The sequence below is a fragment of the Pteropus medius genome, unplaced genomic scaffold (assembly GCF_902729225.1).
Source record: "Pteropus medius unplaced genomic scaffold, Ma_sr-lr_union100, whole genome shotgun sequence".
NCBI lineage: Eukaryota > Metazoa > Chordata > Mammalia > Chiroptera > Pteropodidae > Pteropus > Pteropus medius.
Window position 1 is genome coordinate 5,722,811 of NW_024345600.1, and position 72,089 is coordinate 5,794,899.

The 72,089-nt window shown below is 32.9% G+C and overlaps 4 protein-coding genes across 6 annotated transcripts in view; 3 read left to right on the plus strand and 1 right to left on the minus strand.

Moving 5' to 3' along the window:
- The first annotated feature begins 3,645 nt into the window (after window positions 1-3,645).
- CLEC12A (C-type lectin domain family 12 member A) lies at window positions 3,646-11,486 on the plus strand. The gene is made up of 6 exons (XM_039874334.1): window positions 3,646-3,888; window positions 6,061-6,159; window positions 6,457-6,645; window positions 7,536-7,687; window positions 8,997-9,100; window positions 11,215-11,486. Exons 1-6 carry the CDS (start codon window positions 3,795-3,797, stop codon window positions 11,387-11,389), a joined length of 813 nt encoding a protein of 270 aa, XP_039730268.1. The 5' UTR covers window positions 3,646-3,794; the 3' UTR covers window positions 11,390-11,486.
- A 6,390-nt stretch (window positions 11,487-17,876) lies between these two features.
- On the plus strand, window positions 17,877-35,581 carry LOC120611714 (uncharacterized). Of its 2 annotated transcripts, XM_039874294.1 has the most exons (7): window positions 17,877-18,067; window positions 19,339-19,440; window positions 25,574-25,672; window positions 27,874-28,086; window positions 30,394-30,503; window positions 33,608-33,716; window positions 34,957-35,581. In XM_039874294.1, the coding sequence occupies exons 1-7, from the start codon at window positions 17,977-17,979 to the stop codon at window positions 34,974-34,976; spliced, it is 744 nt and encodes a 247-aa protein (XP_039730228.1). In that variant the 5' UTR covers window positions 17,877-17,976; the 3' UTR covers window positions 34,977-35,581. The 2 variants fall into 2 exon arrangements, with proteins under 2 accessions (XP_039730228.1, XP_039730229.1); XM_039874295.1 differs by lacking the exon at window positions 27,874-28,086.
- A 7,582-nt stretch (window positions 35,582-43,163) lies between these two features.
- CLEC12B (C-type lectin domain family 12 member B) lies at window positions 43,164-50,578 on the minus strand. Its single transcript, XM_039874293.1, has 6 exons — window positions 50,488-50,578; window positions 48,694-48,792; window positions 46,868-47,086; window positions 46,202-46,356; window positions 45,881-45,996; window positions 43,164-43,314 (listed from the first exon to the last, which is right to left on the minus strand). The coding sequence occupies exons 1-6, from the start codon at window positions 50,576-50,578 to the stop codon at window positions 43,164-43,166; spliced, it is 831 nt and encodes a 276-aa protein (XP_039730227.1).
- An 8,449-nt stretch (window positions 50,579-59,027) lies between these two features.
- Window positions 59,028-72,089, plus strand: part of LOC120611715 (C-type lectin domain family 9 member A) — a 17,990-nt gene continuing 4,928 nt past the window's right edge. The window contains exons 1-8 of one of the 2 annotated variants that reach the window (XM_039874296.1): window positions 59,028-59,275; window positions 59,879-59,977; window positions 60,856-60,975; window positions 61,132-61,283; window positions 63,416-63,522; window positions 64,609-64,685; window positions 67,819-67,950; window positions 69,406-69,486. In XM_039874296.1, the coding sequence (XP_039730230.1) occupies window positions 59,212-59,275; window positions 59,879-59,977; window positions 60,856-60,975; window positions 61,132-61,283; window positions 63,416-63,522; window positions 64,609-64,685; window positions 67,819-67,950; window positions 69,406-69,486 (832 nt within the window). In that variant the 5' untranslated portion in view covers window positions 59,028-59,211. The remainder of the gene's footprint in view (window positions 59,276-59,878; window positions 59,978-60,855; window positions 60,976-61,131; window positions 61,284-63,415; window positions 63,523-64,608; window positions 64,686-67,818; window positions 67,951-69,405; window positions 69,487-72,089) is intronic. The other variant, XM_039874297.1, reaches the window with a different exon arrangement.

Sequence of the window (72,089 nt, forward strand, 5' to 3'; positions counted from 1 at the left end):
TCCCTCTACCCAACTCTTAGGCCTTAGGACTCAGACTGAATTATACCACCAGCTCTCCTGGTTCTTCAACTTACAAATGGCAGATCCTGGGACTTCTTAACCTTTATACCATGTGAGACAATTCCTAATATATATGTAGGTTTCTTTGGAAGTATGACTGAATTGATATTAACCCACGATGCTCTGGTAGCTGATAGGATTTTTTTCAAAGGGAAAAGGAGATTAGCTATGTTGGATATTCTTTTTGTTTTTCCAGATCTACTCTCCACCATTCTATTCCCTTTGCAGAGCCCTAGATAGCTGACTCCTTTATGCAATATTACTGGACCCCCTTCCTGAATCTGTAGGTAAGTTTGGACTAATAGGAACAGTAGAGGAAGATCCGAAGATGGACTACTTACCTACATTGGCAAGATATGCAGTGCAGTTTTTCTACCTAAGACTGTACTTTCAGGGAGGCCGCCTTCCATAGTTATGGCTTTTACTGCTTCAGTCAATTGCTACCAGCCTTGCTCTCTCAGGCTTAGTAGTAGTTATGGCTTCCAATAGCAGCTAATGCCGGACGTTTCGCTATTCCTTCTTGTTTTTTGTTTTTGTTTGTTGGTTTGTTTGTTTGAGCTTACCCACATTTTGCAAATTATCTCTTTATTTTATTCTTTTCAAACTCCCCTTTTAATGTGTATATTTGTTCTTCTCTTTGAATCTTGACTATGGGTTTCTTTCTTGAACCTGAATATATCACCAGCACTGTTGTCTCCCAACTCTTTAATTATGTGACTCTGAAGGTATATGTCTCAGAATTTTTGTCGCTGTGAATTTCTCTTTACTTATCTCTATTTATTTTCCTTGTTTCTCTTATAATAACCTACACAGATATAAGTAAGTCAGGTACTGGTTAATTTAATTACCATTTATCTTTAATATTGGAAAACATTTAATATTGGAAAATTCATTATATTTAAAGGTCTTCTCTCAGTATTTGACTAGAATCAAGACTAACATAAAACCATGGAAGAAACTCATTAAATCATCCCAGCTCTCAGTTTATACATGAGGAAATAGATTTTTAGCTATATTTCTAAATATCTGGCTAGCTCTAAACCAAAAATAAATTGGTATGAACTTTTAGTTATTTAAATATTTTCATCAATTATGACCACATTAGAAATAGGACTTTTTAGTTTCTTTGTTGTCTCTGCCAATTCATTGCATACTCTTCATTCCATACTAATAATTGATTAAACAACATTTCATAATGTAATTAAAGACCAAAATAACAGAGCATGGCTCTGCTATATAACGGGCAGCTCTTACCTTCTCTAAAGCAAAGAGAAACTTTAATTCATTCATTATTTTTTCAATATGTACATTTATTCAGATCCTATGTTAGAAAATGAGATACTAACTAGATTATTTATATTTCTATTACCTTTTAAATGTATTCTTAACTGCTTATATTTTCTCTTTAGAATATAGAGATTTAGCAAGTAGAGATAGAAAGAAAGGCAGGAAGGAGAGAAAGAAAGAAGGAGAGAAGAATCATATGTACAAGAGCACCATAAGATATAAAATAAAAAGTAAAAGTCTTCCTCTCCCATCTCTCTTTGTTCTTCTGCTAAAAATAAATTTTAAATTATTATAGAATAGTTTCTTCCAAAAAAGAGAAAAACATTGTATCAATGTCAACTTTCTTATTAATATTTCTTTTCTATTGATTAGTAAAATTTCTCTGTAAATTTATAAGATTAGCTCTTCATCCTTTATGATATATATGAAATATATATAACTTTATTCAGTTTGCCATGGATATTTTTATTATATTTTGCCATTTTTGCCATATAAATGAATTTAACTTTTATATTGTCAATTGTGTTAATCTTTTAAATGGCTTTTCTTGTCTTGTTTCAAAACGTCTTTCCCACTCAAAGACAATAATAAATAAATCCACCAATGTGCATTTTCTTCTAAAATGTTAATGTTTTTGGGTGGCTCCATAGTGTAGTGGGGGGTGGGGGAGAATTAAAAAGGGGGAAAAATGTTAATGTTTCCATTCTTTACATACAAATCTATATACAAGGGTTGGAAAGGCTAGTCTATTCCCACTATAGCAAGTATATTGCCTGTGGATATATATTTGAACTAGGCAACCAGGAAGCTTGGTTGAGCTTCAACTCTACCACTTATCAACTGTATGATGTTGGATCAGGACTTAAACTCTTTATAGCACACTTCCCCATCTGTAAAATAAAGGTGATAAAAATAGTACCTAGTTCAAAGAGTTGTAATGATGAAACCAGAATTAATAAAGTACTTAGAAAGAGATAATCATTATATGTTTTGCATATATTTTCCTTTAAATGTTGCTGCCAATATGTTCACAGTTATATGTTTAGATAAATTTCAATAGCTTTTTTCATGTACCAGGTTAAAAAAAATCTATTAGTATTTTAATTAAGTTGACATTAAATATTTAGATAAATTTAGGAGAAGCAATTTTTCTTTATAATATTGATGCTTATAATCCAAAAGCATGTTTTCTTATTTTTAATTTTCTTCTTTCTTTCAAGAACTTTAAAGTTTTCTTCATTTTGACTGTGCATATTTGTCATTTGTTTGCATATGTGATTCCTCCCTTTTTTTCAGTGCTTAGCTGTTCTTGTAAAAGGAACCTATTATTTTACTTAATTTTTTTATTAAATATTTTAAAAAATCTTTACATATTCTCTTTGCTAAAAAATAAATAAATAAATAACAGCTATCCATTTTATGGTATTTATATGTGGCAATACCAATAAGAATTTCAAAGTACGGTTTACTAATGAAAATTAGAAAGAACTTACTCAAAAATAATTATTCCCCAACCCTCATCTCCACCTTGCGTATTCGATCAAGAAAAGAACAAACTCCTGCCTCCTAAGTAAGCTGCGTCAGATGTATCAGACACTTAACCTGCATAGCTCTGCTGACTCATTTTCTCCCTCCTTTCAGTAGCTTAGCTGAGAGCTGACTCAAATTGATTGAGCCAGTCTGCAGAAAAACAGCAAGCTGAACTTAGCTCTCCTGCAAAGTTATTTCTGCGGCATTTGGTATCCCAACCTTGGCCATCTGTATGCATAACCCCTAGCATGGTTGCTGGGTCCCAGATTCCTTAATCTATTTCTTATTACTAGAGAAATCAGGTATTCCCTAGTTCCTCTTAGGCTAACTATACAATGTAACAAGGTGGCAAGGTGGAGTTTGCACTCTCCCTTTCTCTGGGAGTGTTCTCTGTGTATGTGCAGTCTCCTGGCTAAGGCAAACCTCCTCTGTCACAATCTTTGCCATGAAATGTGCAGAACATCTGTGCCAGGCCATTTCAATAGACTAGTAATTGTTTGAGGGTTGTATACTTTTTATTATTTCTCTGCTTGAAAGTTTTTCTCCAATTAATTCTGTTATTTCTGCATCATGTTGCCCTAGTAATTTGTCTCCCCTTGTATAATACTTATCATATCCAAACACAATTTTAAAAACTATTCTAGAATTGTCACATATAGAGAAATGAGAATAAAGGAAAGAGGAAGAATGCTCCCTCTTGCAACAGCCCTCTGTGCTTGCGTGAGGTCACAGTAGACCAGCAGCTCATTTGCAGACATATGGGTGGTTGGTACAGTGAGTTTCAAAACAGAAGTTTAAGCTTATAAGTTTAAGCTTCAGTTTATAAACTGAAATATCCACTCCTGTTTAAATTCAACTCTGTTTACCATCATTCTTTTTTTTCCCCCCTTTGTAGTTATTTCCTTTCATAGCCATCAATGTCTGACGAAGTCACTTATGCAGATCTAAAATTCCAGGACTGCTCCAGTAAGATAAAAAGTATACAGGAATTTGACCAGGTTGAGATAAAAGGTAAGATTTTGAACTATGGATGTTTTTTTGTAAGATGGTAGAAGTAAAGTACAGGAAGTGGTAGAAGTATAAAAGTAGAAGCCCTGTAATCTTAGATATTAGTGAACTGACAGTGAATTTCCATTTGAAGTTTTACTTAAGTCTCCCATTTTTACCAAAACTGTCCATATAAAATGATTATAAAGCTTTTTTTTAAGGCACTGGTCAATGTATTGAACACAGCCTTTTACAAATTTTCTAGTTTTAATATCACACTGAAGGTAATTAAGATAGGATAGAATTTTTATATGCGTGGATTGGAAAATGTTTTTTTTTTTTTTTCCCCCTGTGAAAAGAAACCATGGAACAAGGAACATATGTTGTCCAGGAAAGTCATGGTTTTGTATGTTTTTTATAATAAAGAAATGCTTGTGTGTGTGTGTGTGTAAAAGAGAGAGACAGAGACAGACAAAGAGACAGAAAGATAGACAGAGATAATGTTAAAGGATCTCATTTGATTTTCTACTAAGTCAAGCATATACTACCCTAATATTTCTCCTATTTCTTTTGGAGATTTTTATCCAACTCACTAAAAAAACAGAAGCAGTTAAGTTGAACTTCCAATACTATGTTGAATAAAAGTGGTGAGAGTGGCCTTTAAAATCTTGTTCCTGATTTTAGAGAAAAAGGTTTCAGCTTAAAATCTCTAAAATCTTTTTCCTGATTTTAGAGAAAAAGCTTTCAGCTTTTCACCATTGAGTATGATATTAGCTATTGGTTTGTCACATATGGTTTATATTAGGCTGAGGTACATTCTCACTATACCCACTTCATTGAGAAGTTTTTTTTTTTTATCATAAATCGATGTTGAATTTTGTAATATGCTTTTTCCTCATTGATTGAGGTGATCATATGATTTTTATTTTTTATTTTGTTTATGTGGTATGTCACTTTGTCTGATGTGTAGAAGTTGAACCATTCTTGCATCCCTGGAATTGATCCAACTGATAGTGGTATATGACCCTTTTAATGTATTGCTGAATTTAGTTTGCTAATATTTTATTGAATATTTTTGCATCTATGTTCATCAGGAATATTGGCCTGTAATTTTCTTTTCTTTTAGTGTCTTTGTCGGGTTTGTGTATCAGGGTAATGTTGGCCTCTTAAAATGAATTTGTAAATGTTTCCTCCTCTTCTATTTTTTTGGAAGAGTTTGAGAAGGATTGGTGTTTATTCTTTGAATGTTTGGTAGGATTTACCAGTAAAGTTGTCTGATCTTGGACTTTTGTTTGTTGGGAGATATTTTGAATATTCACTCAATCTCCGTAGTAATAATCAGTCTGTTCATATTTTCTATTTAATTATAATTAAGTCTTGGTAGGTTTTATGCTTCTAGTAATTTATTCATTTTTCTACATTGTCCAATTTGTTTGCATATAATTGTTTGTAGTAGACTTATGATCTTTTGTATTTCTGTGATACCACTTGTAATATCTCTTCTTTCATTTCTGATTTTATTTTTAAGTAAAATAACTTATAATATAAAGTTCATAATTCCTATTTTTTAATAAGGAAATTATCTATTTGGGGATTTATTTGTTTAATAAAAAGAAAGCATTCAACAGAAGTTTGTTACTAAAAAACATGACAAATTCTAAGGAGGAAATAGGATAGAGTTGGCCTAAGATCTGGCTGACAAAAGAATACCCAGAGATATTTATTACAAGGAGACTGCCTATCATTTATGTCCCACAGTCATGATTTTCTGGGGAAAACATAAATAGCTAAAATTATTTTCTTCGACATTCACAATTGTCCACTTGAGGAAGGAATACACAGATTGACCTCTCTGTAACTGCCAGCTATTCAATTTCTCCAATTTTTACAGAAAATATATGTTGTATTCAGATTGATTGGTTTACTCTTTTATCTTTTCTAAACTCCATATTTGCCTTTGTTTAGTGAATCGACCTACTAAATAACAGCTTCTCCTTGAACAAAATATTTTCGACCTATTCTTAACATATTCTTTAAAAAGGTATTTTAAAATATCCTTGAGTTTCCAGCAAAGCACATTACTTTACTGGGGACATATTACGAAAGGGAAAAAAAGTGAAATGAATGAATGATTAAATGATTCAAATGAAAATGTATATCATATCCAGGCCTCTTTGCTAATTTTGCTTTCCACAGCACCTCCCGCTCCTCCCCATGTATGGGATCGAAGAACCTTGGCTCTTACTCTTCTGTGCCTTCTGCAGCTGATTGGATTGGGAGTCTTAGGAAGCATATGTATGTATTACCCATGTTTTGATTGAAAAGGAAAACACCTAGAATTGTATGAGTTTTATAAAAAAGTTTACTGTGAATTGAAGCTTTGAAATGATTATAGGTGATATATAAACACGAAGGGGGCTTATAACTAGATCCTTACAGTATGGTAATTAATCTCTTTCTCTCACTCTTTTGAATGACTGCTTCCCTAGAACTTTAATATTCTTAAATACTATTTCCGCAAAAAGAAGGTGATGGTTGTATTGAGGGATTAAAATATTTTTTATCATTTCATTTTTTTTTTTTGACCTGGAGTTCACTTAACTTCAAAGACAGAAATGGAAAAAATTAAAAAACTGCATAATTTCAAAGAAGAACTTCAGAAGAATGTTTCTCTACTACTGATGGATAATATGAATAGTTCCAAGAAGATCAGGAATCTCTCTATCACACTGCAAGAAATAGCCACAAAATTATGTTATGAGCTCTATAGAAAAAAACCAGGTAATCCTATTTTCCTCTTTAAGTTATTTGCTAGACAATGAACTAAACCTACAAGTCACTTGAGAATTAGTCTTTCAGAAGTCATTACTTGGGGGAAAGAATTAAATGTGGTTGACAAAAGACTCAATATTTCTATGCAGTTAGAAGACAAACAGAAAAAGTAATAATAACTTAGGCCCCAAGTTACAGAAGATGACAGTTACTTAATAAAACATTAAATGATATACAGTTTATTTAATCTGACATTCACTAGGTTATTTTGGGTGCTGAGGTCAATAGAAGATAGGGAGGAAAGAATATCTCTTTATAGATAACCTCATTTCTCAATTTCAGTGAGTGTTTAATGAGAATCAAGAGAAAAGGAATAAAGCTAGGCCTGACCCTTGGAATTAGGATGAATCAGCTTTTTAATATCACTAACAGTTTTTATAACTATTATAACTAAAATATGTTCTTTGTGCTTTTGCAAAATCTTCCAAATATTCAACAAGTAAGAGAACTAGAAATGCTCTAGCTGAAAAAAGCAGAATTGATGTATGTTTGTTGGGTTGATTCTCATGACACAATTTTTCCTGTGATTAGCTTTTATCATCATGTAGTAATACAAAAAAAATGACAAAGGGAGAGAAGAAAATTATTATGCAGGGCTCCGGAGGTAGGAAAATATACTGGAATCCAAGCGTTTAATTCGAAGCGTGTTGTTTAAATTATGTTTTGGACACATTGTGGTGGTTTATAGGGGCCTGAAACACAGATTCATTCTCTTCACCTTTGACATAAATAGAAGAAAAACAAATAAATTTGTTTAATTTAACATAGAGGACAATGGGAATAATAAGAATAATGAAGATTATCAACATACACCAAGTAAAACTACTTTCTTCTTCCAGAGCACAAATGTAAACCTTGTCCAAAGAACTGGATGTGGCATAAGGACCGCTGTTATATACTAGTTCAAAATTATGACACATGGCAAAACAGTGGCTTGCTATGTTCTGCTTACAATGCCAGCCTGTTGAAGATTAAGAACAAAAGTATATTGGTAAGGTCTTGTAGATCTCTGTTTGTGAGGAAGGAAGCCATTTTCCCCATCATATTAATCCAGACATAATTCTGGCCTATTCTAGTTGTGGTATGAGGTGACTGAGACTTAGTACATTTATCTCAGGGTAGCACAGCTAAGGTAGCATTTATAAAACTTTAGCTTAGGACCTTAGTTTTAGTGGAATCTCCGAGTCTGGGCTGGTGAGTAGATACAGGGCACCCAGAATTTTTAGGTCTGTGAGCATTTCCAAACTGGAACTTTAGGATTCACTTTCAGAACACAATTTCTGAGCATTTATCTAAAAACAGAAGATCTGGAAATTACTCCCAAGGGTTACCAATTTCATAAAATCTACATTGGAGGAGATTCTTTGTTTCTGTCACTTTACATTTTTTTTAACTAAGAAAAAAAGCCAACATATACTAGTAAAGAAGAAACTTTGCATAAAATATACATTAAAAAGTAGAATTAAATGAGGTGGCAAAAGCAAGTGCCTAGCAGATATACTGCACTGAGTTCCTAGGTCCAAGAAAAAGTGAGTTCTCTGGAAGATTTATTTATGTATTTTTTTCTTTTTTTTTTTTTTAATGTCTAAATAGTATTCTCATATTTTTCTTTTTACTCAGCATTTCTGGTCTCTCAGTAATCACATATTTATTTTAAACAAAAAAAAAAAAAATCATTTCCCCAAATGTCTCAGCTTCCCAATTCTAAGCATCTTTGTCCTCCTTTATTAGAAGAGAAAGAAATCAATCCATAGCTTTTCCTCATCTGATCCATTTCTCAAATGATCCACTCATAGTTATTTACTCAAAAAATACCTGGAATATAAGGAAAAAACTTACTATAGCTACAAAAATCTGGACTGGTTTTAAATTCTGTTCTATAATCACTTCTCTAATCTGACTTTGCTACATTTCTCTTCTACTCTTTCTTTTTTCATTAACATGTGTTTACACTAATTAACCATCTCTTTGTCCCCAGACTGAATATTTACTGCTCAATATTTGAAACCTGAAATTCGTGAACTTCATTGACCCTAAGTTAAGGTTATGCATGAACCAGTAGATTCTGCTTTATGTGAGACAGTAACTGATGTATAAATACTAGAGGAAATCTTGTAGTAAAAAACCCAACGAAACAAACAAAAAAGAACACTTTGTCTCAATTTTCTTTAATGACATCGAAAAGTAATAGTATAATGTTAAAAATGTTACCTTGAGAGTAATTTGTGAGAAATTATGTTGTGAGGTAATATACAGACATGGAGACAATTATTTTAACAAACCATCTCTATTTCTTGTAGGAATTTGTAACATCTCAAAAGTTATATGACATTTGGCTGGGATTATCTCCTGCAAAAAAGTACACAGAATACAATTTGGATGAGACAATTATTTCCTCTGACTGGTAAGTCTTTAGTTTTATTGAATTTTTATAGTTGGCCTAAGTAAAAGCATTTTCTTCAGGAGCATTGTAGATTACAATTAAAACTGGCTTCAACTGAAATTGTATTCCTAAAGAATTCTTTTCTATAAGGCTTCTTCAATGTATCCAATATCACAAAAAGTTGCCACAAATGTCTTCTCATGATCTTGACAAGTCACTAACTTATAGTAGCCAAATAATGGAGAATTTCTTTAAATAGTGCTTTTATCTAAGAGAATATAGAAGCCAACAGTTGCACATGAAATGATGCTAAATTCTGGGATTCAAAGATGAATGAAAGATTGACTCTGCCCATTGTTATTTAACCATTAATTGTATGATCAGACTAATTTTTAAAAATCTACAGATAAAAAGAATAGAATATGATAATGCTTCAGTAAAAATAACCAAAAATAAATTTTAGCTTTCAAATTTGTGTTATAACTGATATTTGAAATGGCTGTTTTTCAATGGAAAATTTAGAGATAGAGTAGAAGAGCTTTTCTGGTAAAGAGAATAAAATGAACTTGGCCATAGTATAGTGCACATATGGTATATATAAAATATTTTGTTGTGTTATATTTTAAAATGTGTTTATAAATATACCATTTTAAGTGTATTCATATGTTTTATTTGTTCTGCTTATAATGAGGAAAAAAAGACATATAAAAATAATGCTAAAATTTCATCTATATTTTATAATCCCTTAAATTTGAGAAGAGACGGGATTAGACTAAAGAAAGAAACCAGAGTCTTAACCTGTCGAATATTGTTGCAAACACATGAATTCATACACATGTTGGTTGAGGACACATCAAGCAGGAGTAAACACATGGCAAAGGTGTTGGGGTGCTCCCACACTGAATCTGAACCCGGAAATTTCTGCATATTCAACACATTGGCCAGACATCAGATAAACACTTTCATTGTTCTTTTGTTGTTGTTGTTGTTTTGGTTTGTTTTGGTTGCTTTTTCCTTTAGATAGAAATAGTAGGTGTAAGAATATGGGTCAGAAAGACAAGGCAGCTCTGTCTTTGGCAATTTGCAATGATAGGACATAATGGGAGATGAGAAATGTATAAATGGAGGACAAATGGATATATACATTTAAAGATCTCATTTAGAGTAAAGGATTAGAGGTAAAGGTAGAGGGTGTATCAGGGGAGAGTATAGGTGGAATTTTGTTTTGAAAAAGTAGAATTTCCATGTGTTTTTTTATATTGTTAAAGGAAAGGAAACAGATATTTCCAATCATCAAGAAATAATACTGAAATAAAAATTATATAATAATATATGTATATATAACATATACATATATAGTTTATAATAATATGTGTATGTATACATGATTCTCTTTTGTTTTTTATTCTCATTGTTTTAGGGGGCTTGTTTCTGGAAAAGGGCTCTGATAAATAACATCTGTATCATGTTACCTAAAACAGAAATTTTCACTTTTGAAAATTTAATTGAACTTATTTATTGATTATTGATCATTTTGTATTAACCTAAGTATTGGTGCTACATTTTTTCCAAGAGATAATATTTTCAACTTACACATTTGTCCTAATGCATAATCCCTGATCACTAATTTTGTATTAGGGGCTGGTAATTATTCAGAACTTCAGAGTAAACTCTCTAAAAAATGACTAGAGCAATATGTCGCTTGGAGATGATGTCGAGCTTAAAATATCATACATTAGTTAATTCTTCATTTTGGTGATTATGAAAGGCATTTGAGGAGGACGGTGTCAAAGATTTATTACTGAGCCAGTTGGATTAAGAACCTGATGGAATTGCACCATTCTAAATCATATCAGGTATTAGGGAAAGAATGTGCTATGTTTGACAGTAAGGAACAGTAAATATTCCAGATGTAAGAAAGAGAGAAAGGCAGAGAAAAATAAGGCAGTGATTGACATTGCATATAGGCCAATAAATATGAGTAACCTGGACACTCTTGATATTCTCAATAATAATTAAAATTTATTTTAGACAGACCCTAGGAGCAATGATATGTTAGAAAAGTAATTTGTGTGTGGGTGACTATGTTTTAAATGTTTGACTTGCCAAACGTAATTTTTCATTTTCTCTTTCAGGTTTACAGGAAACATAGATGACTTAAATAGCAAAATGTATTGTGGATATATATATGGATCACGCGTTTATTACACTTACTGCACTCAAGTAAAATTTTCTATATGTGAGATGTTAGCTAATCCAGTGAAGATTGAGAGTATGCTAACGAATGAAGTACCAGATGGAAAAATATAGTTAGTGCACTTATTTTCCTTTTGCTGTTATCCTGCAAGTAAAGGCAACTTTGGGGAATACACATCGTGTGAACCACATAAATGGAATAAAGATGCTGTGAGACTAAATTCCTGCCTCTTCTAATAATTTATATTTTTGGACTTTCTTCTTTTTCCTCATTTGCTGAGTGAAAGAAAACTAAAGTCATATCAAAAGTCATACTATATCATTTTGATATAGTCAAGACACTGTTGAATACAAATTCAGTGTTTTGGGTGAGAATACTGAAAACTGAAGCTAATTTTTTCTGTTTTTTCCAGACATAAACAAGATAAATATCAACCTCATAAAGAATAGAAAAAAATTGGCTCTAGGAATATATAAAGGATAATACATTATGACCATTTGGGGTTTATTCTAGTAATACAGATTGATTTACATTTTGAGGAGAAAAAAGAGAGAGGAAATGAAATTGCTTGTTCTACCCACAAGGCCTAAGCCGGAACAGATATCCATGGACTTAGAGAATATTTGATCAACTAGAATGAAACCTTACAAAACATCATGTCAGACCAAGGGATACACTTTCCAGCATAGAGGTAAGGGAGTGGATGATTGACCATGGAATCCACTGGTCATGTCACAAACTGAAGCAACATAAAGCTAGAGGTCAGATAGAGCAATGGAAAGGACTGAAGGCTGGTTGAAAACACAATTGGAGAGCCAGCACAGAGTTAATGTTTATGACAACATGACGGTATCTTCCAAGATGTAGCATATGTTTTAAATCAATAACCTCTATACGGTGCTGTGTCCTCAGTTCGTAAAATACATGGGTCTGTAAACAAAGGACAGAAGCAGGAGGGACCCTGTTTACTAACATCATTTCCAGTGACCAACTTGAGAGATGAGTGCTTTCTCTCCAGAGTAACTCAGTTCCATGGGTTTAGAGAACCTGGTCTCTAAAGAATAAAAAACCACCAGGCAGCACAACATCTTATTATATGAAACAGTCTTGGAAAGAGCAAATGACTGATTAACAGGAGAAGGTAGGGCTGCTGTTAAACAATAGAGACAAACAAAGAAATACATTTGGCATCCAGTTGTCACTCTCGAGTACACATTTATAATCCGTTGCTTATTTTGATGGTAAATAGACAAATCCAGCAGTCACAGCTTGGGAACGATGTGATGAACAGGGACTCTCTTCATTTTCATGAAGTGGATCTAGGCTGAGAAAAAGTTGAATTGTGGTGGAATCTCAATGTGATACACAGATTCCACTTTAGGACTGAAGGGCTATTCTCTCAGTCACTGAGAGAGCTGCCAACAAGCAACTGTCAAGTGTGAGCCTTTGCTTTTATTGAAGAGAATTTATTCATCCAAGATTATGCTCCCTTTCCATGGCAGCTCATATCCAATGATTAGTGATTTGGGAGTATAAAGGCCTGGCTGCCTTGCTCTAACTGGGGGAAACTCAAAAGGTCTATTTCAGCTCCAGACCTCCATCTGTAACTGATTGAAGCCTCACCGAGAATGCATCACAGCCCAACTTCCTTTTTTGCCCAATCCTGCCTCCTTCCTTCTTTTTCATGAGTTAGGTAATATGAAGGGTGTTCCCTAGTACACCTTCATCATGCTAATCTTGATTTCATAGTCTGTTTCCTGGGGAATCAAGTCTTTAAAAGTTGCTAACAAAATTAAAGAAAACCTTAGTAAGTAGAGACATGACCGTATCCTTGGATTAGAACACTATATTTTTGTGATGTCATATTTACCTATTGATTCAATACAATCCATGAACATTTCAGAAGAACTTTTTTTTGGAAAGTGACATGGTAATTCTAAAATTAACATAGAAATTTATAGGATTTAGAATAGCTATGACAATATTGAAAAAGAAGAATATTTGGAGAAATGACAGTACTGAATATCAAAATTTACTTTAAAGCCACAATAATGAAACAGCTTTGACTTGATACCAGCATAGATATACATCCTCAGGACCAGATCAAGAATAAAAAGAGACTCATGTGCATACTGTATTTATATTAAAAAAAAATGTTGTCACTGCCATTAGAGGAAGAAAATGATGGTCTTTTCAATAAATGCAGTTGAATTAATTGGATATCTTTATGAAAAAAGAAACAATATCTACCTTATACCATACATAAACATTAATTCAAACTAAAACTGAACATAAAAGTTCAAAATATAAAATTGTATAAAACATAAGAGGATATTTTTATGGCTTTATAGTGGACAAATTTTTCTTAAACAGGACTAACCAACAAAAATTTTAAAAAGGTAGAAAAGTTAAACTTAATTATAACTAAGAACACCATTAATAGAGTGAAAATGCAAGTCATTGTCTTGAAAAATATATTTGCTGAGTTTGTATTAATATAATATACAAACGCCCATATTTATACAGGGCTTATAATTAATACAAATCAATAATTAAAAAAACACTCTAATTAAAAAATGGGCGGAAAGACTTAAGAAGTACTTCATGAAAAAGGATATTCGAATAGCCAAAAACATAAAAAGGTTGTGCAGCATCATTATTGGCCAGAAAAGAATTTAATATAAAAATGTAGTGAAGTACAACTATACCCACCAGAATGGCTAAAATTTAAGCCTGGCAATACTAAATGTCAACAGAAATGTGGAATGTGCTGGATTTTCTGAGGTCAAATTGGCACCAAGATCACTAAGTCTGGGAAATATATTTCCCAGAATCCCTTTTCATCTTTAGGTCTGGTCAGAATTGGGCAATGAGGGGAACTCATGGAATAACTGGAAAGCAAAATCGAAGCAGAGATCATTACTTTCAAAAGATTGCTGCAGTCAAACAGAATGACAGGTGGATTCTGAAGTGCCTGGTAGTCCTTAGATCATCATTTATCTTCTCCACACTGAGTTCATCTTGCTGACTTCTTACTTCTTACCCTGTCCACTCACAGTAGCCCCAGGTCTATTAACAGGTGCATGGCTGCAGCCCCATAGAAACTACTATATTTTTGCGGAATGTATTAAGCAATTTCATTGTATCTCCATGTTGTGAATGAACATATTTTTTGCTTGGGAATGAGGGACCCAAGTTTTGAGATACTGTGTTTTTGTGAGGACAGTTTGCTTTTTTTTTTTGGTCAAAATAAAATACATATTGTTACATAGAAAATAACCAAGAAACAACTTTTTCCTTTGCTCAGATGGTAAAGTGGTGCTTTGTTTATAAGTGAAATCTTTTGACACTTGTGGGCTTTTCTGAAATGAGATAAAGTGACAGTGTGTTGGGAATACTGACAAGATGTGTGGTATTTCCTAATAATCCTTGTATTTTTGTGGTGTTGGTTGTCACCCTCTTTCATTTCTGATTTTATTTATTTGGGCCCTTTCTCTTTTTTTCTTACTGAGTCTGACTAAAGGTTTTCCAATTTTGTTTATCTTTTCAAAGAACCAGCTGTTGGTTTCATTGATCTTTCCTATTATTTGACTCTCTCTCTCTCTCTCTCTCTCTCTCTCCGTATATATATAATCTCTCTCTCTCTCTCTCTAAAATCTTTCTTCTTTTGCTCGATTGCTATTATTTTTCAACTGGTGCTTTGTTTGTAATTTAGTCAGTTTGGATATAGCCAGCAGCAAAGCGGGTGTCTGACTCAGGATTTCAGGATAAAGAATCATTGGGAGTGAAACACACCAACATATCAATGTATATCAAGTGACTGGTACAAGATCAGTATATACAGAGGCTGAGAACATCAATTAATACTTATTTAGAAAAGATGAAGAAACAGTGTTTGACATATTTCCTGCCTTGGTCAGATGTGGCAAGGGATCAGGTCTGGGTCAGTAACTGAAAATAGGGAAATATGATAAAATTGATAAGAAAGGAAGAAATTTAAAGTAGTTAAAAGCTCTGAAACTGAAGAGCAAATAACACTTAAAAATTATTCTGATTCTTATGATTTCAGTAACTAAAAGAGATAGTAGGTATTATGATATTCAATTAGCATATTTTTATAGGGTAATATTTTTGTTGTTTTATCCACTGACTGCAAAACGACAGCTCCACAGAGAGGGCTTTTATGAGAAATGTATTTAAAATAAGCCTCTCTTTCCTCTGTCACCTTGTCTTTTACTCTGCTTTATTTCTCCCCATAGCACTATCACTACTTTACATTAAGTTACTTATCCATAAATAAATATGTAAAGTATTAATATATAAGTGCATATTTATAAATCAATATATAACGTATAGAATGTAAACTATATTAAGGAAAAATATTTCTTATTTGCTCTAAAATAATGTATAGCACATAGTAAATATGTACTCAATTTGATGACTAAAAGAATGAATGAATAAATAAATGAATGTTTCTGAACCCAAAAGGATACATATTTATTTTTGTTTCCAAGGTTAAACAGGCAAAATCCACCTAGGAAATAAAATGCATCTCATTTGTATCTAGAGACAAAATTTATGATTGAATGAGGATGGGATGAAATTCTGTATGAGAGAAGAAAGCTGTCTTTGAAGATTTAGGATGTAAACTACTACTCAGAGTTTCAGAGAAAAGATTAGAGTACTGAATTACTTTTCCTCAAGTAATTCTCTGCTAATAAAGTATATTTATGAGGATGGGGGAAACTCCTGCTGCTCCAGAGCAAATTAAAGTTAGTGAAATTTTGAGCTTCATGGTGAGAGTCTTTGGTCTCTTCCATTTCCTCAAAGTTTACATGTCAGGACATAGTATATCTGACTATATAGATAGTCTCTTTGCCAAAACTATGTAAAATATTTCTTAAATTCTATCTTGGTAGTGTTTTTATTTTACCCCATTTTTACCCAGACACTATCCATCAAAACATAATGTTTTTCTGTTAAGAGAGGAACGAAACATCAACTTGGCTTCTGATTTCATTATTTGAATAGCATAGAATTTCAATTTTTCCTTTTGTTTAGTATTTATCTGTTATCATTTCTCACTCTAATAAATAACAATGTGGCAAACATGCAAGTGCATAGATCGTCTCTGTCTCAAGTCCAAACAGTCAGATTACTGGTAAATATAGGTTTTAAGACCTCGAAGAAGCATTAGATAGATTCATTTTTGTAAGGAAAAGAATTTGAGCGTCACGTAACTTTAGAAAAACAGGTTAAAAACTTTAGGTAGATCTTTAATTTTTAATAAATAAGTAAAATGAAGCCTACAGACATTCCCAGTTTACTTAATATTAGAGAAGCACTAAAGCTCATATTATCTACATATTTCCTGACCGTATCTCTGCCTCAACCGCCAACCCCCAGTCAGAATACAGTTTCTCCCTCTATCATAAGAAAAAAATTCACTATATTTGTACTTGATTGCAATGAGTTATAAATAGTCCTTACTGGGTTTTACCAGTTGTTTTTAAAATATTTCAAACTCTGTGGTATAAGGTAATATCTTTTTCCTTGTACCAATTTTCATAACACTATCTTTCCTAAATTTATTCCTTATGATTCTTTGTTTTTAATTCTGTGGGAGGTGGTTCTGTCAGCATGTTGCATGTCCCAAGCTTTCTTGATAGTCAATCAAGGTGCTCTAATAAATAACAATATTAACAATTGCTTTTCACTGTTTAGTTATGAATGAATTAATAATTTATTCATTTAGAGATACTGATTGAGCATACATTATGTGGTTGTCATGCTGCCAGATAGTCACAATACAGTGAATATGCTCTCCACTGACTAATCTTTTGCTGAACTATGAGCAAGGCACTTGGACTCTTTGAGTTTCTAAATCCCCAATCTTTAAAATAGATTAATATAAATACACACCTACCTTCCTCTCAGAATTCAGGTTATTAGGATTCAGATCCTTAGCTGATAGATACACTCTAAGAACTGTCACTTTGTAAATATATCTCTTGCTTTTCAGTGGCTACTTTGTGTGTGTATGTGTGTGGGGACATCTATTAGTGTAATTCACAGACGTTTCACACTTTTTCTCCTCTGTCTCTTAGTAGTATTTTTTCTTGATTTTGTACTGGTCTTTTAATATTCTATTTTTAACTTCTCAGAACTCTTTTCAATCTAGAAAAATAAGAAATAAAAAGAAAAAAAGTTTTGGTGAGAGTTAACTTACCTGTGGTTTTTCCAGGAGTTAGTAGTGGGTTAAGTATTACATGCAATTATAACACTGTTCTCACAGGAACATGCTGATTAGTAACTTTATATATGCAGAAATAAATATTCTTGTATTTTCACAAAGTGGTCTTAAGTCTGGAGATCCCTATGGTTTTTCTACAAATATAAAAAAAAGGGATCATTTATATTTAAAACCCACATTTTTTCTTAAGACCATTTCTTCAACTAGGTGTTTTACTGGAGGAATTAAGAAAAGAGATAAGCAGTATGCAGAAGTAAGAACAGTGCAGTTCCGAAATTCTCAGTGGAAACAGTTCTGTTTTTGACATTGGGTTTTTGCTTAATTTTTACAAAGGTAGTTTACTCCACTTAGCCCCTGCATGCCCAGATCTCCCCGCAACAGCTTCTGTGAACTTCAGTGTGATCGCCCAGCACGGAGTGATTGAATCGTGCTTCATTTGTTTTAGTAATGCCTGAGGAAGTGACTTATGCTACTCTCAAATTTCCAAATTCTTCTAAGACAAAGAATCTCCAGGAGAGCTGCAGTCTCAAGAGAACAGGTAAGATCCTCTTGCAGGATCAGACAGACCAGAGAAGAGATGACTCAGCTACGCTGGTAGGTTTTCCTTTCTCCCACTCTAGGCTGTTGGACTCCTCTAAGAAATGATTATAGAGCGCTCCTCTGTAGTGAAGTCGCTACACCAGAGCCGTTCTATTTATCTTAGTTCGTAAGATCATTGGGTGAAAAAAAGACTGTGGTCTAAGCCTCTAGAAATCCAGATCTCTGGTGTCACTAAAATAGCATTTCTTATATATTTTTAGACATTTTAGGCTATTAGGGGAAGGAAAAACAGTAATAGCATGAACATAACTCTCTAGGATTTTTATTTAATCACTAAAAGATATAAAATAGACATACGTTATGAGAGTCATAAGACCATAGCATCCTGCTCAGCGAAGATGTTGTAAACATGTATTTCTTTCTGACAATTCAGGAAGAAGACTGAAGGTTCCTTATGGCAACATAACATAATTTCAGCCCACATCACTGCAGTCTGTTTTAATCAGCAATTCAATCTCTGGAAAGTTAGAGATAACAATGAAGCAGTAGGAAGATAATTTTTGAAAACATAAAAATCATATTTATTGAAATTTCTTTATTGCCATGGGATACATAGTTTCTTGTGCATTCCTGAGATTATTTTTGCTATTTATAATTTGTTATTTACATATTTGTATACTTTTTGTATGTGTTCTAACTTGTTTTTAAATCCTTTAGATCTTAATATAAAATATCTTCTATGTATATATAAAATTTTTAATTTATTAATTTACCCCAAGTAGTTTATATCCAAATGATGAAGAAAGATCACTCCTTATGAACTCCTTATAGAATTTTAGGTATTGGCTTAGTGGATAATCTTTTAGAGATGTTTCCCCAAATAGAGTCGTCTTCTTTATATTTGATGAAGAAGCACTGTATGTACTTCGGAAGAGGTATTGCATTCTCACCATCCAATCACTATTATAAGAAACTAACTTAATGTGCTTATAAAGCTGGAGATGTAATTTATATTCAGTCATATATTTCCCCCAAATAATTAACAATTGTTATTAAAATTCTTATGAAAGAATTTTATTCCTTTATGTGGATCTGGGTAGGTTGTTTGAATTCCATTTTTGTAAAAGGTCACAAAGTGTTCGTCTATTTAAAAAATCTATCATCAGAATCAAGCCAGAAACACTAGAAATATCAGAATAATTAGAAAGTAAAAAGAAGATGAGAGCAAAAAAGGATTTTGTTAACACTTTCACTTTTTCTCCTGGAAAGATAATCATGAAGTGCCAGAACTGGAGCTGGATGGAGTAGCTGAAAATGGAACAGGGAGAGCTGAGAGCATAGCTGAGGTGGCAGAGAACAAAGCTGTGAGAGGTAAGACCTACTTGGATAAATAGAACCACTGGGTCAAGAAGAAAGTTAAAAAGAACGTTGTGGGAGATGTTGGGTCATAAAAATTAGAGATTACTTTTAAAATTAAAAGAAAAATTTGAGAAAAGAAATAAGGAGAATAAAGACAAGGTGATAAACTTATGTCCTTTAATTATGAGAAACCATCTTTTTGATTATTTTCTTCACACACCTCCAGAGTTTTCTTATCCCTTTCTGAATTTTTCTTATTTTTATAATATTAAACCTCATTGATTTATTCCCTCCCTTTTTAAAAATTATTTTATCCTTTTGTTATCTTTCATGGGTGATTTTCTTAAATTGTCTTTTAATTTTCCTGTCAAAAGTATGTTCTTGGTATCATTTTATTTTCAACAAATTGTTGTTTTCTAATGGCTTCTTTTATATCATGCTATTTTATGTGCAGATGCAAAATCTTATATTCTCTGATGGTTTTGTATTTTCAAGTCGACATTTTTGAAGTGCAATTTAAATACAAAATGATACACCCACTTTAAATGTATAGTTCATGGTACTTAGCAAATATATACCTATACATGTCAATATACAATATTTCTGTCACCCTCAAAAGATACCTTGTTTGCCTTCCAAGTTATTTTCACCAGCATCACCACCGATCTCAGCCACAAGTAATCACTAATCTACTTTCTGTCATCCTAGACTATTCTGCCTGGTCTAAAATATTAGATAAATGAATTCAAATAACATATGCTTTTCATGACTGTTTTTTTGTGTTAAGCGTAATGTTTTTGAGATCCATTGTGTATCAGCAGTTAATTTCTTTTCTGAATAGTAATCCATTGGAAACAACACAATATTTATCCATTTACCTGTAGATGGATATTTTAGTTGCTCCCAGTTTCGGGCTAGCATAAACTAAGCTGCTATTGTTACTGGAGAGTGGGGTCCTCTCCCAGTGCGTTATCCAGGATCTTAATGTCTCGAACAAAGAGTTGAGCAAGACTCCGAAATACAGTAGGAAAAGTTTTACTAGAAAGGAAAGTACACTTCCAGAAGTGGAAGTGGGCCTGAGAAAGAGAAACATGGCTCAAATGGCTTGGTAACAAAGACTTCAGGGTTTTTATCCCTTTTTGCTGTGGGTGGTTACTTAGAATGGGCTTCCTTGATTGACAATTAAGATTGACAGGACTCAGTGATTCATCATTTTGCTTTCTGCGCATGTTTGTTCCCAGAATTCAGTCTGTTATAATGATATTAATGAACTTCTGGGCATATGCATCATATTATAATGATGCTATAATGAGACTCAGGTGAGTTGAAGGTCGTTGGGGTCTTCACTGCGCAGGTACGAGTGGCTGGCTTAAACTGGTACCTAAATCTCTGCCTCCTGGTTTCTTTGTGTGAGTTAAAAAATGCCTTCTGGCTTGCTTAATTGTGAGCAAATTAGGGCGGACCCCTTCTAAGATAGGATGACCTCAGTGTCTTTGCAGGCAGACCCGAAATCCCCTAACTAACTTTCCTGCCTACCTCTTTTCTAAGAGCCATGAACCCCCTTATTATTAGTATGGATATTGAGAGACAAAAGGTCTCTTCTTCCATATCTGCTTCCTGCTGAGAATGGCCACAATCCTTACTTACAGGGGTTTCATGGAGCTCTTTCCCTTTCTGCCTCACTCAGGATGGAATCTTGGGTTTCCTGCTAAAGTTCCACCTCAGTCCCTAGACAAGGAAAAGAGAATACAAACTCATTATTTAAATCATACATCTATTAATTTCTATCATTGATTTGCCTATTGAGTAAAGGGAAACAAGCTTGTTAATATATTTCTTAAAGAGTAGAAAGAAAGACTTTTGGCTTAAAGTCCCCACCCCATCCCACTCCATCCCCTAGACTCTAAGGGCCCTGCCTGGCTTAACACCATTTCCACTTAACAATGGGCTGATGACCCTTATCAATAATCAGAGGATCTAAGTTGCCAGGGCAATTATCAAGATTTGAGAAAGAGAGACTTTTTCCAAAGAAAGGAGGAAAGAAAACTTAACTAGATTCACTAAAAAGATTAACTCTGCAAGAGATGTCTCATTTTATTTCTTGCTAAAAGATTAAGAACTTTACAAGTGATGTCTCACTATGATGTACAAGTCTTTGTGTAAAAATATTTTTAGAAATTTTATTAGGTAAATGTTTACCTAGGTGTAGAATTCTGGGTTGGATGGAGTATGTTTTTAAGAAACAGTCAAAACTGTTTTCCACATTTACACTTCCATCAGTGTATTTACAAAACGTTTAAAGTATTCTCATCGTGTTATCTGTGCTTCTTCTAAATTCCTCTTGTCTGTGTTTCATGTTTTCCTCAGTCTTTCATGTTGGCAGCTTTCTTCAAATATCTGGAGATCATTTAAGAGTGTGATACCAAATCAATTTGTAGGACCCCAGTATGTATGAGATGGGTTTGTTAAAGTGCAGCCTTCATGAACTGGAGCAATTCACTAAAATCCAATTGTCAACATTCATAGGTTTTTTCCTCCTTTTTGGGTCAGTTAATTGCTTTGGAGAGGAATCCTCCAATACTCTGCCCCAGGCAGTCTTGTATGAGAATGGAAAGTAGAGGGTAACTCAGTTCTCTGAAGTGGGGGAGAAAATATGGGGTGAGGGGAGTCTATCTGTATCTTTACATAGACTTTCAGGTACTTTTTCAGTTTTCAGGCTTACCCGCACCCCCACATGAAATATACCAGATATTATCAATTCATGCAGCTTTGGGGGTTTCTTAAGTGAGAATCAGCTTGCTTCTTCTGTGTCCTCAATGCTGACTTGGGTTGGTTCAGTTTCTAAGGGCACATGAAATTACTAGTAGCTTTTGTATCTATGACCTACTTTCCTAATTCTACTTTTTTTTTATTCTTTTCTCTTTCTTATTGTGAATCTATGCCTTCTTTAACCTTGTTTTTCACATTTTATTAGAGTTTTTGAAGAAAACCAAGGTAAAGGAATGAGATCTATAATGATTAATTCCAGACTGATTTTTAATCAACATTTTAATCAGCAAAAATGCACTTTTATTCTCCTCCCCTTTCTAATTTCCTGCTATCAAATACTTCCCCTGAATGGAGCTAACATAGGCAGGACATTGAAGGTATGCATATATCCAAAAACTCTTTTAGTGTTCCAATGAAAAGAAAAGATAATAGATTTGCTTATCTCTGTGCTAGCTAAGAGTTTCACAGAAAAAGCTTAGGGGAAAATTCAGGCCTTTGCGGTCCATGAAAAGGGCCTCGTCTCTTGAGAATACTGGACTCCATAGAGGAAAGGTGGTGGCAACCTTCTTGTGTGGTTCTAGAAGGACTTGCTTGTCTTTGTGGCCTCAGAGGATTAATATGCAAACTGAACAAGCATGCAAAACAGGTCCTCTGCAATTCAAAATCATAGAGAGTGCTAGACTTTACATCTGATAAGACATTGGACCAGGTTTTTCCTTTACGGGACATAGAATGAAAAGCTTGTTATCTGGCAATTGACAACACATAGTGAAAGAAACAAGTGTGCTTTCTATCACACAGAGGTTTGACACATCTCAAAGTACTCCAAAGCTTGATCTCAAACCCAAGAGTAAATAAAATTAAGGGAAAACAGAGGCCAGAGAAGGAAGAAAAAGCCAAAAGTTCCCAGTCAGGTCATAGCCAAATAGAATCCCTGAAAGAGAACGATGACCAAATTGAACGACTGACATAACAAGAGAATTTGTGATATTAAGTTATAGCATTTAATATATTAAATTGGAATGCTATGGCTTTCACTGTAATAATTGTAGTAGATGAATTGAAAGAGAGGGTAAAGATTATTAAGATCCAATTGGATGTCTTGGAAGATTATACAGAAAAATTATTCAAAATTAAAGAAATATAAAAATTATGATGGACTTGGATAAAAAGGCCAAATGATCTAATATGTAAATAATAAGATTCCATAAAGAGGAAAAAAAGTAGATATAAACAAAAGAATAATTAAAGGATGGTTAGATATCCTCTAATACTGAGTAAATATGGAGAAAAAAGAACTACCATTTACTCATCCCAAATTAGAAAAAAGATATAATTTATACATTTCTAGCAAAATAAAAAATTGTCATACACTCCACCTGAAAAACATACTCAAGAAAATTTCTAGACACAAAGGAATTAATGACCTCAAAATAAGAGGAATTTTAGAGACAAGTCAAAAAGTAAAAGCTGATGATGGAATGACTATAATAAAAATTATCATAAAAGTGTTAAATTATTTTTTCAATGAAGTAGATATATAGCAAGAGAAAATCTATAATAGTCTAGAATAAATTTTACTAAATTCTCACAGTAAAACCTAGGGTTAGGGAGAGAGGAGATGAGGGAATAAAGGTATAAAAGTTCATATTGGACAATGGAATTGGTAATTATATAGCAATATTATTGTGACTCAGAAGCAGTGAATGATTACAGCAACTAGTAGGGGGAGTAGAGCTGGTGTCTCATGTCATAACAGAAGACAAGTGTGTGTCTAAGAGCTAGTAACTAGGATAGGAAGAAAGATATACAAGTAAGACTAAAATTACAAGAAAAAAATCAAATAAATATTAAATCTAAATCACAAAAAGTATGTTATATAATAAACAAATTCATAAATTAAATCTAAAAATGATAAACCTGTATGCATCAAAAATATAAGATAAATATATAAAACAAAAATTATTAGCGATTCAAGATTTTATTTGAAATAAATTTAACTCAGAGATTTTAATATGCTGCTTTTGTTACTATAGAATACCTAGCAAAATATCTGATAAATATGAAATAAATTATTTAGTACTTAAATTCTTAAGATAATGTATCTTTAGAACAGAGTTATTGATTTTTTTTTACTATAGTACTTTTTATTTAAATGTAGTTATCTGTGTACTTGAATTATCTTCCTTCTGCAGATTCCTTAAGAATAGAGACTCTTTAGTCATACACATTTATTTCTCTTGTAGCTTCTGACATAATGTATTGCAGGTTTATTAAAAAATTATTGGGGTGACCTGTTTATTTTTTTAATCTACCAAATATTACATTTTTAGAAATTAATAGACCTCTATCTTTCTGATTATAATACAATAAAATTAGAAATAATAATATTAGGATAATCTAAATAATTTTAAATATTTAGAACAAGGTATATTCCTAATAATATTTTGATTGAAAAGAATAAAACAAATGAAATCAGAGATATTTAAAATGTGATGCAAATGAAAACATTTTTTTTAAAAACAGATATAGTTTTTAGAGAAAGGTTTATCACCAAAAATCTTTCATTATCAGAGAAGAAAGCCAAGCTTTTAATATATGTATTAATAAAAATTATAAAACACATTAAGAGAGAATAGACAAATTATAAAACACATTAAGGGAAAATAGACAAATTAAAAAAAAAGTTTTGAAGACATAATTTAATCCAAAGACTGGTTTCATTGAAAGGACCCCAATAACCTAATTAAGGGAAAATGGTAAAAGCAAAATTATCAGATTTTAAGAATACGTTTTAAAATATAGTCATAAAGAGGGAGAGAATAAATATGTATGAGTATGGTCAATGCCTACCCCTTTTGAAAATCTAAAGAAAATAGATGATTTCGTAGTAATGTATTAAAGAAAGCACTTGAAAATATTGGTTATCAGAAATTGCATTAAAAATTGGATTAAATCATTTCAATACTAGCATGGGAAAACTAAGGAAAGAACATCCAGCTGTTGGTCAATACTAATTACCTGGAGATGAGAAGGTAGATCAATGACAGCAAAATTAGAAAGGTAGGAGGAAAAAATAAAAAGACTTAAAATATAAACCAGAGAGTATCCATAAAAATATTTAGAATCTGTCATATAATCAGATTTATTTGACATTATGTGTTTTTAATGTTAGATATGAATGTAGAGATGTATTTACATTGATTAAACGTAAAAGAGACTGCTTGACTTTGAAAGCAATTTTTTTTATTACAAAAAAGAAATAGAGTTAATACTCCTAAACAATGAAGGGAAAAGGATGGAAGGTTCGGGAGAGAGGAAGCAGTATAAAATGTGTTGCTTCATGTCATTTTCTTGAATTCATGCTTCCTCATAGGTCGCACTGTTTCATGGAAAGTGTGGAGCCTTGTTGTTTTCATTTTGCTGTCGCTGAACTTGGTAGTGCTGGCTGGACTGGGAACCCTGGTGTTAATGAGTAAGTTTCCACTTTTCTTTGAAGCTGTTCCTTGGTTTTCTCAGGTGCATCACAAGATCCGAGTCTTGAGAAACATCCGTATAAAATTTCAAAATACTAGAGAGAAAAACAGGTTTCATTTCTGTATAACCATGTAACATTAGTCAGTCCCTTGAGGATATTTTAATCAGAGTCCCTCAGATGAAACTAATGCTTAAGAGAGTATTGTAAAGCCTATTTTTCTAAAAGTGGTAAAATCAATGCGACAACAAAAGTGTAATTTGTACCTGAGAGTTTTCATGATGATTTCATTTATTTAAAGCAAATTATCCATTTTCATGACATTTTCTTCCTCGCCCTACTCCTACTAATTGCGAACATCTTTCAAAATGCCATTATCATTACTTGATTTTTTTCTTCTGTTTTGTTCTGTTTTGTTTTTCATTAATAGACAGTTGTTTTCTCCCAGGGATCACAAAATTTCAAGTGAATATGATTTGGCTTCATGGTACCGTCATTTGAAAGATAATTTCTCCCAAATGATAAATTCTTTTTTTCTAGAACTTCTGTAATTAAAAACTCTCTGCCATTAGTGTAATAATTGGTGGACAGGGTCTCTTTCCGCCAATGTATTGAAAGCTTCTTAAGGGCACAGACTTTGGCTTATTCATTCTTTGTATTTTTTGGTTGAATGTGTTAAGTGGATAAATGAAGGAGTGAATAAACAAACAAATAAACAAATAGGAACTAGTTGGCTTTGAATATCAAAGTTGAAATATACTTATAAGAGAAGGCAAATCAATCTACCCTATCAGCAGTTTTTGTCCACATTTAAGAAAAAAAGGAAGTCTTTTTCAGTAAAGATCTAATACATGTACATTGCCCAAACTTCAAAATATAGAAAAGGAGAAGGAACTAAAAGCAATTGGTATCTACCAATTGGAGATAACAGCTATTAAAATATGAAGATATAAATTAATCTTTCACATAATAGAGTAGATATTATTTTATATCATTTCACTTAATTTAAATAAATTCTTTGATAACATTATATTACTTGACATTTTGAGTACCGTTTTCCCAAGTTCTTCACATGCATTATCTCATTTAATCTTTACCCCAAACATATCCTATAGTTACATTTTTCCTCAGTTTCCAAGGTCAGAGTGTCCTTTTATAGTCCTATGTGATTTATAAGCAACCAGTGGAGAATATTTAATCATGTATCTATTATTTTATTTTATATTTTCGGGTTTTAATACCCTTCGCCTTTCTTTCATGTTTCTATCCTTCGTTATATTGATCACGTTTTATTCTGTTTCTTGAATACCTTCTCAACCCCTGTAATAATTTATTCTTTAAATATCTATTATTTATTTGAGAATTAAAATGCCTTTTTATGCACTTCGTAATTTGGGAGCATTTCTTGCCAAACCTGGATGCTGGTGGGACATGCTCTCCCTACTCCCTCCCCTCCAACAGTGAGTACAAAGGCATCCTGAGGAAATAAAAAGAAGATGATTATTACAATAATGGCTAACATTTTTTGAATGCCCTTTAAAAAAAAATGATCTCATTTAATCCTCATAAAATTTAAATGAAAAATTAAAGATCCTATTAAGTTTCGGGGCTGCCAGGTAAACTAACATCTGTCTATCAAAAAAAGCCAGATTATATTATACTAATCTATAAGATGGATAAATTATGAAGTTTTCTGAATTTTTTGAAGTTCTTGGAGACATGCTCCGTCTTTTGAATTTTATTTTTTTTAAATTCTGAGGCTGTTGTTTACCAATTCTCCATACTTAAATTATGGTTATATCTGTTCATGAAACTTAAATTTACAACACATAGGCTCACCAATATAATGTGGTGCCTCCTAGTCTCAAAAATGTGGTTTGCATTTTCATAAATTAACTACTGAAGTATAGTCTTTTTTTTTTTTTTTTAAATCTCTGCTTCACATGGATCTTTTTGTTTTGCACTTCAACTTATTTGGCCATTTCCTTAAACAAGGAACTAATGCTCTATTGAGTAACAGATTATTTTAATTTCGATTAATTTTAATCTTAAAAGTATATAAGGTTCATGTTCTACATGCACGCATGTAGTTATCATTTTAATATGTTTTCCATAAAATTGTTAAATAACTATTACGTTATTAATATACTTTATTGGAAGACTTTGTGTTAAAGTTTCGATTCTCCTTCTATGAATTATAGATTACCAGGAACTCTTCTCCAGCAACAGAACAGTGTATGACAGGCAAGGAAGCATTACAGAACAGTTGGAGAGAAATATAACATTGTACATGCATATGTATAAAAATGTTTCAACTGAGCACATTATTTTCAAAAATATGGTAGAAAATGCATTAAAAGAGTTGAACAACTTTACCTCAAAACACTCTGAATGCTTAAAGCAGAAGAAAAATGGTGAGTAAAATATCTGTTTTATATAGTCTCATCAATAATTTCAGGTTCTCTAATTTCCCTAGCCTTTTCAGTGGGTTCAAAATTTTAAAATATTTCTGAAAATTATTTTTAAAACATGGAAATATGGTAACTATTTATACATTTTTCTATAAAATCATTTTTTATTTTTCTTAGTTTTTTTATGTTTAACAATTATTTTTATCAAACTAATCTCTCTTTCTTGCGTTAGATTCAATCTTCTTGAATCTCTACTTTCTTATTCTTTACATCTTTTACACTCTCATTTACTATTACTTTTTATACTCAAATTTTAATGGACTTTAGCTGGGTATATAGGAAATAAATGTTCTGTGTACTTGCATGTCTGAGAAGGTCTTTATTTGGGCTAGGTATAATTTTGAGGGTTAAAAATTAGTTTCTTAGAGTATATTGAAAAGGTTGCTTCATTGTCTCTAGCAAACAATGTTGTTAATAAGAAATTTGTTCCCACTGTGATTTTTATTCCATAAAAATAACCTGACTTGAGCTTTTAAGATTTTTTTTTTCATTTGGGGGAGCTGAAATTTTATGATATTCTGGATATGAGTGTTTTCTAATCTTTTTTTTTTTTGGTAGGGCCTTCTCAATCTGAAAGTTGATGTCTTTTAAATTTAGAGAAAACATGTGCTACTACTAATAAACTTATTTTTTCCACTTCATTTCTTCTGTTCTTTTCATGACTTCTCTGCTTCAAATGTTAGGATTTCCAGGTGGTCATCTCTTCTTTTTATCTTCTGTCTTTTTTGGGTTTTAAATTTTAGGAGCTATCCTAAAGTTTATTTTTCAATCTTTCTATTGATTATGATTTTAACAATCATTTTTTTAATCTGATAAAACCTTATGTGATTCTTGAGATTTCTGGGTTTTTGTTGTTGTTGTTGTTGTTATTTTAATATTCTGTTCTTACTCTGTGGATATAGTATCTTTTGGTGTCATCTAAGTATATTGATTAGAGGAGTCTTTTAAAATATGACTCCTAAATTTATTTTTGCGGGAGGGGATAGGTTTTTTTTCTTTTCTTTTTCTTTTATCTTAGGAATTCTCTTTCATGTGTTGGTGCTCAATATACCTTATGATTCTTGCTTTTCTGTTCATATTTAAGAAAGAAGGGGATGGCTGATGTGGGTTGACTCTACAGTTATTAAGAGGATAGGTTTTTCCATTAGATCTCTCTGGAAGTAAGAAATCTGTCTGGACATTTTAAGGGTGGAAAATATGAACAGGTGACTTTCTCTTTCAAATGAAGCTGGATAAAGTGTGGCATTAACAATCAGAGTAGAAACCTAGGTTTTGCTAGATAGTCCAGTCAATTTCTTCACAGAACTGTGTTCTTTCCTCTCCTGAAAAGCCTATAGAATTTCACTGATATCTTCTCTCTGTTTTTTATTCTTTCCTTCCTTACCTTCTTTTCTTTAAAAAAAAAAAATACTACACACTAAATGCATAGCACTTGGGAAACCCCGAGAATATAAAGTTTTCTGCATAACAGTTATAACAATTCCTTGTCATGAGTAACTTATAGTATTATGATAGGAAAAGAAGACAACTAAACAGAAAATTACAATTCAGTATAATAAGTGCTCATAAACACAAATATATCATGCAAGAAACAATACAGTTGGAGGAAATACTCCCAACTGGGTAGGAGTGCAATATTCAATGCTAAGAGTGGAGGCATATCGAAATAAAAGTGATGAGCAATAGTATGACACTCTCAGGAAAAATTCAAGGTATCGAAATAAATGTGGACTAATAAGAGATAAAATTGTAGTGTCATTAGGGTTCTTGTAGATAATAAGGAGGATTCAAATTTTAACTTGAAACCTATGGGAAAATATTGGATAATTTAAAGCAGAATTTTATAGAAACATCACTTAAAACAATGAGGTGATGAGGTTTCTGTAGAAAATTTACCAGACTAGATGAACTATGATCCTGTTACAACAATCCAAACATACTGAAGTTTTCTCTGAGAGCATTTAACAATCCTATCATCATTTTTCTTCCTCTTTATCTATGACTTTTCTTCTACCTCAGATTATTTCAAATCCAAATCTCATTTCATTTCAGATTACATTCTTCCTTTTCTCATATTTTAAGCAATCATGTCATTTAATATATAACTTTTATTAACCATTTCAATATATAATACACATGTTTGGAAATTTTGATATCTATGCTATATATATTGATTGTTTGCATATATGTGCATACATGTTATGCACATGTGTGTGAGAATATCATAGACTTTCCTCATTTGTTTTTCAGACCTCACATTTTGCTCATGCTCAGTTTCATGGATAAGGCATGGAGATAGTGGAAAGCCTCACTCCTCCAAGATAAATATGAACAATCAGAAAAATGAGAATAGAACTCAGGTCTGTATTATAATTTGTGGTATGTCCACAGAAATTTCTTGATATTGTTAAGGTACAGGTAAGGAAAATTTGAGTGACAATGTTAATTCTTGGCTATTCCTAAATAAATAGCTTTTGTGCCTTTTATCTTTGCCACCTCCCTCTGAGTGAAGTCACTGGAGAATTCTTAAATCACAAGTTCAAATAGCAAGGGTATACAATTATTAGACTTTTCAGTTCATGAGGCATATCACAACAGGTAATTTATGGAAATATATTTCTTTGATATTTCTTGTTCCCTGTGATTTCTGGTTCTTGTCAAAACAGGAAGGAGAGAATAATGGTTAATTATTGTTTTCAATTATGAGTCAAATTTTAAAGTATCACTGATGCAAATTAAATCATGGGATTCTCCTCCCCCTCTGAGCTCTTATACACTAAGGAAAAATTATACTCTTATTTATAATCCACTTGGTACAATCATATAAATTATCTATTTTATTTTCACTTGTTTCAACCCTACTTAGTGTTATTTAAGTTAAAATACAAAGGAACAAATCAGATAAAGTTACTTCAGTGTCACTTTAAAACAATAAAAACAATAACAGCAAATGATTATTTGCTGTTATTGTTTTTATTAATATTTGAGTGTAGAAAAAATGCTAAATTCTTAACTGTGAAATGCTAAACTCCTTACTATTCAGCACGATCTATTCATTTAATTTGGTATAATATGTAGTATGCTCCAAACCAACAGATTTTGTCATCAGCATTAACTTGAAAGAGGTTCCTGTCCCTGTGATTTTTGCCCTTTATGGTTTTATTACCCGCATTATTTTTTTTTTCCTTTTGAACTTGATTATCCAACTGAATTGCCAAGTTTCAGCCTCATTGTTTCTTTGAAAATTTTGTTTCCACCACTATAAGCTTAATTCGTGGCTTTCTCTTTCATATTCCCACACATTATATTTTTAGTCAACAGCTATAAATGTGTCTGTTCTGCTAGACTTTTAGCTCCTTAAATGTAGAAAAGGTGTCTCACTCATTATTATATATCTATTTATGATACTGAGAATATTTTAAGCCTAGCTGAAGGGCAAGTTTTCTTCAATAGCTGGAATTTTAGTAAACTTGGTCTTTTTCCATAGGCAAAAGGAGTACGTATAGTCGAACAGGAGATTTTTCATTGGTTTAATGTATTATTTTGATAATTTACTTTATTAAGGAAAGAAACATCTGAATGAGAGAAACCAATCAAGAAAGTTAAGAAATTAAGAAAAATTAAGCAATAAATTTTTCTTTATGCTACAACTTAATTAGATATGAGGTATGAAGAAAAGGGAGGAGACTAGGATAATTTTAAGTTTTCATTTTGAATATATACATAAGAAAAAATTATAGGATACATGTGTGTTTTTTTATATTTGGAACTGAGATTGAGTATAAATTTTAATATGTTAAATTTATGATGCTTATGAAAATCACATGGATCTAAAATGCAATTGAGCTTGGGGCTGAGTGGGAGATAACTGTAATAGAGAATTTTTTAATTATCCACTTATAATTTTACTAAACATTGATTACTTAGCAAACATTTATCAATGATAACTATGTTCTTTTCATTGGGAATACAAAATGAATGAAGTACTGATCCCCATCATCAAGAGGAATTTAAGCCCAGCAAGAAAGAGTTTTGGTCAATGAAAAAAAAAAAAATCAATAGATCGAATGACAACACTTACAATGAATTGGTAGATTGAGAGAAGGAGAAGCCAAAAGATAAAATCCTACATATTCACACTATAAATGGGACAGGAAAATAGAAAAACTAGCACAAATGTTTAAGAATAAATAATTATAGAAATAGGGAGAAAAAGAAAGTATGATCCAATGGGAGCTAATTTTAAAAAAAAAGATTCAAGAACACTGTAATCTACAGTGAAAACACCTCAAAAAGGTTAAATAATACACAAGTGATGACAAATACTATTTATTATATGCCTATAATGAGCCCCAAACTGGAAAAGACCTTTCTAGCTAATGTTTTATTTAACCTTAAAACAGTCTATGATATCAGTATCATTATCCCTAAATTTCAGATCAGGAAACTGAAGTTCATAGAGGGTAAGTAAACTTCTTAAGGTCACATGAGTAACAAGCACCAGAATGCAGGCTCAAATCCCAGTCTGCCTATCTCCAAAGCCCAAGACATGTCTACAAATAAAGAGTTGGTAGACAGTTAAAAGATGACTCTGGCAAGAGTATTATAAATAACGTAATATGGGTTAAATATTGATAACATTTTATTATTTTTGAACAAATATTTAAGTGTTTACTAAGATCTAACATAGACTAAACATAGTCTAAGTTCTGGGAATGTAATAATGAACCCTGCCCTCATACGTCTTACAAAAGCTTTTATCTAAGGTAAATCAAAACAATAAGTGAAGAACTACGCAAATAGTTATTTTACTGCAATTATGATGTTACATATATATATATTAAAAAAATGAAAAGTACAGTGCTCAAATAGGGCAGTTAAAGATGGCTTGAAATCTGAATGAGAAGGAAGCAATAAAATAAAGCATAAACTCTGGCTTTTCTTTCTAGAACCTTGGAAGTTAATGTAAGACAAGACGTTTTTTATATCCTAATAGAAAATACATGATGCCAGGAAGAATTTTAAAGACATTATTACTACTTCAGGATAGGGCCCAATTAGAGGGAAAGATTAAAAGATCGGGTAGAGGTGGTAAGTTGAAAAAGAGTGGGTGTTTTCATTGGAAAACCTGGGAACCCATTCCATGGTGAACACAGAAAAGAAAATTAAACCCCTACAGATATAGATATTACTGTATTTGGAGTACTGATGTATTTGAAGTAGCTCATGTGATGCCTTTTATTTTTGCCTATCATCTGCTGAATGTTAAAAGGGTAGTGATGGTGGGAAAACTGAAAATACAGATTTTAAAATTTCACTGAGAAAAAGGGGACAAGAAACTAAAAAAGGAAAAGAATAACTTTTGGAAATAACTTCTGGAATTTTGATGACATGAATTGAATTTTGTTGTACTTGAATTAGCTCCCGGTAGTAACTGATTTTTTTTTTTTTTTTATATATATAGCTGCATATTAGATGTCTTCCATCATCTGTCTCCTGGATGAATCTAAATTGTACTCCCAACAAGACAATTATGAAAGCAAAGAATCTTTCAAATTTTTGCATTTTGACCTGTGAGTTAATCTGTCCCTTCCAACTTGTCAATAATAAAGGAATGTTTAGTATGCTAATTTTAAAGATGTTTCTGTGACAGTTATCCTTTATACGTGGTCAAAGATGTACAAAGAGAAGGCAAGAGTATTTGAGAGCATTTGTCTGTACCTCAGGCAAATTTTTTTTAGCAAAAAAAAAATCTGTGCTATATAAAAGGAATCTCTTGGAATTAAGAACACAGGAGGTAGAAATTCAGTTTTGCTATACTTTTCTGCCCTTTCTTTCACACTACTGCTCCTTGCTTTCCAAGGGCACTAAGAAATGGAGAGAAGGTTTAAACACAAAGTCAAATCAAAGTCAAGGATGTTACCCTATGCAGTATAAAATAAAGTGTTCTTTTGGAGCCAAGAAAACTCTACTTTGTTCCTACTACTTTACCTGTTCTTTAATTAAGTAATATAAGCTTACATACTTTATTTTTATTTATTTCATTTCATTTCATTTCATTTCATTTCATTTCATTTCATTTCATTTCATTTCATTTCATATCATTTCATTATTTTATTTTATTTTATTTTATTTTATTTTATTTTATTTTATTTTATTTTATTTTATTTTATTTTATTTTATTTTATTTTATTTTATATTTTTTAGGCGAGGCAAACCTTGGTTGACCTCACAGATTGCAAAAATCTTGTCAGTTTACAATCCCTTATTTTTTATTTTCTATGCCTACAGCATCTGATCTTCCTAGGTGGTCTCCCATCCAATTACTAACCAGGCCTGATCCTGCTTAGCTTTCGAGTTCCGACAGGATCGGGCTTGTTCAGGGTGTCATGGCCATAAACTTACATACTTTATTAAAGGAAGATTATGACTGTATTTTAAGAGAGTTATAATCAGAGTGACCATATGATTTATTGTCCAAACCAGAACACTTTTGAGAGTGAAGGAGGGCACTGTTTATAATTATACCAGTGTCCTGGGCAAGGAAAGACTATTCAGTGACCTTGTGAGTGAAATTGGGAACAGAAGGCTCAGAGGTTGCTTTGGGTCATAGACAGTGAAGGATTATGGTGAATTCTGACAGTAGTGTAAGGAATTACCACAGTTATTGTCACTTTCTTCTCTTTTGACTAGATAATCTAACAAGAAAAAGAATAATAACTTTTGGAAATAATAGATTGGATTTATTAGGTAATTGTCTCTTTTTCAAGCTAAATAAAGCACATCTCATTTTTATTTATTTTCTTGTTACAGGTGCTGAAACAGTGACGTAATCAGTATTCAATGGAAATGAAATAATGGAAAGTCTAATGACTCTAGTAGTTAACAGTTGTGAAAACAAAGTAGATATCCTCAAATTTTTAATCTTTGGTAAATGCAAACACTCCTAGCTTATTGTAATACCTTTGGACATAAGAATTACTGTGTAGATTGAAACTATGCAAAAACAATCTCAGAATCAAAGCGGAAAATTTAGTTATTTTGTGACCTTTAAAACTTTTTGTCAAAACATTAAAAACTCTATTACTGTTGATTATAGATAGAAAAGTAAAATAGTAAAATTAATATTACTTAGTCCATTATAATTTGAAATATTGTAAACATTGAGAATTAAAGTGGTTTATTTCATTTTTCAAGAATAATGTTAACAATGTAAAACTTTTTCATTTGGTCCACCTTACTATACAGATTGAACCTGTTTTCCATGCCTTAGCAAAGTGTTATACTCCTTTCTAAATTGGGATCAGCATTTAACATTCTATCCTTGTGCTCTCAAAGACATGAAATATTTCCAACAGTTCCTTTAATGTAAAAATTTTGGCTGGCATCATTTCCTTTGGGTGCCTTAACCTTCTTTATCACAGCCGCTTTTTTTTTTTTATTAATGTCGATAAATTTCCGTCAGTAAGTTCCTCTGATTCCATATCAAGATGCTCTAAAGTGAAGGCAGTGTCAACATTTCTATGGTCAGCTATTTCTCCTTCAGTTGTATTTAGATGATTATTTACAGTGTGGTAAAAATTCCTGTCATACTATACAGATATTATTCACTATTACTTCCTGTCAGGATGCTTGAATACTTCAGCTGTTTGCTTGATATTATATATTTTTAAACTCAGCTAAAGTAATTGCATGACTGTAGTACAAATAGCCTGTCCAAATGTCCATTGACTAGATTAATAGGATTGTGTTTGATGGTAAAAAAAAAAATGTACTTTCACATTTTCACTCAAGACCCTAAGAGAAACAAGGTTTCTGTTTTGTTTTGTTTTGTTTTGTGGAGGCAGCCGACCTATGCTCCAGAAACTGATTTTGCCTTTGCCAGCAATTTATCTAGTATAAATTCACTGTGAGAATTATAATAACCCAAAGCACATAGGATAATATCTCCTATTAAGCCAAATAAAGAAATAACATATTGCAAACCAATGACAGATTAATTGCACTTTTGTTTTTGGCAAGGGGAGATGAGAAGAATAAAGTACAAATTTTGATATGAGGTGAACCTTTTTATTCGAGGAGGCACTTAGAGATTTGGTAACTAACCAAGAGCTGACTCCCAGCTGCCCGCACAAAGTAAAAGTGCCTTGTTGCTAGAGCATGTTGCTAGGGAATGATAATGCCAGGCAGGCTGAACTGCTCCAAGGATTATCAATCCTGTGACCTCTGCTTAATTTAAACACCACTACCAACCAAAGAGTAGCCTTGGCCATAGCAGAAGGAAATGACTAAAAGGTCTTTAGATACTTTTTAGGTTATCAGAGTCACCTCACCCAAAGCAAAATTCTCAAATAGTCCTCACAAAGTCTCAATATTTATTGTCTAAACGTCCCCTTGCCATAGCATTTAGAGGATTTCCAAAAGTCACCTATTAATATAAACTCGGTTTTGCAGTCCTGGTCGAAAGGGACTTAGTATGGATAACACGACACCCATTCCACCTGTATAGCTCTAAGGCATTTCTCCTTTTAGTTCTGCTAGTTTTTGCCTCACATAATTTGATGTTATATTGATAGATACAGATATGTTTAGATTGTTATCTCTTCTTGGATAATTGACTTATTTATTGTTATGTAATACTCTTCTTTATCCCTGATAATTTTCTTTGTCCTGAAGTCTAGTTTGTCTGAAATTAATATAGCTAGTCCATTTTATTTGATGGTTTAGAATGATGTATCTTTCCCCACTCTTTACATTTAACCTGTGTCTTGACAATTAAAATGTTTGGGTTTTTTTTATAGACAACATATAGTTGTATCTTTTTTTAATCCACTCTGAAAATCTTTGGCTTTTAATTGAGATATTTAGACTATTTACACTTAAAGCGTTTGTTGACATAGCTGTATTAATATCTGTCATGCTTATATTTTTTTGAAACAGTTCTTTGAACTGATTCTTTCTTTTGTTACCCCCCCTCTTTTTTCCCTGCCTTCTTTGGTTCTATTTGAACATTTTACATTTGTCTCCTTTTTTAGCATATGTATCATACCCTTTTAAAACTTTGTAGTGGTCGCCCCTAGATTTTGCAATGTGTATATATAAGGGTCTGAACATCTATTCTGACTCTCAAAACCCTGTCTCAAAAGCACTTCTCATTTAGTTTCCCTGCAGGTAACCCAAGTGTTGGTTGCTTTATTTTCCACGTTCCTTGTACTACTGAGCCTGAAAGTTCTCTTTGCTCCTAATTGCAATTTTTGGACCATTCCTCCACCCTCCTTCTCTAAAAACTTCTAGTGTTGACTCTCTTGACATCAAACTATTGCACCATTGCACAACACCAACTATTTCAGTCATCCTCCAACCTTTGGTCATTTCCTCAATTCTTTGAAGATTTTAGCTCACTGTTAATCTCTCTGACACTAATACTCTTATAATATTTAGTGATTTGTTTATATAGATAATTCTTCCAACATTCTGGACTCTCGGTTCCTTGACCTCCAGTGGTCTTGTCTTTTTTCTTACCTATTCTATTAATAACTTTTGTCAGACTCTAGAATTTATCATTGTCAATATCTGGAACCCTCCACAAGCTTCATTTCAAGTACTCTTGCTCTAAATCAAGCCTCCTACATTTCCAAATCATTTCCTCCATTCAAGAAATCTTTGCTTCACCGCATCCTGTTGCCTAATGGCCCTTTACACTTTTCACTGTCACTCGTCTCCCTCATATTCTTACTCTCCTTATCCACTTAAAGTAGTAAATAGTTTATAATTGCCCTCTTTAATATACTCTCAACTCCCTTGCTTCTATATTAGTTCCTTATACTGGAAAAACACCAACACAAATTACACTGAATCTTAGACTAGCCCACTCCTACACCCATTCAGTTGATAATGGTGAGATAAATCTATATCCACTAACCTCAAATATGTATTAATGTTGCTCAGAATTTATATTTAATCTCACTAGTTTATTCACTCGCCAACTCACCTACCCAATTATTTCATACTTTTCCTTTTCAAAATACAAACATTTTATTCCTATCCTCGCTCTCAGCTAATGACCTCGCTTCTTAAATCAATAAAAAATAGGAAAATAACTTTCACAAACTCCCGCCATAATAGCTATTAAAGTATATACATCATTGTCTACACAGTTCGCCATCACTTATGTTACTATGGATAGACTATCCATGATTCTCATAAACATTTCTACTTTCTCACTATATTCCATCTACTCCTATATACTCAAGGGATCATTATAGCAGTTTTCTTTTCTCTCTCTTGCATCATCAAATATCCCTCTCTACTAAATCATTCCCATGTAAATGAAAACATGCATACGACTTCTATAGCTATTGCATAATTTTTTTTCCTGCTCTTTACAGGAAAGTTCTAGAGTTGGGAACACATGCTATCTCTATTACTTCTCTTGCTATTCTCTCCCGAACTTACAGTAATCAAGATTCTCTTTTCAACAACTCTGACAACAACAAAAGAGAATGAGGTTAACAATGGTATCAGGGAGATTTATTAAAAAGCAGTTGTGTCATATTGACAAATATGGAGTAAATTCAGTGACTCAAATATAACTTTAATTTATGGAGACTATCAGTGAATGGTATAGCCTTTTCAAAACTACTGCCAAGAAAGGCAAATATGATTTAATAAACTTCTTGCTTAGAAATCTCTTTTGGCTCTCAATGACTTAAAGAATTTAGCTCAGTATGTTTATCATATTATAAAATTATCTTTAATGTAAGGAGGAGTCAAGAAAACTAAATGTTAAATCAAGCTAAATTCAGAGACTGCAATGTGTTAATCACCCCTACTACCAGACCATGAGGAAACCTACAGAACAAAGGAAGATTTCTGCTAAGATTAGTAACAAACCACTTACCCCATACCATGAAGGAGAAATAGAACAGTAGAATTTTTAAGTTACTCTTACACAAAATAACACAATCATTCATTCCCTATGGTTAAAACCTTGGTTCAAAGGCTAGGAATTGCCAGCAGATCTTTCATGCTACATACTTTTACCTTTTACACTGTATACCCATACTGCCAAAGGAAAATGGGTAAATTCTTTGAACTGTAACTCATAGAAACTAAAAATGATATACAAACTGAATTCTCCAAACACTCAAAATCCCTTTCTTTGTCTCTGTCCCTCTCTTTCTCTCTCTCTCTCTCTCTCTCTCTCTCTCTGTCTCCCTCTCTTTTTAGAGCTTGAGTCTCCCCCTTCCCCCAACTTGGGAGTATTTGTCCTGTTCTGCATCACCTTCACTACCTATTTCTTCATCTCTTATTCTATTCCTTCTATTCTATTCTATTCTATTCTATTCTATTCTATTCTATTCTATTCTATTCTATTCTATTCTATTCTATTCATTGCATCCAATTCCTCTTCTATTGTACACATCATGCTCTCAAAATAATCTTTCACCATTCTTCTTATTTTTGTTGTTTTCTGTTGCAAACTGATCTATTATTGTACAATGTACATTCCTCCCTTCTCAGTCTGATAAACTCTAGTTTTATTAAAGGTGGTAGGAAAAGAAGAAATCTAAAATAGAGCTGACTTTATACTTAAATGACTGGATATTAATACATTTTGTAAAAAATGTGATATAAAGACAAAAATATGAGAGATGAATTTATGTTAGAAACATTTATTGTTTTATTGAGTTCAGTTTTTACCACATGAATAAAAACATTTAAGTTTAGAGCTTAGAATGGAGGGAGAGTCTGGAGATACAGATTTTGAACCATCAATGTGTAAATTTATTAAACATTTATTTGACAAAAATACTTTAAGCAGCAATTTTGTGGAAGCTACTTTGAATACAAAGATAAGTTATAGCCTCCCTTTAAAAGATGTTAGAATTATTATAGAAAAATAAGTTGCTGGTTAAAATAATAAGACTGAAGAACTAGAAAATGGCCAAGAATGTAAGAGTGTAGAAGTTATTAAAGGTGAATAGATTAGAAGATCTATGTAGTCAGGGTTCTGCAGAGAGACAGAACCAGTAGGACATTGATGGATGATAGATAGATAGATAGATAGATAGATAGATAGATAGATAGATAATAGATAGATAGATAGATAGATAGATAGATAGATAGATAGATAGATTTATTATGGGAATTGGCTAGGATATGCCACAATCTGCCACATGCTAGCTGAAGAACCAGGAAAGCCAGTGGTATAATTCAGTTTAAATCTGATTGCCTGAAAACCAAGGAAACCTATGTGTAGCTCCCAGTCAGAGACCAAAGTCCTGGGAACAGGGGCATGAGTTGCTGCTGCCAGTCACATTTTCCAAAGGTCCAAGAAACAGTAGCTCCAGTGTCCAAGGGAAAAAAAGATGTCTCAGCTCAAGAAGAGAGAAAAGTTGCCATTCCTCTGCCTTTGGTTTATTTGCGCCACCAACAAATTGAATGCTGCCTACTCACATTTTTGAAGAGGTATTTTCTTTACTTAGTCTATTGATTCAAATGCTAATTTCTTCCAGACACACCCAGAAGTAATGTTTTACCTGCTATCTGGTTATTCCTTAGCCTAAACAAGTTGACGCGTAAAATTAATCATCACAATCAATCTAATACAGAGTAAGTGTATAAATGTTTAGAAGGAAGTGGTATAAGTGGAAGCAGAAGTAGGAAAAAACTTAGATAAAGATGACAATAAGTTAGTACTTTTTTAGCAACCTTAACAATAATCATAGGATAAAATGACACTGAATAACATATTTTGAGAGTAGTAACGTGAAGCATACAGGCAATTACCTATGTTTTCTTGTCACAAATATGGATACTTTTTATTATAAGAGAAGTGTTGTAATGAGTAATTTTTATTTCTCATGTTTAAATTGTCTCGATACATTCTACGAGAACTTTAGTCACACTTAAGATCAACTTTGATCACAAAATTGCCAATTAAGTAGGCACTTTTCAGTTCTAGAACATTTTACACTGTAGATAACTAATGTCTCTGAAATTCTCTCATCCTTTACCTCATTTGTGGTGGTCCTATTTCTTTTTAAACAATTTTTCTATCTCTTTGGTGAGAGAGAAAGACAGACTGAGGATGAAAGAGGGAGGGAGAGAGAGAAAGAGAGAGAGAGAGAGACTGCAATGTCTGGGATATGCCATGTTTCATAAACCAAGTTATCAGAAAAGCAATGAAAGATATATTATTCTGACCCAAGAGGTATCCCCAAGAAGACCTTTGGATTTATTTATCCACTATAAAGGCTGCCAGAGATAACATGATGATGACAGGGAAGCATGAAGAGGACTATGGGCAGTAGGATCTGATTGAATTCAGAGCCACTCCGAAGTCAGAAACAGAACTGTTTTTTTTTAGTGAGTGTGAAAGTCAGAGTGTCCACGAAGTAATCATTAAAAGATACAAGATATCAGGGGAAAAAATTCATAGTCTCTTTATAGGAACAAAAAAAACCCACAAAGATATTTTAATTTTTAATAACAGATCTTTCTATGGTTAGAAATAAAGGAATAAAAGAAGAAATTATATTTCCTGTGGGAATCAAGGAAACCCAAATATGTGGGAGTCAGGAGCAGAGTTCTTGACCTTTAATGAATAATTTTATCTTTGTGAGAATGACAATGACAGTAAACTTAAAGACAAATGAAAGAATAACGTTGCTTTTTTAACCCATGTATATGTAACTTACATTGCAGTTCTATATGAGAATTGGTAAAGCTTGTTCATTTGAGCTATGATAAAGTAATATATTTAAAATTTTGTTTGAAATTCTTGTTAAATTTTCACATGAGACTTTAATTCCTTTGTTCTAGAGTTTCTGTTGGTATAGATATAAAATGTTGATTATCTCACAATTTTAAATCTTTAGAGAATAACAGGCTACTAATGGTATGTATGAAGCTGTTCTTTCAAAGAACCGTCAAAGTATTCTAAAATACAACCAGCTTTGAATTTGGATCATATGCATTTTTCCAATAAATTCTAGATCTCTGGTGTAGCAAAATCAGTATCACAGATTAGTTTACCATTCTTTTTAACTTATACATAGCTATGCAATTATATGAGAAAATGAAAACCATATTTTTTACCGATATTCTCAAATCAACAAATTTGTCCCAGAAAAATTCTTGAACTCTAACATTTAACTCTAATGTGTAGGCACACTGGCAAACTACGTCAGGGTTCTGGAAAAAAAATAATGATTCTAATATCTTAATCTCTTTAATGTATTAGAACTTTTTTGAATAAATAAAATCTTAATTGTGAAAGAATAAACTTGGAATAATAATACCCAGATTACCATATTAATAACCTCAACATTACCAATTTAAATAAATGAGAATATAAATACTAAATGATGTGCTACTTCATCTATATTACAAATTACCTAAATGTTAAATATTAATAAAAAAATATGTATTTTCATAGAGTAATAGGAGAAGAGTTATTTTGCACATGCAGGCTGATACTTATTTGATGCACAGTGGAACACACAATCCATTTGTTAAGAAGTTAAGCTATTTCCAAATCACTTAGTGCCCCAGCCACTAAGACCTTATCTTGGAATCCTGCAAACCTCTGCATGATCCAGCAGCTATCACAGCAGGGTGTCCGGGACCTCGTTCTAGTGCTGTGGTCTGTGTCACTTATGGTTGTTCAATTCTTACGTTATCACCCCTGTACACTTGTGCATATGTAACAACTAAGCAAGAAATAAGTCTTTCATTTGAGAAAGGAAAGTCAGTGTAATGATTCTGCGATAGAACAATAAGGCCCTATATAGCTCAGCTATTCCCTGAGGTTCCCAGCAATAGCAAGAATGTCCTATCAGAAGACATCAGACAATGAGGCGGAGAATGTTCTGTGAAGCAAGTTTATTTGCCAGATAGTTTAAATACCCAGTCATTTTTAAATCTGTTTTTGACTCTGGTAGGATAGCTTTCTCCTTCCTCACATGAACTTAACCACAAGCCCTTTATTTTGTGGTGAATTTGGAAGAAGCCTATTAAACCAAATCTTCGATCTTAACTAATGCGGCGGTCTTCTCACAAATCCAAGAAATTTCAGCACTACAGCGGGAAATATAAATATGTCCTTTTTGAAAATAGGCACATCCTTTGGATCCATTGATCTGGGCATATTCTTTAGTACTAAATCTGAAAATTAATATATTTAAATTAATTATAAATTTAAAAATTAATTTATACATCAAATACTTGAAGTTTGATCACAGTTCAGTGTTCTCCATTATCAAATATATATCTGAACGTTGAGTGACTTCTGCTTCCATCGCACATCAAAATCCCTAAAGCTGGCATATTTGAGTTCTTTATTTCAAGTTAATCATAATCCTAGGTAAAATTATTTAACGAGGATACTTAAATTCTGTGTTGAGATACTTAAATTCTCTCATTAATGCTGTAGAAACTACTCATTGTATTAGAATTTCTTTACTTTGGAACTTTATGAAGAAAAACAGGAAAATGGAATCATTCTGTATAAAAAGCTGTATATTTTGTTATATTTTACTATGTACAAATATAATTTTGTATATATTTATACATGTATGGGGAGGTGAAGAGAGAACAAGACAGAGGGTAAGAGAAAATTAGTAACTACATAGATGTGGTTGATATCAGTCCCTAGTTCTTCTGCTAAAGAATTGGCAATAATTCTTAAACAATGTCATTAGAAAATAATGCTTTTCAGGTCTAAATCTTCTGCGTGCCTCCAATTGCTTTTTTTCCAAACGATCTGCATTACAATGCAATATTTTTTCTTGCGTCAGGACTAAGCTTACTAAATCCTACTCTAAGTATATGCACTTGCTCAGCCTTTACTCAGCAAAAATGGCTGTGTGATTCTGAAGCTCAATCTCTCTATCCTCAGTGTGATGCATTGGTTTATCTGACAGCTGTAGGGAATGGCGTCTTTAGGTTCTGAAACTTGCTGTGGAGGCCACCTCATCCATGTTTGAATTAGGAGTGAGTGGGGGAGGCAGGGATGATTCAAACTCCTTTGAGAGAAGGGATTTGTCCTAAATTCTAAAATGGAAACAACTGCACTTACATGTTGTCTTGGTGCTTCTGTAAACCCTTGGTCTGGCAGAAGTACTTCAGATTAGTGTGTAATCATTCATGCCCAATATTGCTCCACTTACAAAGAGTAACTGTCCTTTTTGTTTATTACTTTTATTACTGTGTTTATTATTTTGCATGTGCTTTTCATCATTATTATTTGTGTGAAAACAGATGAGTCAATTTAATATGACTACTGAGTAGTGGTGATTGGAGGGTGGGAAATTGGTGGTGAGTAGAAAAGGCCAAGACAAAACTTTGGAAAATGAATGAAGACAAAGTGTATACAGGGAGAAAAGTATAGACATATCATTGTTTGTTATTAAAGGAATTTGGTGAATCACAACTGAAGCACAGTATTTTTAACAGAAAATCAGCAATTATAATTCAGTTTAAGGAAACTCTGACAACATGCATTAAAGAGTAAAACAGGAGTGAGTTGAATAGATTAGTAACTTGATGAGTTATTACAGAAGTAGAAAAATTTGCTACATCCAAAAGATACCAATGCTTTTAATTTTATCTAATATACAAATATCATACATTATATTAAAAATATAAATATAATTTTATTATTTTAATATAGTTGTGATGAGGGGTGATCTTCAAAATAGTTGGTTTTGTAATCAGATACCTAAAGGATTTTACAAAACTATGTGCCCCTTTACACATTTTTAAGCCAACATCTATTTTTTATAGCTTTGAATAGCTGCAAAAATACAATTTTTAAAGCATCGTATATTCTATAAGTACTTTAATTATTTCATCAAAATCTCAGAAGTGGCAGATTTAATTCATTTTAATTCATGAAAAACATTTGCTGTACAATTTAATTGGCAAGTCCCATAAAAAAAAAACCCTATTATTAATCAACCAATTTAGACTTACTTTTTATTAGAAAATAAATTATTCAATTTAAATAAATGTATTAATACACAACAAACAAACAAACACACACCACCCTTCTGAACTGTAGGTAGGTGCTGGAGAGCCAGGGTAGATGAGAGGCTGAGCTCAAAACCACACAAGTACTAGGTCCTGATTTTACTACTCATGAGCTAAGTGACTGTGGGCAAGTTATTTAATTTTTTATGATAATTATTTCATATTAAAAATGGGAATATAACAGTGCTTTTATCACAGGGCTAATGTTTATGAAGTATTTCGAACATAGTATTATCTGTGTTTGTTAAAGAAATTTAAACTAATAGACGACGTTCGATGTCTTGCCATGGTTTTGACACGTATGAAAGCAGATACTCCTTTCAATATTAATTACTGAAGCTCTCTTTTTTTTTTTGTAGGCTTAGCTCTTCTTTGTATCTAGATTAATAAATCTTACAATATACTTTTTATTGAGGTAACATTAATTAATAACCTTATGTAAGTTTCAAATGTAGAACAGTATAATCTGGTATCTGCAAACACTATAGCATGCTTACCACCAAAATTAAAAAATGGGTGGAGGATCTGAATAGAAATTTTTCCAAGGACGACATATAGACAGTAATAGGCAAATAAAAAGATGTTCAACATCACTAATTATTAAGGAAATGCAAATCAGAACATTTATTTTCTCAACATTCCATTTCTTGGTGTTCTTAGCTTGGTTTCCCCCGACCCACCCCCATAATTGGAGACTTACAAGGATGGAGAGGGAATAGAGCCATCCTCCCATAGCCAGCTTCTGCTAGATGGATCCCATGATAATCCCAACCAGAAGAAAAAAAATTGGGGTAATAGTTGTGACTTCAGAAAATCCTGAGAGAGAAAAAAAGAAAAAAATGTTATGTGAGAACCACATTCCAGTTCGCAGAAGTAAGATCGATGGGAATATTCACTAAATTAATTTATTAGTTCTCATTCACAATGTACTGAATTCTTACTATGTGCATCAGAAGTCCCATTTATTTACTTTCCATTATATACATAATTTCTATAACTAGGGCAAGAGATTCAGCCAGACCTTTTCTTCCAAGCTATCTATCTTCACCAAGGTAGAATTCTTGTTCATGCAGATTTTTCTGCTATTAGTCCAGGTTTCTTCCTCATTTGTTGCAAAAGAATAGCAGCTGTTTTGGTACCATTGCCACATCTTAGGACAAGGATTACACTTGTGGTCTGAAAAAGAAATTACACCTAATCGTACAAACTAAACAACTGTGGAGTGACTGGGGAAGGCTTTGGAAACTAAATTATTTAATTTGATGGTAGGGTCTGAGATCTATCACCCTGAAAACATACTGCTTTAGGAGTCTGATAATAAAGTCACCTCGATTACGGCTTGAGACAGTGATGATTGAAATTCTTTTTTCAGGGCTCAGTCTTCTGGTTTCAGAATTACCAGCTATATTTTTAACTTCTTATAGCAATAGGATCCCCTAAAAATAGATCATAAAGTGAGGGGCTAAAATATCCAGATTTATACCATCCCAAGATGCTTCTCAAATGTGCCTCTGTGTTTTCAAAAATATTGAATGAATTTATGTCTTCCCTTGCCTTCTGTAAAGCTAGTGTGATATTACTAGGGGTCATTTGATAGCATAACTCTCTTATACTCCCAGGTATTGCACATAAGTAAGCTAAACCTAGGCCACAGATTTCATCTGACTGGTGAGTAGGTCTTGATTACCTGAAGTGTGAATGACTAGCTCTTGGCAGAGTCTGATGGCCATTTGTCCCTGCCTCTTCAATAGATCGGAGATCTGGGATTTGAGAAATTCCTCTTCTGTGGACAAGTTCCTGTAGTTGCTCAGCTGCTGGGATAAGTTATCCTGCCGTTGGTGGATGGTTTTCTGAAGTCGACTTAGTTTCTCTGAATCTGAGTTAATTTCATTAGATGTCTGTAAAACTCCAAGCCATAACAGGAGACAAGCTGATACATCCATTTATCCTCATGGTAGCCATAGATAATTTTCTTAATACAGAAATATTTCTTACATTGTTTAAGGTTTATTAGTAATTCTTAATAATGGAGGTACCGTGGAAGACACACACCACATGCCTTTCTATTCCAATTTATGTAGAGCTCATCTTTCTAACTTATTTATGTTTTAATTATGATTGTATTTGTATTAAAATAATTGATCAATAATTACATATCTCTGACATTTCATTAAGTCAGTGCCAGTCATTTTGCCATTCGTTTGGTGAATTTTTTTTCTTTTTTCTATTTGGAGTTAGTTCATGTAATTGTTTTAACAGGAACAGAATCTTTGGGTGCAATGGGTATCTCAGACTATGGTCTGCAGACAACTTGAATCAGAATCACCTGGAACATTTGTTATATTTTTAAAAAAGGCAGATTTTAATGCCACAGGTGACCATTTTTGGTCCTAGATTTATAGAATATGCACTTTTAATAAGCGCTTTAGGTGATTCATGAGCAGAATAAATTTAAGAACCACTGCATTCAAAGCTCTGCACTTTAGCATAAAAAAGCATTCACTCTCCTATGCTGAACCAATAACTACCCACTGCATTTTCATTTAAAAAAATATACATCGTTGTAGAAAATCAACTGCTAACCCTCATGATGATTAGCTACTGAATATCTGTTACTGCTACTAGAACATCATATTTCTTTTCAAAAGAACAAACTATACCCTTAACCTTTATTTATATGTCCAAATAGGTATGTCTAAATCCTAATAATCTGTGGGATCTTACATATAAAAGAAATGAAAGTAGCAGAGGAGACATTAGTATCATTTAGCAAATTAACATTCTTGACTGCAAATTCTCTGAAAATAAATACTTTGCCAACTCTTACTCTGTATATCACGTACTTAACAATATCCTATAAAGTATGTATTCTTGAGATGTTTTTGCACCCCATCAACCCCAGACTGCCCAATGATGGGCCAGAATCAAGGCAATACTCTTTTTTTTTTGGCTTTTGCTTAGGAGTGGACCTTCCATTTTTATGTGGAGGTAGTTCAACTTCCTATCTACTGGCTAAGGTATGTCAGGTGACTCTTCATTCTAGTTTATCTCTCTTTTTCATTCCCAGTAGTTTTCTCTACCCTAAAAAGGTCGCGAGTGATGGATTGTACCAGTCTTGTACCAAGTCTTAGGAATAAACAAAATGGCATGCTCTTCCTTGAGTCTACCTTCGTTAGCTCCCTGTTTCTAACCATTGAGATAATAAGAGATTGTGTGTCCATGCAGAAAAGAGACTCCTTAATACAACCGGTAACTGGAAAAATAAAAGTTGTCTTCATAGTCCAGTATAGCTTATAGGGAGAAAACAATGGAATTAGGGCAAAATCCTTATAATAATAAAGTATGTTCCTTGCTGGTTTACCTTGGAAACATGGAGAAAGAGAAATAGGAAGTGGCAGAAAATGTTAAGAGTATTCAGGATATAACACCTATTATGTAATGCAATCTAAATTTATATAGTTTACACATGTGTTTTCTATTCACCCTTCTTGGGTTTGATGCAAGTATACTTACACATAACCCCCAAGGTCACCAGCCCAATCAGCAGCATCAGACAAAGAGTTAGCAGACTCAGGGCAGCCCAACGCCATATAGGGGCTAGAGCTGAATACTCTGAAGAAAGACAGCAGAGGAATGAGCAAACAAAACTGCCTTGTGGTGTTCCACACGGTTGTTCATTTCTCCTGCTCAAGAAGCTTCCTAAACTTTTTCAATGACCCTATCTAGAAAATACCTAAAAAAATGTGATTTAAGAGCCTTACCGTCAGTTCTCTTCCATTTTTTTTTTTTTTTTTACCATTCTCTTTTCCATTAAGAGTGTCTTCTAATTTCCAGGTTTTTGTTTTACATCATCACGTACCTTTCTTCCTCAAATTTACTGAATTCATAAATAAGATGTTGCAGAAACTGCTTCCCTAGATGATCCTGACAATAGGAGATACCTCAAGTTTTGGAGATCATAAAACTCCATGAGGCAAGTGTTATTGTGGATTTTATTTTTACCATTATCTATTCTATTTATCATCTAGTAGGTAATGAATGAATGAATGTACAATCTAACCTACAAACAGCAGAGTAGACCAGAAAGCCAGTGGAAAACTCTTCAAAATTTAGCATCCTACATGTATAAATATATACACAAATGGTTCTATTTACCCCATTCCTATTCCTTAATTCAGGATTTAATGGCATCTAGCTCAATATTTTAGATAAACTAATGCAATTTCCAGGTGCACTATCACACATATCACATCCACAACTCTTTTTCAAGGATTAGAGCTAAGTTTTTCTGAAGAAAAGAAAACAAAAATGTGTGACCGTTACCTTTATGAGAAATATGCAAAGTCGATTCCCATCCTTTCTTTGTATATTGCTACACACACACACACACACACACACACACACACACACACTTAAACTAAAAATAGATGTAAAGACAAGAACATAGTTAATATGTTTTAGATAATTTAGGACAACAGCCTTGAACTGTCAACAGTTCCTGGAAGGTAAGGGATATAGTCTGATATGTTAATTTGGATTCCTGACCACGGAGAATGCTATTTCTCCCAACTGAATTCAGGAAATGAGTGAAAGATTAGAATGGCTGGACATGAACCTGGTTAAATCATTTAATTTCTTTCGGTCTCAGTTTTTTCATTAATACACTGGAGAAAATACTCATATTATTCCATTAACTTCATAATTTTATTTTGATGAAGATATGACATAATGCATATAAAATACTAAAAAATATATTATTATCGATTTAACACTGCTAATTATACAGGAATTTCAACTCCCAATGTTTTTTTTAATACTTAGACAACAAAAACTATCTCTTGTCTATTTCCGATTCACTTATCTCCCAATTTTTTCCTTCAGTTTTTTTATATCTTTGGGAAAAAGTTCCTTTCACATTCTCTGCTTTAGAAGCCTCTAATCTGTCTTCAAAAAGAACGGTCCTCTGGCATCTCTTACAAGGCACAAATATCAAGAACTACATTTATAAAAGAAATCTATTAGTCCCCAAACTCAATCTCTGTCTGTCATGTCCAAATAAAATTTTTCACTATAATACAGTTTCATGAAACGTAGTGATATCACACAATTTAATGAGTTTCTGGAATTTACAAATGTGCCCTTGAATTTTGGCAACACTCATTCCGCTAGTATATTCCACCAACTTCGTCTCCATTTCTAAGCGTCTACAGCACCTTTCTCTTGAGCACCAGTATGAAAACAGCACCTCGAGGCATTAAACTCCGATCCATACCCTGAGGTCGCGTCTTGCTTTCTCCGAACTCCTACCTCTTTTCCTTCGGTTATGTCTATCCTGGTTATTTCCTGCTCCAACAGAATCCTGAAAGGCGAGTGTTGTGTAGGTCACTTCTTCAGACATTGTAGAAGAAAGCACTACTATAAATTATGTAATTAATGTTTCAATATCTTCAGGCCTGGGAACAAGATGTTCTTTTCAAGGCTGGGAGCTTTTATATAGATACTCAACTCACCCAAGACACATCCCACTGCCCCTTTGTAAGGATAGAATAACAATCAGTTTTTCTGCAGAGAACGTGAGAGAAGTCAAATATTCTTTTTAGAAATCAGAATGTTATAGATTTCAAACTGTCTGCTCTTTCATTATTGTTTCTTGCTGTGAAGCAAAGGAGTACTTGGAAGCAGAGCGGGAATGGTGGTTTTATGCAGGAATCCCCATGATCCTCAATGATTCAATAAAGGGTCAGATTGTCCTCTTTACATGTGTCAAAGACCAGCTAATCCTGTATGGACACATCAGATCTATTTTATACTCATCTATATCAGATATCAAGCAGATACTCATACTAAGACAGGAAAAGATGTACAGTCACATGTACCGAGACAGGAAGAATAGTATAGTTAAAAGACGCCCACATCTGGCTACTATTCTGCTGTTTTAAGAAATCCAACTGTGTGTGTGTGTGTGTGTGTGTGTGTGTGTGTGTGCGCGCGCGCGTGTGTGTGTTTAGTGGTACTGGGGCATGAAGAAGAAATTGATAGCTATTAAAACTATTTATGAATGGGAGTTCCCTTCTAGCATGGCTAAGTTTATAACAAAATAATCCTCTCATAGATCATAGCTAATACTCAGGACATGATTTTAAAAATAATTATTTGGAGGTTTCAGGAGAATGAAAAAAGCAGGCAGATTCCCAGGAGAATGAGACTGGCACTTGGTAAGGTGTTTCTGTTTTTAATTCATCTGGTTGGTTTGTTTTTAATCCGAGGGCAGCCCACAGCCATTACTAAGGGCCAGCTAAACCTGCTATAAAAAACATTTAGTCTTTTCGGTCTGAAAAACCAGAAGAAGGAGTCTGAGGCAATCACAGGCATCAGGAGTGCTGTATATTCGTAGAGAACACTGGATATGGGGGAATCTCTGTTCTCTTTACACCTTGACACCTCATTAAGCTACAATTTATATTTCATTAAAAAATAACTTAATAAAATATCTACCTCTATCTTCTCTGTCTTAGGCTTAAAAATACCCTGAAAAGATGTTTCCAATAAAACCAAAGTAAACTCAAGGATTTATACTGCAATACTCTAAATTTCAACATCACATGAGCCACAAAGAGTTGACAATTTTTATAGAAAGTGTTCTGGATATTATTTGGAAGAACATAAGAAAATACAGAGTATTGCATGTGTGATTGTTCATTTAGTTACAATAGGCATCAGATCCACATGGCTCTTGAAGGACTGCATCTACTAATTCCATGTAATTTTCATGAAGTTTACTAATTTTTGTAAGAAAGTAAATTGTTGTTAAGAACCTATTGTAGGTGGAATAACAGCCCACCAAAGATGTTCCTGTCATAATTCCAGAACCTCAGAATAAGTTAGTTTACATGACAAAAGAGACATTGCAGATGTGATTAGGATTACAGACCTTGAGATGAGGAAATTACCCTGCATTGTCTGGGTGGGCCCATTTTAATCACATGAGTCCTTAAAAGTGGAAAACCTTTCCTACATGTGGTCAGAGAGACATGTGAGAACAAAGAAGGGTCAGAGAGATACAATGTTACTGGCGGGAAATGGAGGAAGGGAGCTGAGAGCCAAGGAAGACAGAAAGGTAAAGAAACTGATTCTCCCCCTGAGCCTTCAGAAAGGAACACGGCCCTCCCATAGCCTCGATTTTACCCCAGTGAGACCCAGGTCAAATTCTAACCTACAGAGCTGTGAAGCAAATGTGTGTTGTTTAAGCTGCTGATTTGTGTAATTTGGTACAGCAGCAACAGAAAACTAAAAGAGAACCCCCCAAAATATTTGAGGGCTATCCATGAGTAATGAAACTAAGGAATATTTTCTAAGAGTTTCCCTGTGGGGAAGAAGAAGAAGATTAGATAACCATCCTCAGGGGAGGACTTGGTGTGGGGTTTCCTTTCAGATGGCTAGGGGAGTGATCCAGAACCTTCCAAGGTCCACCTCAGCATGAAGATTATTTTAGTCAAGGTCTCCAGCATGAGTTACATCTACCTCAGGGATGGGAACAAATATCCAGTGGGCTGCAGAAAGACAATATAATAACCATCATTCTTCAGGAATACTTGTGCATTATCTCTAAAAACATAAATGTACATATATTTCTTGTTCATGTACATTTTTTTTTCCTCCAAACTAATGGAATGTTCAGTTAAAAAGGGTTTGGAGGCTCTGGGTCATATCAACTAAACTTCATGGCCAAAAACATGGAAATGAATAATAAATCTATGTTTATGTTTCCTATTCTATTAAATTAGGTAAAGACAGAGACCATTTATACTAGGAAAAGTTACATAAAATAGGTGATTTAGAAATGAGAACTTCAGATGTTTTTCTATTTCTGCTCTGGTCTTTCACTTTCACCAAAGTTTACAAAGACTGAGTTTTCATTGTTATTTCCCTGAGTCTTTCACATACCTTAAGGTCCTCTAAGAAAATAGTTAGCCTCTTATTATTTTATAAGAAATAATGCATGAGTAGAATAAAACAAAAAATCTCACCTGGTTCCTAATTATTTCTATAAGGAAGATTGGTCACACTTTCTACACACTTTCTACTATTGTGATCCTAAAAGGCTGTATTACTCTTATTAGTTTGTAATTTTATTAAATTTAGAAATTACTGCCTATGCTTTTCTCCCTTAAAAACCTCCAGCATCTCTGTAGCTTATTTTACCAGATTATACAGTCAAATAACCCACCTCGTTGTGGTCATCGATCACTTTTCTAGCACGTCTCTCATTTCTTTACCATGTTTTCAATTGTCTTAAATCTTTTTCTTCACCTCTACTCCTGTGATGATTATCAGTGATTTTAATATCCATGCAGGTGATAAATCCCATACCCTAGGCCCTCAGTTCCTGGATTTAGCTTCCATAACCTTGACCACATCTATAAATCAGTCACCTAGTTATAGTGATCATACTTTAAAACTATTTTGCAAAATATTGTAGTTACTAGCCATATGTGACTATTTAAACTTAATTAAAATTAATTAAAATTAAGAATTCATTTCCTCAGTCACACTAGACATACTTCAAGTGCTCTGTAGCAGCAGGTGGCTCTTGGCTATGGACCTGCACAACACAGATATATAACATGTCTATTATCACAGAAAATTCTACTGGACAGCATTGCACTAGAGCCTAAACAATTTTATTACCAATATAAGTACCTCTTATTTGGTTTCAGATATTCCTCTCTCTAACCTCAACTCCTATCTGGACAGCCCACTCCTAATAGTGATGCTACGACCTACAGTACTTTGATGTCCACTAAGATATCAAATTTAGTGACCATTCCACCTTTTCAACGTCATAAATCTCTCATCTCATTTTCTGTTTTACGTGGCTAATACCATTTGCGAGAGTTAATGATAATAATAATTTCCTTACATAGAACCACGATTTCGTTGCTTATCTCTTCACCCATCATACACATCTGGAAAATGCAGCCTGGTTAAATCCAACTCTACCTACTCAACACTTGCATACAAATAGCCAGATGTGATTGTATTAACTGGTATTATTTTATATTTTTGAATTAACTTTCCAGTACTGTTACTAACCATTCTATTCTGGTAATCTCTTAGAAGATTATTCCCAGTTTCTTTCCTCACATCTCAAATACCTTCTTTCCTCCCTCAAACTCAATCAATGAGTGTCCTGGTTTTCTATTTTCTTGAGAAAATAAAAAGGATCGGAAGAGCATTCCCTGTTTCACCGAACAAATATACAAAAACACATCTGTATGTACGGTAATATTCTTTTCAACCATTTTCCATGGTTAAATTGTACAAACTCTTACGTATGGCCAGTCTCCACCTACATATTAAAATCCATTCCATCCACTTACTCAAAGACTTTTAACTTGTAATTTTCTATCTCTTTCTGTCTCGGAATCATGTTTTTTTCTTCTTCTTTTTTTTCCATCTCTACTGGTTCACTCACCTTAATTTACAAACATAGAATATAATATCTCCTATTTAAAATTTAAGCAAAAAAAAAAAGCTTTTGTTCACCCCAACACACACACATACACACTATCATCCCATTTTTCTAATTCTATTAGCAACAAAAAGGTTCAAAAGTTATCTGTGCCTGCTGTTTCCTACTTTTCCTGGACCCACTCTAATCAGGCTTTTTCCTCTTACTATTTCTATAAAACTGCTTCTGCCCAAGTCACTATTAACCTCCACATTAACACATCCGAAGGCTATTTTCTTGGGATTCATCTTTTTCAGCCTACAAGCAGCATTCGATTTTCCCCTTTTCTTCTCCAAAATACTTTGTTTTGTTTTCCAGGACACTTTCTCTTGTTTGTTTGTTCGTTTGTTTGTTTGTTATTTGTTTTTGTTTTCCTTCACTACCTAATCCTGATTTCTCTTTGTTTGATTTCAAATTGCTGCTGTGCCCCAGAGTTCAGTACTTGATCTTTTATCTTCTGTTTATATTCATCCCTGGATGAGCTTTTCTAGATTCATATCTCAAAGTAACAACGATATACCAATGACCTCCAAATGTACATCTCTATTGATCTCTAGGCCCACATAGCTGACTGGAGACTTGGCATATTTATTTAGATATGTTATTGGATTTCCAAACTTAACACATTAAAAAAAAACCAAAAAACAATACTTTCCCAATATATTTCATTCTATGCTTTCCTATTTCAGTAAATAAAAACGTCATATTTACAGTTTCTCAGCCAAAATTTAGAATCAACTTTGACTTTTCTTGCTGCTCTCACAAATGTTAAAAACATCAGAAAATACTATTTGTTGCAAAATAAAAAATAGGAGAAGACCAGAATTAAATATAGAAATATTGTTGATTTAGGATACATTGAAAGAAATATTGAGTTTGCATGATAGGAAGTTATATTCTCGTTTGGTTACTCAATGACCGTTTCATTCCCGCAGATTATGTGCATTTCAGAGAACAGTTTAAAAGAATAGCATGTATTAGATAGTACCCAGAGAATGCCTGAAGGGGAATTAATTCAAAATTATTTGCAAAAAGGGATGAAGACAAGTGAAAGTTAAATTTGGAGACATCAAAGACCTAAAGAAAATAAAATAAAAGCAGAAAGAAAAAAACTGGCCACAAGGAGGAGCCAGAGGATGAATATAGCATGAAATCTATTTTGAAATGTATATTCATCCAATCAGGATAATAAAATATCTTGATGGAAATAAAGGGCTATAAAGACAGACTGATTGATTCAAATTTTGCATTCAACGTTTACTTGTCCTGTGACTTTTGACAAGTTTCTTAATCTCTATGCTTTATTTTTCTTAGTAAAACGGGCATAAGGATAATACTCACCACAAAGGTGATTAATACAAGCATAGAGAAGCATTAATAGTAGTAGGCATCACTGTTATTATATCAGAATTAGGCTTAAATTATTTTGGATGATCTTAAAAATAGAAGAAACTTGTGCAATTCCCTAAGCACTTCTAGTAAAAGTTAAACAAACCAATTCAAATGAGCACAATCAGGGCCTGCCCTAAGACTGACCACAAAAGATCTAATACAGAATATTTTTTCCTTTATAGCATTTATCATGATCTGAAATTACCTTGCTTTTTATTTTCTTTGCTTCTTTGCTATCTGTGTTCACCATCCTCCACTAGAATATAAGCTCAATAAGAGCACAATTCTTGTATATTTTGTTTATCACTTGATCTCCAGAATAGAGAATAGTGCTTGAAATATAAATAGTGATCAATAAATGTATGTTCTAATAATTGATTTATTAATTGTGCCTGCCATGTAAGTTTTATAGCAGTTTTAATTGGACACCTTATATTCAAATATGCTACAGCATGACTCTTCAGTTTAAATATGCTTGATCAATTCACTTGCCCTTGATCACATTATACTCAAACTTGCATAGCTTTGTTCAGATGTTTGCCCTGCCTGATAAACATTCCTTTTCTCTCTCTCTTCTTATGCAATTTTTGTCTTTCCTTTGAGTCGTATATATTCCATTTGATTACTATTTAACTCGTTTACTTACAGATGTTTGGTATGCATGTGCATGATAAACTTCTCAGTGTTATGGATGAAGTCTAACACATGCTTTTCCTTCATTTTTCTCTACAATGTGAAACAAAATGCTCTGCCACAGTCACTGTCTGATAGTTATTCATTGTTTAGTTCACTAACTTTTAACAAAGCTTATTTTCCTTTTCAGTCCACATGTTTAAGCTTTCTGAAAATAAAAATAATAATTATGCCTTTTTCATAAAAGGCTAGGACAGGAAATCCTAGCTTTTTCCAAAAATAAACAGTTTATAATGTGTGTAAGAGGTTAGTAAGTAAAATGTGAACCAACAAATTTAATGCTGAGGACTGAGAGCGAGAACAGGATACCACCAATGAAAAGGATTAGCTTAAAGGTGACGTACATTAAAAGGTATATAAAAAGATATTACAACTGTAAAATGCTCAATTCCTTTCTATATATATATTTTTTAGTTTAGAGACATTATTATAGCATTCAACATTATTTTATTTTTGTCTTAGTTTTTTACAGATTCACTAGCCATCAATATACATTGATCAATCTTATCCACAATGTTATGCATTCCATATTTCTTTTCTTATTGTATCTACAACTTATCATTGTGATCCTAATGTCTTTTACTCATTCTTCAGCTATAAACATAGAAAACGGAGTGTGGACAATGCCTAAATTTAAAATTTACTATGGTGGAAAGAACTTGGAAACTCGGTAGATGGTACTGCTTTTTACAAGAATAGAAGAGTCCCAAGATTCCTTAAATTTCTCTTTTGCATGTGTAATATTAGATTGAAAATGCCCATTGTACATGTATTCATTCATTCATTCATTCATTCACCAATGTCTATTGGATGGTAACTGTATCTCAGTCACTATTTTAGAGTCATTGAATATATTCTTGAGGGAATAAATAACAAAAATTTAAATGTTTAAGAAGACTCTCTGTGTGTCAGACAGTTATAAATGCTACAGAAAAGAGTGAAGCAAGAAAGAGGTACAAGAATGTGAGCTGCTGTGTGGTGGGGTGAGGGAAGTTGTCCTAAATATTAAAATAAAGGTTAAGTAGCAAAAATCTGAAATTCCGTTCTCCATAAAGACTAGTATCATAACTTTTTCCTTGAATACTCATCATCAATTTCAGTGTCTAAAACATAATAAACATTAATTAACTATCTGCTTTAAAATAAAAGAGGTAATTTATGTAAAAGTGCCTCTTAATTTCTAAAATAGTAAATAAATAAATAAAGGTTTTTTATTCCAAATTTAAACTCATAGGCTATTAGGAATAAGAACTTTCTTTTTTCAGATTTTTTTTCTAGTTTCCTGAACCAGAAAAAGAGGGAGCAATAAAATATGCAAGCACAATTAAAATTAGTCAATAATATGCCTTGAAGAATGATGAAGAGATATTTAGCAAATCCTCTGTATTTTGGAAAAGAGAAAAGAAAAGCTCGTTATATCTATTTTTTCCCCTACAGTTCTCTGCTTGTTGCTTAACTTCTATCTATCGGCTATGCAGAGGGAGAAAGCAGAATCAGAAGCTATCAGAAGTGCCTTTGATCTGGGAATCTCTGTACTCACCTAGCACGTTTCTAACACCACAAAGCCATTCTTGGGGGAATGCAAATAAAGGCACATATATATTTATGAAACACAGATCTAGATATCACACCAACAATCTGTGGTTAGAATTATCAAACACCCAAAAACCAATATGAATTACAATCCAGAGACTAAGATACAGCAAGTTAATATCATCTGAGGCTTAGTGTTAGCCATTTCAGCTTTACCTAGAAGACAATACACCAAGTCCCAAACCATATTATTTCACTTTATGTGATTATTCTCTTTGGTGCCTAACCCTAAGCAATATGCCTTGTGTGGAGTCCTCAAATTTTTGAAGAATTTGATTTATGAAAAATGCAAGCATTTCGTTGAATTCTAGGTCATAGTTAGGAATGGTGCCTCCTAATATAAGACCATGAAACATCTAGGTTAGCTCATATTAGATCAAATTATGTTAGAATTTCTCCTCATAATGGGATAGACTACATTTGTTAATGTTTTACCACTGAATTTTCGACAGAATCGGTTCATTTAAACAATATGATTTAGACTCTGCTAGTATTAAGATGAAGCATGAACTTTTGTTCTCTGAAAGGATACGCAGGATGAAATAGTCCTTCATTCAGAGTTGAGGATAAGGAAACAGGAAACAAATGTATCTACTCCTTTACCACAAGTTATTATTTTTGTGTTTTTATATTCAAGGTTTGTGTATCTCCAAGCAGTTATAAAAGGGCTTCCTGGAAAAACACACACATACACACCCCCCAAAAACATATGCCCCAACTCATGGCTCCACCTTACCAGAGAGAGGAGTATCACAGACTGACAGAAAATGAAATCATAAAAGTGGATACTACATTTTGCAAAGTCATTGAACCCTGAGCTCTCTTGCAGTGCAAAGAAAGCCATGCAGGATGAAGATGGATATATCACCTTAAATATTAAAACTCGAAAGCCGGGTCTCACCTCAGGTAAGATGGTCAGAGTCAGAAATTTGAAAATTAATTATTAAAGTGGGTCAACCTTAGTTTCCTTTTAAAAAAAAAACTTGATAATATGTATAGTTTTATTTTATTTTCCTGAATGAACTTTTTCTATAGCATTTGAGTAGTATCTACATAGGGTCAGATAAACTTATTTAGATACAAACAGGGAACATTACTTTAGGCTTATAGAGTTTAATGCTAAAGGGAATAGAAAGCAAGGCCATAAGGGGAAAGAATGTTGGAAAACCCCATTTTTTAAATATATCACCAAATGGGTGTGATTCTCCAGGTCCTGCTCATTAAAGCAATTATTTATGGGGGTGGCCACAAAACAAAACAAACACACAAGATCTTAATAACTAGTTATATTTAGACTCAGAGAGAAGTCCTCTTAAGATGGGGATGGATGTGTGGAATGGGAGTGGGTTGTGATTACTGTTGATAATCACCAAGGGAACATTGACAGGATCTGCCAATGATACTGTTTATATCACTTAAAAAATCCTGAGTTAGAAAGGCCAAGAATGATACTGCCTCATAACTATACCATGTTGCCTGCCCCCTGACATCTTTATTGTATGCCCACAGTTGACCCTGCTTCCTCATCTTTGTGGCGTGTGATAGCTTTGATTTTGCTGATCTTGTGCATCGGGCTGGTTGTTGGGTTGGTGGCTCTGGGGATTATGTGTAAGTATTGACTCATTTCGTGTGAGGACGATAACACCTAAGAGTCTTGGTGCATGCCACTAAGCTTAATTGTCACTATTTTTGTTACTCTTCTAATCATCCTATACATAACTTCCAAGATATTTTCAATAAAGAACTCTGATATTTTTCTTCTGATTAAAATCTTTTATATTTTTTATTAATTAAAAATTATTTTCAAGAATTTTCAACTAGTCTAAGTTATTCTTCAGCACATATCCACACTATCTTTTGAAACTTTTTTTTCTCCCTATCCCTCATATCTTAAGATCCAGCCAAAATGGAGTGTTCTGTTTTGCAAATTAATCCTATGTCCCTCTGCCTAAGATTTTGCTCATTCTATTCCCTCTTCTTAAAATATCCTTCTTCCTATTTTTTTAATGAATGTATTTGCTTCCACTAAGAGATAAATTGTATCTCACCTAATTTATAAATATTTTTCTTCCTATATATCTAAAAGCCCCCCAATGTCACCTTATCATCTGTGTAGTTCATTTTTTCATAAGATATTTTATAATCTTTTATTCATCATTTTTTATTTACCTGAATATCACAATACTTTCAGCATGAAGAAATCAATATTTATTTTTCAAAGAATGGATATTTTGGTATTATATGAAAAACAAAATAACAGGTCATTGTTTAATGAAATCTGCTTAGAAATCTGTATTTAAGGAAACCAAAACAACTGCTTTGGGCAGGCGATTGGAATCTCCTTATTTGTGACTGTTTCCTTCAAATAGTTCATTTATTCTTTTGGATAAACCTCAGTAATTCTAGAGAAATTAAAGTTTATTGAAAGGCCTTTACATTACCTTAATTATCTTGATTATAAAATATTAACTAATTTTTACATCTAGTTGTCATACAGCAAAACTACCTACAAGTCAAGAATAAAAATATCTCAGAAACTCTGCAACAATTAGCCAACCAGCTCTGTCAAGATTTAATAAAACATTCAGAACAAAAGGATAACTTTAGTAAGTATGGCTTGGTAAACTTTTCATTTCCCCCACCCTGGATGTATTTCTGTGATGCTATCTGTGGGAAATCTTGAGAACTATGGGAAACACTGAATCTATGAAAAAAAGTAATTCCAAAACAAAAAAGATTCCTATGCTTGATTTCTCCTTAAGACCATAAGTGCAGCCCATGTGACACCAATTGGAGATATTATGGAGATAGTTGCTATGGATTTTTCAGGCACAACTTAACTTGGGAAGAGAGTAAGCAGTACTGTACCAACATAAATGCTACTCTACTGAAGATCGCCAGCCAGAACATTCTGGTAAGGAGATTCCTGTGTCAAATATTTTGAAATAATGAGAAAAATCTCAAGTGAAACATTTGACTTAAAAAATTTTTTTTTCTCATTCTTCCTCATTTGTGCTAATCTGAGAACCTTATCAAGCTCAGTAACAACTACATTTGAGAGTAGGAAGTGGTGAAATAAGACTACTAAGATTTTGAGTTCTGGTCTTATCTCTAAAGTCATCTAACCTTTTTTAGCTTCTTTAACTCTATTTGCTAATTCATAAAGAATCTGAAAGGGTAAAGAAACTCAATATGACTGTAAAATATAAACAACAGTGTTATCCTAAAATTATATGCTTCTTAGTTTCTGCTAAATTATAGACAACTGAACAAATCGTAATGCAAACTCCATCTTTTCATAGGCTCTCCCAAACAGTTTGGGGAGTAATTTCATTTGCAAAACACACAGGATTTAAGTTGAAAATTTTCTGTTAAACATGTCTTCTCTTCCACACTTCCCGTTTTGACAGCCTCTAACAAAGGCTATAATTTCAAACAAAATATGTCCACATTCACACTCTATTATTTAATGTAGCTTTTCTTTTCATGAATCCTGGGTTCTGGCAAGAAACTAAGCCTTGGAGTCTCCCTTCTACCCAGTAACAGGTTTATCAAAACATATTTTTCTTAAGGCAAAAATTCTTTATGGTATTTATTCTATAATTTCTAGTATAGTAATCATTTACTTTTTTGTACATTACAATAAAAACATACAAATGGGAATAGAAGATCAGGATTGGGGCTGTGTGCAGATAGAAATTCAACAGAGTTTAAATATTCAAGCCAGTCATATTCTACACAATTGATATAGTTGATCAGCAAAATTGACTTATAATTTCTTGAGAGCTGAAGTACATAGTAGTGTACTAGACGTGAGGAGATCAGCCTAGTGGCATTCATGATCATTTTGTGCCCTCTTATTTTAACTTGCTGTACCATCTACTTACTATTTTTGTAGGCTCAGATTCATAGAGACTATATTTAGATAAATAAAATTTTCTTTCCAATCAGACAAAATAAGTGTGTGCCCTAAAGTCTCAATTCCAGTACAAAGAGATTAATTGGAGACATATAAATACCTCTTGAATCTTATTATTTTAAGCTGATGCCAGGCTGGATATTTATAACTAAAAGAGGAAGTAACATAATTTTTGAGAAATAAAGTTATATTTCAGGCAGAATTTCAGATAGAATATTACTTCCTATAATGAAGTATGTAATGTGGCTGTATTTTAAGGAAAAGAACAGGAATTCACTGAAAGGTGACTAGTGGCTCAAGCTTTAAGAAATAAGCAGTCCTAAGTGACTTTCTCTTTATGAAATGCCATTCTGTGTCTCACATGTCTGTTTAGAAGCTCTAGTTTTTTCTTATTTGCTAAAAATGTACTCTCATCTATCTGTTTTTCTGGGAAGTATGAGAATATATGAACATTTGACCTCCATTTGATTTTGTTACCCATAGATTGATTGATTGACTGATTAATTCATCTATTAATTTGACAAATATGTATTGGAACTATTTCAGGCCTAAAACTACGCAATTAATAAAACATATGAAAATTCCTAAGTAGAAAATGGTAAATCAGAAAAAGTAGATGTATGTTATTTGTAAATCCCTTTGAAAAAGACATCCAATAATTTTATTTTACCCAACCAAACACAATAAATTAATACTTCTAATGCAAAATTTTGTAGGCAAACTAAATAATGAATCAAAGGTAATAGAGGTTAAATCTAGGAAATATAAAGTTTCGCCAATAATGTATTTCTTTTTCATTTTTCTTCTCTATTTGTTTACCATTTATCTCATTTAAGAGCCATATTTGGTACTCTAATCTTCAATTGGTGGAAAATAAACATATATGGAGATTAAAATATCAGCTATTTTGTGTATAATTTAGTTCCTGTGTTCTATGAATATTTTTAAATTCTAAAACAAGTGACCTTGGTACAATCTAAATAGCAAATATAATTGATTACTATTAATATAGACACATAATCTAACTTGTTGTTTTGGTCCTTGGTCTTATAATGAAGCTTTGTCTTTATGTTTTTAAAGAACTGTGGGAGCATTCTGACCATTATATTTATTTGTGTTTGCAATAGGAATATATCAAATCCAGGACTGGATTAATTCGTTGGGTTGGATTGTCCCGCCAGAACTCAAATGAGATCTGGACATGGGAAGATGGCTCAGTTCCCCCCCAAGATATGTAAGTCACTGGAAACTCAGAATACAAGACATAACTAGCAGTTTTTATTCTTGAGATGTTCTATTCTCTTGAATGCAAGTTAGTAAATAGTTGAGAGGCAGCTCTATACCCTATAAGCAGATGTTCATCCTAATGAGAGAACACCAGCAATAAGACAATTCTACTTTCCCTACTATCCCATTCTTTTGCTCTTTATCTAAGTCATAACCCACCTCTATTCTCAATACTTTTTCTCATTCATTTCTACCCTCACTGTTGGAACATTTTATATGTTTGTGGGTTTTTTTTTTTAGCTTAATCTGATTCTCTTCACATATTTTTAGAACAAATTATCATTATTGTATCGTTGAAAGTTGCTACTTTGCAGATTCTTTCGACTTTTCAGTAGTATTTTACCTACTCTTCCCCTTAAGAGTCTCCGAGAATCAGGTGCAACATCATTCACAAGGTGATTCTAATGTTCATGTTATAAAGCTCCATCCTTCTACAGACAATCCAGGCACATAGTAGGTATCCCATAGATATCTGGTGAATGTGTTATCAGTGTAGCAGAGAATATAAACATATTAACGGGCAACTACAATACAGTGTACTGCCTTATATCTGCTACCCTATAACATAAATCTTTATTTCAAAAATATTTAATCAGCTTACTTTCCCTTGAGCTCATTTCCAGCATGTGAAGCTACTTTTCCTACAGGGTTCTCCTATCTTCCCGCCTCTGCTGATCTAAATACTACCCTTCCTTCAAGGCAGAACTAACATATTATCTTCTATGAAAAGATGAGAAGATAGAGTCTCTGCCATCTTTTCAGATCCCTATCCATCTCTTCCTAAGGATTACGACTGTAACTACCGTTTACTTGCTGCTTAATCTTATGTCACATTGAATTACTACTGAGCTATTCAAATGCATATACTTTATACTCCCTAGCATACTGAAAGTTCCTTGATGGTCTGAATGTTGTTTTTAACTTCCCCCCCAATAATTTTTGTCTCTACCTTATGCAACAAAATATTATACATGGAGTTTAATGTTGAATATTTAGTTTTCAAAGAAACTCATTCTACCTTTTTCGTTCACAGGTTTGCGCTTTCTGGAAATGGAAGAGAAAATATGAATTGTGCTTATTTTCATAATGGGAAAATTTACCCTACCTTCTGTAAGAATAAACATTATTTAATGTGTGAGAGAAAGGCAGGGATGGCAAAGGTAGATGAATTGCTTTAAAGCAAAGAGATGGGCAGGATGTCACAGATGAGTATTTGGCTATACAATAAAAGATCTGGATAAAGGAATCACTAGCCATAAAATTGCTTTTTTTTCACTTATTCCTCTTGGAGTCATCTTTACATTATCTTTTCTACCAAGACCACTTAGTCTCTTTTTTATACATACAGAAGCCAGTCTGTGAATTGATCATTTGTTTCCCAGTTATTCTGTTTCCATAGATTTTCTTCTTGTCTTCCATTCCTAATTATCTCAACATAGTTTGACTCACTGTATCTTCAGACATAAACATATACATTTTAAATTGGAACAAGAAAGGTTAGGGCTTAATTGACTTAAGCTGTGCAAAATATGTAAGTTTGAAAGATAGCATAAGATAGTGGAAAGAATACTAAACTTGAAATCAGTAGAATAATTTAGATGATGAGCACACTTAACTAAAGTACAGATATGGACCAGTCAAGTAGCCACTTTAACTTCCATTGTTTCATAGTAAAAATAAGATAACACACATCTTGTATACCTTACAGCTCTGCAACCTAAAATAAATCTTCAGAATATTAACTATATCAGAAACTCCATGAAGGCAAACATCATGACTTTCCTATTTGTTATTCTTTGCCCAACACCAAGCACAGTTTCTAGCTTCCCAATGTGTGAGATAGTTTTATGGAAAGTGGTGCAGTCAGTAAAATACTATATAAATATAATTTCAATTTCAAGTCTACCTCTTGTCAGACTCAACAGCAGTAATTTCCCATGGGAGGAAAAAACAGTAAAGTTTGTAAAAAACCTGATGGGTTTTGAAAATGAGTAAATGTTTCGTAACAAGGCCCAAAGGCTAGTAGACAGAACAGCAAATAAAAATATTTTATCTAGTTCTTTTCCTGACAGTTCTATGTTTGGTTTTTGCTGAGTAACTCATGAAGTATTTATAGATATGTGGAGAGGCACCCTTTAACAGGATAACAGGCAAAAATTGTATATCCTTCCCACCCACAGCTTCCCTGAGGGTCTCATTCTTCTTAAATTTGTGGTAATAAAATTTATGAACATGATTCTCAAACATCTCAACTGAAGTGTTTGTTAAAACACTAGACGTTTTAATACAAATAGTTATGGTACTCAGTTGAGGGCTGAGGAGACACAGAGTCCTGTGTTTTTAATAAGGATCCTTAGTTGATTCTGATACAAGTCATCTTTAATAATGGTAGTATGATTAAAAACATCAAAAGTAATACAAGTAACCTATTAATTTTTACTGGGAATGCCCAATGCTTCCCCAAAGAAATTTATTAGAGAATATACTGTATTTGGGAAAAGTAGGTCTTTCTGACCCTGATGTTTAGTGCTGATAAAATTTGAGAGATTCTGGAAATTAATGACAACACAGTGGACTTCCGTACCTGTGTTCCCGACATTAGTCTAAATGCTCATTTGGTATGCTTATGGTTTCTTCCTCTTCTTCTCCTCAAGATAGAAACAATTCCATTGAGTAAGTCATGTTATTTTTCACATCAGAATCTCAGGTCATATGAAAGTCATATAAATATTTGACAAATTTCCTGGATATTCTTCATTAGCCTCTTGAAATTCTCTTAGCCTCACTCTGTGCATTGGGAGACAGAACTCAAATGAACAACATTATCTGAGCAAACACAGCCTCTGGCTTCCAGTCAATTCAACTATTGGGGGAGTGCTAGCAGTGATTAGAGGATGAAAGGAGAGAACAGTCAAGGTGTTTATTCCTCCGGCTCTCTCCCTACCATTTTATGATTTGGCAAAAGCTACATGTCCTCTATCTTAGGCCAGGGCCCCTGTCAGACAGGTTTCAAAGTTCCAACAAATGCCCTTCCCTTAATGCTTCAGGCCTACAAGTAATAACAGCTTCCCAATGCATCTTTCCCTACGCTTTTTTGCTTCCCTTAAGCTTTCTCCAAACTTTATAAATAAGATCTTTATTAAATGCCCTTAGATTACCCTTGAGTGCCATTTATTTTCTTCTATTACAGAGATCTGTGATTGATCCAGCAAGACACTGAAATAAAAAAGAACATTGCAATTTTGCAGATTGTTGGGGTTTGCAGACTGTAAATTACTGAGATATGACCTTTGGCCATAAAGACAAATGGCCAATGATAATTAAAATATCAGATTTCTCAATACCAGCACAATAGTCATAGGATGTGGCCAACATGACCATCTATCCACTAAATAATTCATGCTTCTGTTCTAGAGTTAAGTTGTCATAGAAAGTTTGCTAGTTAAACAAAAATGTTTATCAGGCTCAACCTTTAGGTCCAAACAAGGGCATTACATCAGTGGATATGGATGTGATAGAAGTTATGGCTTTCAAGAAGCAGGTATGGATTTGCCACCTTTTCTTTTCCTTTCCAGTGGCTTGAAGTAGAGGACTTTAATGTCTCTAAATAGAGACGGAGCCCACAGCCCATTTGGAGGAAAACTCCCCACTAACTAGGATTAATGAAGATAAAATATTATGTGAGCAAGAAAGACAATTTTATTGTGTTAAATGACTAATATTTTGAAGTTTACTTGTCACAACAACTGCATTAGCCTCACTACTGCAGTGTGTAAATTTATTTTAGAGATGCAATCCCTTTTTAACTCTTTTGTTTAAAGATACACAGTGATCTACAACTCCCTACATCCTGGTTTGCCCAACAGGAGCTATCTTCGTATCTTTGCTACCCAGGTGATCCCCATGTTTCATGTCCAATACCAAATATAAGTGCAGTCTTTGCACTTCTTTTCTTTCTGTTTTAAAGTAGTCCAGTGCATTCACCTTCAATATTTACTACATTTTAGAAGCCAGAGCAATAACATGTTCTATTATCGGCCATTTTGAATTTGGTTCCTTTCTCATTTCCTTCTTTAACAAGTTGTGCTTTGGCTTAAACTTCATAAACTTCTACTTTCTAGATGAACATGCATTTATTCTATTCCTTAAACTTAATATATTTTCTCACCGGTGTGAAAAAGTAGCCAATTTCGGTTCTTTCACCAACGTACTCCTGACTACAAAAGGAGTTATTTTTTCTCAGCCGTTCGTGTGGACTGTCTGACCTATCAAAGTATCTCAGATATGCAGGAGGAAGAAGTATACACATCCCTTCAATGGGATACTCCACCACCAAACCTTTACCAGAAACATCTATCTTCCACCAAATATTCAGGTAACCAGTTCAATTATTTAGTTGAATACTTTGCAGTTTATATCTAATGAACCTAGGTGATTTTTCTAATGAGGTAATCCATTTAAAGGTATGATAATGTACTTGATACGCTAACATTAAAAAATGAAGTGCAAGAGGGGTAAGTAAAGGTGAAAAAGAAAAGAGCAATGGACTTGACGAATATGTAGTATTTTCTCTCTCCTCACTCTCTCTCTCTTTCTATCTCTCTCTCTCCCCCCAAAGAATTCCCAGATTTGCAAAATAAGTAAAAAATACATTTTTTTAATTATTTCAGTTTCTGCATAAAACACTCCTTTGCAATTTATCTGCTAAATATTAAGAAAAAAAGGAAAATATAGGTTGAAAAACTGGCAAAATTTTATAAGCCTGAAGCTGTCTGCTATAGTAATCAGTTCTGTCTTTATTATTTAATATTTGTATTAGTTTCCTATTGTTGAGGTAACAAATTACCACAGACTTACAGCCTTAGTATAACACAAATTTATTATCTTATAATTCTAGAGATCAGTGGTCCAAAATGGGTCTCACTGGGCTGAGACCAAGGCATTCGCGGGGCTGCATTCCCTCCAGAGACTCTAGGGGAGAATCCATTCCCTTGTTCTTTCCAGTTTCTAGAGCTGCATCCTTGTTTTCCATGGCTCCTGGCTTCTTCTTCTACCTCCAAAGCCAATAGCATAATGTCTGCTTCTATCATCTTACTGCACTGTGTCCCTCTGATCTCCTCTCTCATTTATGAGGGCCCAGATAAAACAGGATAATATTCCCCTCTCAAGATCATTAACTTAATTACATCTTTAAAGTCTCTCTTGCCACATAATGGTAACATTTACAGGTTCCAGAGATTAGCGCATGGGCATCTTGAGCTGGGGTGTTATTCAGGTTATCATACTATCCTAAGGTAAATTTTATCCTTTTCTCTGATTAGTGTTAGGAATACAATAAGTCAAACATTCTTTACTTTTACTTCCAAAATAGTTACAAAATTTTCTGGAAAAAAATGTTCTTAATCTAAAATTATATCCTTAAAATGAAATATCTTTGCACCAGTCATGTTCAAGTGATACTGAAAAGAGATGAGGAGAATGTAATACAACATTTTTACTTTCAAAAATTAAAATTTGCTAACTGGTTTGCTATAATCTCTAAAATACGTTAGAAAAGAATACATATAACTCGTTTAGTAAGGTTGTGGCATCATATAAGGATAAGGGAAGTATACTATTAAATCCGTCCATTTTGACATTTTTTGCAAATTGAATATAATCCAAGTTATAACTTGTATTTCAGAGTTTGAGTTCTCTTTTTCCTGTTACCGTTACAAGGCCTCAGTGATTCTCTAGTTGGAATACCTTAAATCGATTCTTTCTTTTACTCAGTCTAGTCTTATCCTGGCCTTTTTCTAACTCAATTTCATTGTCCCTATTCCTTATTTAGGAACATGGTGTCTTGTGATGGTGATTTTATGTATCTTCTGCGTGGGCTCATTAGCAACTTCCATTTTCTTGGGCATCAAGTGTAAGTACAAAAGGATATCTTCAAAATAATTTATCTGTCTATGTGTATCATATAGTGCATATAGCTTTACATATAATTTTGTGTATATCATAATAAAATATCAATTTAAAAATGAATAAATAAATCAATAGAAACATCTAAATGCATGTAAATGATATAAAATATTGGCATCCTAATTTAAGTTATGGGATATTTATTTAATATAACTCTCTAAATACTTAGATGCTATTGATAACTTTTAATGTTCAAATGAATGGTGTTTAACTCAAATCTAATGCCATAGATATCTTTAGGGAAAATAATGCAAATAATTACTTATATTATGATGTTTGCAAATTATGTTAGCATGCCAAAGCATGCAATCTGAAAGGTTTCAGTATATGCTTTACCTTTTCTAATATGCATTTATTCTAAATTTGACTTAACTCATTATTTTAATAAGAGTTTTCACTTTATTTTAAGCAAGTTACAGTTTAATGTTTAATGCAAGCCTGAGAACTTATTTGGGTCATATTTAATCACATTTTTTATTCTTTTTAGTCCAAATTTGAAACATGTTTCTCTCTCTAGCAAATGAATTTTTTATAAGACATAATTACAGAGCTTCCAGTTCCAGAAAAAAGACTAAGCACCTTTATTATGACTCATGCTAGTACTAAGAAAAGTGCTTAGAGAGAGAGATGAAGGTCATTGCCTAGATAATTCTTCTTTCTTGTATACTTTGGCAAATCATGTCTCCATCCAGGAGGCATTAGATGGTGAGGGAGAATTATGAGTTCTGAAATGAGGAAGAGAAAGGTTCAGATTTGCTTCCATAAAGCATAGGATGCTTGACCTTTTTGCTGCTAGTTATGAATTCATTTTCCTGGTAGTTCTGAGAAGAATATTTTAATTATTCCTAGGAGCTCAAAAGATAGACAAGCTTACCTTGTCTATCTTCTCAAATAAAATTTCACAACCCTGCAACAAATGTTAGAACTTTCAGAAAGGTTTCCTTATCGCACCCTATCCTCCCTCTGTGTTTTATGAAAAAAAATTATTTAAATCAAATGCTGGTCTATTTTTTAAAGAAACCCACATTTAATATCTGTTTACAAAGCAAATACACTGAAAGCATATACAGAGCAGTCAATTAACATATAATAATCTAGTTTCTTCTGTAAAAACTGAGAACTGTTAATGTAATATTGCCAAATTCCATTTTAACTACAAGAATCCATATTTAACTGACATTGCAAATATCAAAAGGTATGGTTTAAGTACCAAATCTACATAACAAATTTCAATGTTATTTTATAAACTACTTGGGGTAAGAAAATAAAAGAAACTGCAAAGAACATTTTCAATTAAAAACAAGATTAACTGAAGATGCAACATTTTGAAGCAATATTTTCAAGTGAGTGGGATATAGAATTTGTTTTTTCTATAAAAATAAATTTATAGTCGCCAATCACCAATTATTATATAACCAAGAAGCATATAGTACATATTAAGGATGTTCATAAAAGCATACTCTACATTTTCCATGTTCTTAAAAACAACTTGCTGTCCAATGGATGCTTAATTTTGTCTTTTTCCCAGAGTAGTTCATGGAGTCTGTTTAGACAAACCAAGACAATCATGTTCTGAACAAACTGTGTTATCTTAAACTGTATTAATTAAATTTGACCCAGAAATCTCACTTTTGAAAAATTTGCCTGTAAATAAACCTGAGTGTGTAGCAATGGGAGAGAGATGAGATTGGGCAAAACTCAATGCCTATCATTAAGAGGCCATTTAAATCCATAATGATATATAAACACTATGGAAGACCATGAAGCAAGAAAGAGAAGGGTGAAGAAGAGAAGGAGAAGGAGTGATAAGAGTAAATGTAAGTAAAAGTAATTTCTTGCTTCCTTGTTATTATTTTGTAGTTTCCGTTTTTTTCTACTATATCACTTATATTAATTGACTTGCTGTTTTAAAAAAACTCTATAGTGCAAAATATTTTCTAAAACATCAGATTTTTTTGTTTTTACTAATTTTTTTTTTTATTTTCCTAACTTATCAATTAGGTAACACATATAATGTAACAAATACTTTCATTTTCTTCTTAAAAACAGTTTGTCTTATATTTTCCCAGTAATTATATTGTTTAATCTTTATTTTTCATTTGTTATAAATTGATTACAACCCAATACTAATAAAGATACAGCACGCTGCTTCCCACTTACAGGTAAACTAAAGAGAAGTCTCATTTCCCTTTCTCCAGTTTCTTTACAGTTTTATGTAGTACAAGCTTTTTATATAGTAATAAACAAAGCAATAGTAACCCCAAAAGTATAGTGTGAAAAAAATCATTAATAATTATAAAATCAGAAATTTTAGAATAAGAATTCAAATTCCTAAAAGGAATATTATTATTTTTCATTGTCTAATAGGATAAAATAAATAACACCACTGTCCTACACCCCACTCTGCTTAGATCCAGGCTCTTGCTAAGAAAGAAAATAAGCCGCTGGCAGCCCAGGTTGCTTGTCCTATCCACAGATGGATAGGCCATAAACATCTGCTTTCTCTAGTCTGTGGCTCTTGATTTTTAGCATTTCCTTGTCAGTAGCAAT

Excerpts from the sequence above, each read along its gene's own strand:
- CLEC12A (XM_039874334.1), top strand. The coding sequence starts at position 3,795 with ATGTCTGACGAAGTCACTTATGCAGATCTAAAATTCCAGGACTGCTCC. Across the intron at positions 3,889-6,060 it reads TGACCAGGTTGAGATAAAAG|CACCTCCCGCTCCTCCCCAT; the intron begins GTAAGATTTTGA and ends TGCTTTCCACAG. Across the intron at positions 7,688-8,996 it reads TTAAGAACAAAAGTATATTG|GAATTTGTAACATCTCAAAA; the intron begins GTAAGGTCTTGT and ends TATTTCTTGTAG.
- LOC120611714 (XM_039874294.1), top strand. The coding sequence starts at position 17,977 with ATGCCTGAGGAAGTGACTTATGCTACTCTCAAATTTCCAAATTCTTCT. Across the intron at positions 25,673-27,873 it reads GGGAACCCTGGTGTTAATGA|ATTACCAGGAACTCTTCTCC; the intron begins GTAAGTTTCCAC and ends TATGAATTATAG. Across the intron at positions 30,504-33,607 it reads AAAATGAGAATAGAACTCAG|CTGCATATTAGATGTCTTCC; the intron begins GTCTGTATTATA and ends TTATATATATAG.
- CLEC12B (XM_039874293.1), bottom strand. The coding sequence starts at position 50,578 with ATGTCTGAAGAAGTGACCTACACAACACTCGCCTTTCAGGATTCTGTT. Across the intron at positions 47,087-48,693 it reads GGTGACCTTGGGGGTTATGT|TTTTACAGACATCTAATGAA; the intron begins GTAAGTATACTT and ends TATGGCTTGGAG. Across the intron at positions 43,315-45,880 it reads TCTATTCCCTCTCCATCCTT|ATTTAGTACTAAAGAATATG; the intron begins GTAAGTCTCCAA and ends ATTAATTTTCAG.